Source organism: Rissa tridactyla, chromosome 1 (genome assembly GCF_028500815.1).
Source record: "Rissa tridactyla isolate bRisTri1 chromosome 1, bRisTri1.patW.cur.20221130, whole genome shotgun sequence".
Taxonomy (NCBI): Eukaryota; Metazoa; Chordata; class Aves; order Charadriiformes; family Laridae; genus Rissa; species Rissa tridactyla.
Window position 1 is genome coordinate 143,128,806 of NC_071466.1, and position 60,948 is coordinate 143,189,753.

General features: G+C 49.8%; 2 protein-coding genes and 1 pseudogene across 3 annotated transcripts; 2 read left to right on the plus strand and 1 right to left on the minus strand.

Annotated features, from left to right (window-relative positions):
* The first annotated feature begins 22,063 nt into the window (after positions 1 to 22,063).
* LOC128915320 (TRPM8 channel-associated factor 2-like) lies at positions 22,064 to 28,611 on the plus strand. The gene is made up of 2 exons (XM_054215540.1): positions 22,064 to 22,996; positions 27,987 to 28,611. The coding sequence occupies exons 1-2, from the start codon at positions 22,380 to 22,382 to the stop codon at positions 28,003 to 28,005; spliced, it is 636 nt and encodes a 211-aa protein (XP_054071515.1). The 5' UTR covers positions 22,064 to 22,379; the 3' UTR covers positions 28,006 to 28,611.
* A 3,279-nt stretch (positions 28,612 to 31,890) lies between these two features.
* Positions 31,891 to 36,946, plus strand: LOC128914533 (C-type lectin domain family 6 member A-like). Of its 2 annotated transcripts, XM_054213614.1 has the most exons (6): positions 31,891 to 32,023; positions 32,570 to 32,665; positions 34,417 to 34,509; positions 35,158 to 35,309; positions 35,535 to 35,656; positions 36,381 to 36,946. In XM_054213614.1, the coding sequence occupies exons 1-6, from the start codon at positions 31,987 to 31,989 to the stop codon at positions 36,553 to 36,555; spliced, it is 675 nt and encodes a 224-aa protein (XP_054069589.1). In that variant the 5' UTR covers positions 31,891 to 31,986; the 3' UTR covers positions 36,556 to 36,946. The 2 variants fall into 2 exon arrangements, with proteins under 2 accessions (XP_054069589.1, XP_054069598.1); XM_054213623.1 differs by lacking the exons at positions 31,891 to 32,023; positions 32,570 to 32,665; positions 34,417 to 34,509 and adding an exon at positions 34,522 to 34,631 and having other exon boundaries at positions 35,016 to 35,309.
* A 12,354-nt stretch (positions 36,947 to 49,300) lies between these two features.
* Positions 49,301 to 60,336, minus strand: LOC128904102 (C-type lectin domain family 4 member E-like; annotated as a pseudogene).
* Positions 60,337 to 60,948: the final 612 nt, after the last annotated feature.

Here is a 60,948-nt window from a genome sequence, read left to right on the forward strand (position 1 = left end):
TCTGGTTGTGAAAGTACGCCACGTAGACGCCCATGTACCGAAGAATCGGGCCACGGAGGAACATCAGAACAACCAGCAAGTGGATTGGGCCGCTAGGATTGAAGTGGCTCAGGTGGATCTGGATTGGCAACATACGGGTGAACTGTGCATAGCTCGGTGGGCCCTTGACTCCTCAGGCCATCAAGGGAGAGATGCGACATATAGATGGGCTCGTGACCGAGGGGTGGACTTGACCATGGACACTATTGCACAGGTCATCCATGAATGTGAGACATGCGCTGCAATCAAGCAAGCCAAGCGTTTGAAGCCTCTTTGGTATGGAGGGCGATGGCTGAAATACAAGCATGGGGAGGCCTGGCAGCTTGATTGTATCACACTGCCACAAACCCGTCAAGGCAAGCGCTATGTGCTCACGATGGTGGAAGCAACCACCGGATGGATGGCTGGAAACATACCCTGTGCCCCATGCTACTGCCCGGAACACTATCCTGGGACTTGAAAAGCAAGCCCTGTGGCGACACGGCACCCCAGAGAGAATCGAGTCGGACAACGGGACTCATTTCCGAAACGGCCTCGTAGACACCTGGGCCAAAGAGCATGGTATCGAGTGGGTGTATCGCATCCCATATCACGCACCAGCCTCTGGGAAGATAGAACGATACAATGGATTGTTAAAAACTACACTGAGAGCAGTGGGTGGTGGGACTTTAAACCATTGGGACACACATCTAGCGAAAGCTACCTGGCTGATTAACACCAGGGGATCTAACAATCGGGCTGGCCCTGCCCAATCAAAACTTCCACGTACTGTAGAAGGGGATAAAGTCCCTGTAGTGCACATGAAGAACATGCTAGGGAAGACAGTCTGGGTTAGTCCTGCCTCAGGCAAAGGCAAACCCATCCGTGGGATTGCTTTTGCCCAAGGACCTGGGTGCACTTGGTGGGTGATGCGGAAGGATGGGGAAGTCCGATGTGTACCTCATGGGGATCTCATTTTGGGTGAGAATAGCCAATGAATCAAATTGTATGCTGTTAATTACTAAGTAACACTGTCACTGTGTGTCCTCATTGTTATAATTGCTATCAGTTGTACTACGAGTAAGGCACAGGGGTGATGGGATAAGAACTGACCTCAGCAGCTGGCGCCCAGCAACTTCCTCAAGATCTACATCTTCAGCCCACGGACTGCGTGCATGAGCCACACCGAGTGCACCGGTCACAAGCTCCGAAAAATACAGCATGCAACAGACCAGCACCACCCAGCATCTCACCTGCCCTGAGAGACTGTTCTAACAGATGGAGCCCAAAGCCATGGATTCAAAGAACTCCACGGACACTTTGGAGGGATGGCCCATAAACTAAGGGCGTTATATCCGCATGAATATACATGGGTGTATATATATGACAGGGGAAAGTGGTGGCAATTCATTGGAACCTGTAAGATCTGGGCATGGCATAGATGGTATGGAATAAGGGGTGGATAATGTCCCGGTTCCGGCAGGGATAGGGTTAATTTTTCCTGGTATTCCATGCCGTGTGAGCCATGCCCACCCTGAGCTGCCGGGGGAGGGGCAGGAAGTCGCCGCTTGGAGTGGGCTGGGGCGTCCCGGGTCCGGTCGGGGAGCGGCGGGGAGCGGCGGTTCCGTAATCGTGTTTGTATATGCCTCTGTCCGTGTTATTGTTGTTGTTTGCCTGTTCCCTTTGCTCTTCTGTTAAACTGCCTTTGTCTCAACCCAAGAGTCTTGCCTTTTTTCTTCTGATTCTTCCTGTATTGGGAAGGCGCGAGTGAGCGGCGCGTGGTTCTTTGTTGCCGTCTGAGGCTAAACCACGGCAGTCCTTTTTCGGCGCCCAACGGGGGGCTCGAAGGGTTGAGATAACGACAGAATCCAACTAGAGCTTGAAAAAACGAATGTGCTGTATGCGTTTCTTGTATTAGGCAAATAGTCGCTGGTCGCCATGTTGCTTGGTTTGTTCTCATGGCTGTGTTATGTGAATTCCTATGTGTCTTATGTACTCCTTCCGATGATTTTTGTTACTTCTGGGAGAGAGATGAGGATTATCGTTTTGTTGTCCTGTGCAATATCGGCTTATGAGATGATAACATCACTTGTTAGACAGTTACTTTGGGGCTTTTATGTGGTGTCGCTGTCCTGTCCGTACCTTGGGCATCGTCTCTCAGAATTTATTAATAATTACACCCAGTCTGTGGGGGAAACGGGGGGGGGGAACGCTTTCCCCAGCTCTTTTGCCTCCCTTTTCTCCTTCGGGTCAGGTATGGCAGCTTTTGAGAATTTTGACTATCCTTGGGATACTCAAACCAGCCTGGTCCTATTGTTATGTCTGCTGAATGTGTTCCACGTCCTGTTTAAGGTTAAACAGCTATTTAAGACTACTACCCGGAGATCTGCTCCGAGGCTGGATAGTCGGGGTGGCACGGCATGTGGGAGAACATGGGCAGGTACCTAGAGAACTACTCACCTCCAATGGTCTGGGACTTCACTCCTGAGCGATTACAGGACCCTGATAAAGTGGTAGAATATTTGAAGGGAAAATGCTGTGGCTATTCTAGAGAGGCACAACTCACCACGCTGTGCTGGGCCCTGGCCAGTATCTACCAGGCACTGCTCAGAATTATGCAGCACCCTCAGCGGGAAGAGATGGAGACCAGACCAGCAGCCACTGTGGCTGCTGCAACCCCTGCAAGGGACACTGTGGCTACTGCAAGCCCCGCGGCAGCCATTGCGGCTACTGCAACCCCCGCGGCAGCCACTGCGGCTACTGCAACCCCCGCGGCAGCCACTGCGGTTACTCCAACCCCTGTGGCAGCCACTGCCGCTGAACCAGGGAACCAACCCGTGCCGGTATCAGTTGCCCCCATACAGAAGAAGAAGTACACAAAGAAATCAGTTCGCTTAGTAAGAGATGATGATGAACCAGGGTCATCACGAGAGCAGGAGGAAGAGGCAGAACCAGAGGTAATTAGTCGATCCCTATCCTTGAGTGAGCTGTGGGATATGCGAAAAGATTTTTTATTAGCCGACTTTCAGGCGAGCACATTGTCACCTGGCTGCTCCGGTGCTGGGATAACGGGGCCAGTAGCCTGGAATTAGAGGGTAGGGAGGCCAGGCAGCTGGGATCCCTGTCTAGGGAAGGCGGCATTGACAAGGCAATTGGGAAGAAGACCCAAGCCCTCAGCCTCTGGAAACGACTCCTGTCAGGCGTGAGGGAGAGGTACCCCTTCAGTGAGGATGTTGTATGTCAACCAAGCAAGTGGACTACCATGGGAAGAGGTAACCAGTACCTGAGAGAATTAGCCGTGCGGGAGAGGATTTATTATGACTTTGACAATGCAGACTTACCTACAGACCCTGATGAGGTGCAATGCACAAGGCCTATGTGGCGGAAGTTTGTACGGAGCGCCCATCGTCATATGCCAACTCATTGGCAGTAATGGAATGGAAAGGTGAAGAGGCACCAACGGTGGATGAGGTGGCTGGCCGGCTCCGGAGATATGAAGAAAGTCTCTCTTTCCCCCTTGTCTCAGCTGTGGAGAAACTGTCGCGGAAGGTCCAGCAACTTGAAGAGAATATGTCCTACTCCCCACCTGTATACGGGCCAGCGTCTCAGCTATTAGAAGCAGGCATTTCCCCACTCAAGAGAGAGAGAGAGTACAGAGGGTACACACCACGAGGCACCCTGTGGTTCTACCTGCGTGACCACGGAGAGGACATGAGGCAGTGGGATGGACAACCTACTTCGACCCTGCGGACAGGAGTTGCAAGGAAGGACAACCACAAAAGGGGATCCCTCCGGATCCGGGAGGTGCCGGAAAAAGGCCGGCCCAGTTTCCAGTGGGCAGTTGCCCAGACCGAGCAGAAGGCCTGATCTTGCTTCTGATCCTCTTGAAGGAACTTCCAAGTCATTTATGCAAGAAGTGAGTAAGGGATACTATGACCAGTATTATAGAGGGGCCCTGCCTCTGGCCGGGTGGAGGAAAGGGACAACCGGGTTTATTGGACGGTGTGGATTCGATGGCCTGGCACATCAGACCCACAGGAGTATAAGGCTCTAGTGGACACGGGTGCACAGTGTACTTTAATACCATCAAGCTATAGAGGGGCAGAACCCATTTGTATTTCTGGGGTGACAGGGGGATCCCAAGAGTTGACTGTACTGGAGGCGGAAGTGAGCCTAACTGGGAATGAGTGGCAAAAACACCCCATTGTGACTGGCCCAGAGGCTCCATGCGTCCTTGGCATAGATTACCTCAGGAGAGGGTATTTTAAGGACCCAAAAGGGTACCGTTGGGCCTTTGGCGTAGTTGCCTTGGAGACGGAGCAAGTTAAACAGTTGTGTACCTTGCCTGGTCTCTCGGAGGACTCTTCTGTTGTGGGGTTGTTGAGGGTCGAAGAACAGCAGGTGCCGATTGCTACCGCAACGGTGCATCGGCGGCAATATCGCACTAACCGAGACTCTCTGATTCCCATCCACGAGCTGATTCGTCAACTAGAGGTTCAAGGAGTGATCAGCAAGACTCGCTCACCCTTTAACAGTCCTATATGGCCGATGTGAAAATCTAGTGGAGAGTGGAGGCTAACTGTAGACTATCGTGGCCTGAATGAAGTCACGCCACCGCTGAGCACTGCCGTGCCGGACATGCTAGAACTCCAGTACGAACTGGAGTCCGAGGCAGCCAAGTGGTATGCCACGATTGATATAGCTAATGCATTCTTCTCAATCCCTTTGGCAGCGGAGTGCAGGCCACAGTTTGCTTTCACTCGGAGGGGCGTCCAATACACCTGGAATCGACTGCCCCAGGGGTGGAAACACAGCCCCACCATTTGCCATGGACTGATCCAGACTGCACTGGAACAGGGTGAAGCTCCAGAACATCTGCAATGCATTGATGACATCATTGTATGGGGGAAACAGAGCAGAAGAAGTTTTGGAGAAAGGGAGTAAAATAGTCCAAATCCTTCTGAAAGCTGGTTTTGCCATAAAACGAAGTAAGGTCGAGGGACCTGTGCAGGAGATCCAGTTTTTAGGAATAAAATGGCAAGATGGACGCCGTCAGATTCCAATGGATGTGATCAACAAAATAGCAGCTATGTCTCCACCAGCTAGTAAAAAGGAAACACAAGCTTTCTTAGGCATTGTGGGGTTTTGGAGAATGCATAGCCCAGATTACAGTCAAATTGTAAGCCCTCTCTATCAAGTGACCTGGAAGAAGAATGACTTTAAATGGGGTCCTGAGCAACGACAAGCTTTTGAACAAATCAAACAGGAAATAGTCCACGCAGCGGCCCTGGGGCCAGTCCGGGCAGGACAAGATGTTAAAAATGTGCTCTATACCGCAGCCGGGGAGAATGGCCCTACCTGGAGCCTCTGGCAGAAAGCACCAGGGGAGCCCCGAGGTCGACCCCTAGGGTTTTGGAGTCGGGGATACAGAGGATCCCAAGCCCGCTGCACTCCAACAGAAAAAGAGATATTGGCAGCGTATGAAGGGGTTCGAGCTGCTTCGGAAGTAGTTGGTACAGAAGCAGCCCAGCTCCTCTTAGCGCCTCGATTGCCGGTGCTGGGCTGGATGTTCAAAGAAAGGGTCCCCACCACACATCATGCAACTGATGCTACATGGAGTAAGTGGATTGCATTGATCACACAGCGAACTCGAATGGGAAACCCCAGTCGCCCAGGAATTCTGGAAGTGATCATGGACTGGCCAGAAGGCAAGGATTTTGGAATGTCACCGGAGGAGGAGGTGACACGTGCAGAAGAGGCCCCACCATATAATAAACTGCCAGAAAATGAGAAGAAATATGCCCTGTTCACTGATGGGTCCTGCCGGATTGTGGGAAAGCATCGAAAGTGGAAGGCTGCTGTGTGGCGTCCTACACGACAAGTTGCAGAAGCCAGTGAAGGAGAGGGCGAATCGAGCCAGTTTGCAGAGGTGAAAGCCACTCAGCTGGCTTTGGGCATTACTGAGCGAGAAAAATGGCCAGTACTTTTACCTCTACACTGACTCATGGATGGTGGCGAATGCTCTGTGGGGGTGGTTACAGCAGTGGAAGCAGGGCAACTGGCAGCGCAGAGGCAAACCCATCTGGGCTGCTGAACTATGGCAAGATATTGCTGCCCGGATAGAGAATCTGGTTGTGAAAGTACGCCACGTAGACGCCCATGTACCGAAGAATCGGGCCACGGAGGAACATCAGAACAACCAGCAAGTGGATTGGGCCGCTAGGATTGAAGTGGCTCAGGTGGATCTGGATTGGCAACATACGGGTGAACTGTGCATAGCTCGGTGGGCCCTTGACTCCTCAGGCCATCAAGGAAGAGATGTGACATATAGATGGGCTCGTGACCGAGGGGTGGACTTGACCATGGACACTATTGCACAGGTCATCCATGAATGTGAGACATGCGCTGCAATCAAGCAAGCCAAGCATTTGAAGCCTCTTTGGTATGGAGGGCGGTGGCTGAAATACAAATATGGGGAGGCCTGGCAGATTGATTGTATCACACTGCCACAAACCCGTCAAGGCAAGCGCTATGTGCTCACGATGGTGGAAGCAACCACCGGATGGATGGCTGGAAACATACCCTGTGCCCCATGCTACTGCCCGGAACACTATCCTGGGACTTGAAAAGCAAGCCCTGTGGTGACACGGCACCCCAGAGAGAATCGAGTCGGACAACGGGACTCATTTCCGAAACGGCCTCGTAGACACCTGGGCCAAAGAGCATGGTATCGAGTGGGTGTATCGCATCCCATATCACGCACCAGCCTCTGGGAAGATAGAACGATACAATGGATTGTTAAAAACTACACTGAGAGCAGTGGGTGGTGGGACTTTAAACCATTGGGACACACATCTAGCGAAAGCTACCTGGCTGATTAACACCAGGGGATCTAACAATCGGGCTGGCCCTGCCCAATCAAAACTTCCACGTACTGTAGAAGGGGATAAAGTCCCTGTAGTGCACATGAAGACCATGCTAGGGAAGCCAGTCTGGGTTAGTCCTGCCTCAGGCAAAGGCAAACCCATCCGTGGGATTGCTTTTGCCCAAGGACCTGGGTGCACTTGGTGGGTGATGCGGAAGGATGGGGAAGTCCGATGTGTACCTCATGGGGATCTCATTTTGGGTGAGAATAGCCAATGAATCAAATTGTATGCTGTTAATTACTAAGTAACACTGTCACTGTGTGTCCTCATTGTTATAATTGCTATCAGTTGTACTACGAGTAAGGCACAGGGGTGATGGGATAAGAACTGACCTCAGCAGCTGGCGCCCAGCAACTTCCTCAAGATCTACATCTTCAGCCCACGGACTGCGTGCATGAGCCACACCGAGTGCACCGGTCACAAGCTCCGAAAAATACAGCATGCAACAGACCAGCACCACCCAGCATCTCACCTGCCCTGAGAGACTGTTCTAACAGATGGAGCCCAAAGCCATGGATTCAAAGAACTCCACGGACACTTTGGAGGGATGGCCCATAAACTAAGGGCGTTATATCCGCATGAATATACATGGGTGTATATATATGACAGGGGAAAGTGGTGGCAATTCATTGGAACCTGTAAGATCTGGGCATGGCATAGATGGTATGGAATAAGGGGTGGATAATGTCCCGGTTCCGGCAGGGATAGGGTTAATTTTTCCTGGTATTCCATGCCGTGTGAGCCATGCCCACCCTGAGCTGCCGGGGGAGGGGCAGGAAGTCGCCGCTTGGAGTGGGCTGGGGCGTCCCGGGTCCCGTCGGGGAGCGGCGGGGAGCGGCGGTTCCGTAATCGTGTTTGTATATGCCTCTGTCCGTGTTATTGTTGTTGTTTGCCTGTTCCCTTTGCTCTTCTGTTAAACTGCCTTTGTCTCAACCCAAGAGTCTTGCCTTTTTTCTTCTGATTCTTCCTGTATTGGGAAGGCGCGAGTGAGCGGCGCGTGGTTCTTTGTTGCCGTCTGAGGCTAAACCACGGCAGTCCTTTTTCGGCGCCCAACGTGGGGCTCGAAGGGTTGAGATAACGACAGAATCCAACTAGAGCTTGAAAAAACGAATGTGCTGTATGCGTTTCTTGTATTAGGCAAATAGTCGCTGGTCGCCATGTTGCTTGGTTTGTTCTCATGGCTGTGTTATGTGAATTCCTATGTGTCTTATGTACTCCTTCCGATGATTTTTGTTACTTCTGGGAGAGAGATGAGGATTATCGTTTTGTTGTCCTGTGCAATATCGGCTTATGAGATGATAACATCACTTGTTAGACAGTTACTTTGGGGCTTTTATGTGGTGTCGCTGTCCTGTCCGTACCTTGGGCATCGTCTCTCAGAATTTATTAATAATTACACCCAGTCTGTGTGGGAAACGGGGGGGGGGAACGCTTTCCCCAGCTCTTTTGCCTCCCTTTTCTCCTTCGGGTCAGGTATGGCAGCTTTTGAGAATTTTGACTATCCTTGGGATACTCAAACCAGCCTGGTCCTATTGTTATGTCTGCTGAATGTGTTCCACGTCCTGTTTAAGGTTAAACAGCTATTTAAGACTACTACCCGGAGATCTGCTCCGAGGCTGGATAGTCGGGGTGGCACGGCATGTGGGAGAACATGGGCAGGTACCTAGAGAACTACTCACCTCCAATGGTCCGGGACTTCACTCCTGAGCAATTACAGGACCCTGATAAAGTGGTAGAATATTTGAAGGGAAAATGCTGTGGCTATTCTAGAGAGGCACAACTCACCACGCTGTGCTGGGCCGTGGCCAGTATCTACCAGGCACTGCTCAGAATTATGCAGCACCCTCAGGGGGAAGAGATGGAGACCAGACCAGCAGCCACTGTGGCTGCTGCAACCCCCGCGGCAGCCACTGCGGCTACTGCAACCCCCGCGGCAGCCACTGCGGTTACTCCAACCCCTGTGGCAGCCACTGCCGCTGAACCAGGGAACCAACCCGTGCCGGTATCAGTTGCCCCCATACAGAAGAAGAAGTACACAAAGAAATCAGTTCGCTTAGTAAGAGATGATGATGAACCAGGGTCATCACGAGAGCAGGAGGAAGAGGCAGAACCAGAGGTAATTAGTCGATCCCTATCCTTGAGTGAGCTGTGGGATATGCGAAAAGATTTTTTATTAGCCGACTTTCAGGCGAGCACATTGTCACCTGGCTGCTCCGGTGCTGGGATAACGGGGCCAGTAGCCTGGAATTAGAGGGTAGGGAGGCCAGGCAGCTGGGATCCCTGTCTAGGGAAGGCGGCATTGACAAGGCAATTGGGAAGAAGACCCAAGCCCTCAGCCTCTGGAAACGACTCCTGTCAGGCGTGAGGGAGAGGTACCCCTTCAGTGAGGATGTTGTATGTCAACCAAGCAAGTGGACTACCATGGGAAGAGGTAACCAGTACCTGAGAGAATTAGCCGTGCGGGAGAGGATTTATTATGACTTTGACAATGCAGACTTACCTACAGACCCTGATGAGGTGCAATGCACAAGGCCTATGTGGCGGAAGTTTGTACGGAGCGCCCATCGTCATATGCCAACTCATTGGCAGTAATGGAATGGAAAGGTGAAGAGGCACCAACGGTGGATGAGGTGGCTGGCCGGCTCCGGAGATATGAAGAAAGTCTCTCTTTCCCCCTTGTCTCAGCTGTGGAGAAACTGTCGCGGAAGGTCCAGCAACTTGAAGAGAATATGTCCTACTCCCCACCTGTATACGGGCCAGCGTCTCAGCTATTAGAAGCAGGCATTTCCCCACTCAAGAGAGAGAGAGAGTACAGAGGGTACACACCATGAGGCACCCTGTGGTTCTACCTGCGTGACCACGGAGAGGACATGAGGCAGTGGGATGGACAACCTACTTCGACCCTGCGGACAGGAGTTGCAAGGAAGGACAACCACAAAAGGGGATCCCTCCGGATCCGGGAGGTGCCGGAAAAAGGCCGGCCCAGTTTCCAGTGGGCAGTTGCCCAGACCGAGCAGAAGGCCTGATCTTGCTTCTGATCCTCTTGAAGGAACTTCCAAGTCATTTATGCAAGAAGTGAGTAAGGGATACTATGACCAGTATTATAGAGGGGCCCTGCCTCTGGCCGGGTGGAGGAAAGGGACAACCGGGTTTATTGGACGGTGTGGATTCGATGGCCTGGCACATCAGACCCACAGGAGTATAAGGCTCTAGTGGACACGGGTGCACAGTGTACTTTAATACCATCAAGCTATAGAGGGGCAGAACCCATTTGTATTTCTGGGGTGACAGGGGGATCCCAAGAGTTGACTGTACTGGAGGCGGAAGTGAGCCTAACTGGGAATGAGTGGCAAAAACACCCCATTGTGACTGGCCCAGAGGCTCCATGCGTCCTTGGCATAGATTACCTCAGGAGAGGGTATTTTAAGGACCCAAAAGGGTACCGTTGGGCCTTTGGCGTAGTTGCCTTGGAGACGGAGCAAGTTAAACAGTTGTGTACCTTGCCTGGTCTCTCGGAGGACTCTTCTGTTGTGGGGTTGTTGAGGGTCGAAGAACAGCAGGTGCCGATTGCTACCACAACGGTGCATCGGCGGCAATATCGCACTAACTGAGACTCTCTGATTCCCATCCACGAGCTGATTCGTCAACTAGAGGTTCAAGGAGTGATCAGCAAGACTCGCTCACCCTTTAACAGTCCTATATGGCCGATGTGAAAATCTAGTGGAGAGTGGAGGCTAACTGTAGACTATCGTGGCCTGAATGAAGTCACGCCACCGCTGAGCACTGCCGTGCCGGACATGCTAGAACTCCAGTACGAACTGGAGTCCGAGGCAGCCAAGTGGTATGCCACGATTGATATAGCTAATGCATTCTTCTCAATCCCTTTGGCAGCGGAGTGCAGGCCACAGTTTGCTTTCACTCGGAGGGGCGTCCAATACACCTGGAATCGACTGCCCCAGGGGTGGAAACACAGCCCCACCATTTGCCATGGACTGATCCAGACTGCACTGGAACAGGGTGAAGCTCCAGAACATCTGCAATGCATTGATGACATCATTGTATGGGGGAAACAGAGCAGAAGAAGTTTTGGAGAAAGGGAGTAAAATAGTCCAAATCCTTCTGAAAGCTGGTTTGGCCATAAAACGAAGTAAGGTCGAGGGACCTGTGCAGGAGATCCAGTTTTTAGGAATAAAATGGCAAGATGGACGCCGTCAGATTCCAATGGATGTGATCAACAAAATAGCAGCTATGTCTCCACCAGCTAGTAAAAAGGAAACACAAGCTTTCTTAGGCATTGTGGGGTTTTGGAGAATGCATAGCCCAGATTACAGTCAAATTGTAAGCCCTCTCTATCAAGTGACCTGGAAGAAGAATGACTTTAAATGGGGTCCTGAGCAACGACAAGCTTTTGAACAAATCAAACAGGAAATAGTCCACGCAGCGGCCCTGGGGCCAGTCCGGGCAGGACAAGATGTTAAAAATGTGCTCTATACCGCAGCCGGGGAGAATGGCCCTACCTGGAGCCTCTGGCAGAAAGCACCAGGGGAGCCCCGAGGTCGACCCCTAGGGTTTTGGAGTCGGGGATACAGAGGATCCCAAGCCCGCTGCACTCCAACAGAAAAAGAGATATTGGCAGCGTATGAAGGGGTTCGAGCTGCTTCGGAAGTAGTTGGTACAGAAGCAGCCCAGCTCCTCTTAGCGCCTCGATTGCCGGTGCTGGGCTGGATGTTCAAAGAAAGGGTCCCCACCACACATCATGCAACTGATGCTACATGGAGTAAGTGGATTGCATTGATCACACAGCGAACTCGAATGGGAAACCCCAGTCGCCCAGGAATTCTGGAAGTGATCATGGACTGGCCAGAAGGCAAGGATTTTGGAATGTCACCGGAGGAGGAGGTGACACGTGCAGAAGAGGCCCCACCATATAATAAACTGCCAGAAAATGAGAAGAAATATGCCCTGTTCACTGATGGGTCCTGCCGGATTGTGGGAAAGCATCGAAAGTGGAAGGCTGCTGTGTGGCGTCCTACACGACAAGTTGCAGAAGCCAGTGAAGGAGAGGGCGAATCGAGCCAGTTTGCAGAGGTGAAAGCCACTCAGCTGGCTTTGGGCATTACTGAGCGAGAAAAATGGCCAGTACTTTTACCTCTACACTGACTCATGGATGGTGGCGAATGCTCTGTGGGGGTGGTTACAGCAGTGGAAGCAGGGCAACTGGCAGCGCAGAGGCAAACCCATCTGGGCTGCTGAACTATGGCAAGATATTGCTGCCCGGATAGAGAATCTGGTTGTGAAAGTACGCCACGTAGACGCCCATGTACCGAAGAATCGGGCCACGGAGGAACATCAGAACAACCAGCAAGTGGATTGGGCCGCTAGGATTGAAGTGGCTCAGGTGGATCTGGATTGGCAACATACGGGTGAACTGTGCATAGCTCGGTGGGCCCTTGACTCCTCAGGCCATCAAGGGAGAGATGCGACATATAGATGGGCTCGTGACCGAGGGGTGGACTTGACCATGGACACTATTGCACAGGTCATCCATGAATGTGAGACATGCGCTGCAATCAAGCAAGCCAAGCGTTTGAAGCCTCTTTGGTATGGAGGGCGATGGCTGAAATACAAGCATGGGGAGGCCTGGCAGCTTGATTGTATCACACTGCCACAAACCCGTCAAGGCAAGCGCTATGTGCTCACGATGGTGGAAGCAACCACCGGATGGATGGCTGGAAACATACCCTGTGCCCCATGCTACTGCCCGGAACACTATCCTGGGACTTGAAAAGCAAGCCCTGTGGTGACACGGCACCCCAGAGAGAATCGAGTCGGACAACGGGACTCATTTCCGAAACGGCCTCGTAGACACCTGGGCCAAAGAGCATGGTATCGAGTGGGTGTATCGCATCCCATATCACGCACCAGCCTCTGGGAAGATAGAACGATACAATGGATTGTTAAAAACTACACTGAGAGCAGTGGGTGGTGGGACTTTAAACCATTGGGACACACATCTAGCGAAAGCTACCTGGCTGATTAACACCAGGGGATCTAACAATCGGGCTGGCCCTGCCCAATCAAAACTTCCACGTACTGTAGAAGGGGATAAAGTCCCTGTAGTGCACATGAAGAACATGCTAGGGAAGCCAGTCTGGGTTAGTCCTGCCTCAGGCAAAGGCAAACCCATCCGTGGGATTGCTTTTGCCCAAGGACCTGGGTGCACTTGGTGGGTGATGCGGAAGGATGGGGAAGTCCGATGTGTACCTCATGGGGATCTCATTTTGGGTGAGAATAGCCAATGAATCAAATTGTATGCTGTTAATTACTAAGTAACACTGTCACTGTGTGTCCTCATTGTTATAATTGCTATCAGTTGTACTACGAGTAAGGCACAGGGGTGATGGGATAAGAACTGACCTCAGCAGCTGGCGCCCAGCAACTTCCTCAAGATCTACATCTTCAGCCCACGGACTGCGTGCATGAGCCACACCGAGTGCACCGGTCACAAGCTCCGAAAAATACAGCATGCAACAGACCAGCACCACCCAGCATCTCACCTGCCCTGAGAGACTGTTCTAACAGATGGAGCCCAAAGCCATGGATTCAAAGAACTCCACGGACACTTTGGAGGGATGGCCCATAAACTAAGGGCGTTATATCCGCATGAATATACATGGGTGTATATATATGACAGGGGAAAGTGGTGGCAATTCATTGGAACCTGTAAGATCTGGGCATGGCATAGATGGTATGGAATAAGGGGTGGATAATGTCCCGGTTCCGGCAGGGATAGGGTTAATTTTTCCTGGTATTCCATGCCGTGTGAGCCATGCCCACCCTGAGCTGCCGGGGGAGGGGGCAGGAAGTCGCCGCTTGGAGTGGGCTGGGGCGTCCCGGGTCCGGTCGGGGAGCGGCGGGGAGCGGCGGTTCCGTAATCGTGTTTGTATATGCCTCTGTCCGTGTTATTGTTGTTGTTTGCCTGTTCCCTTTGCTCTTCTGTTAAACTGCCTTTGTCTCAACCCAAGAGTCTTGCCTTTTTTCTTCTGATTCTTCCTGTATTGGGAAGGCGCGAGTGAGCGGCACGTGGTTCTTTGTTGCCGTCTGAGGCTAAACCACGGCAGTCCTTTTTCGGCGCCCAACGTGGGGCTCGAAGGGTTGAGATAACGACAGAATCCAACTAGAGCTTGAAAAAACGAATGTGCTGTATGCGTTTCTTGTATTAGGCAAATAGTCGCTGGTCGCCATGTTGCTTGGTTTGTTCTCATGGCTGTGTTATGTGAATTCCTATGTGTCTTATGTACTCCTTCCGATGATTTTTGTTACTTCTGGGAGAGAGATGAGGATTATCGTTTTGTTGTCCTGTGCAATATCGGCTTATGAGATGATAACATCACTTGTTAGACAGTTACTTTGGGGCTTTTATGTGGTGTCGCTGTCCTGTCCGTACCTTGGGCATCGTCTCTCAGAATTTATTAATAATTACACCCAGTCTGTGTGGGAAACGGGGGGGGGGAACGCTTTCCCCAGCTCTTTTGCCTCCCTTTTCTCCTTCGGGTCAGGTATGGCAGCTTTTGAGAATTTTGACTATCCTTGGGATACTCAAACCAGCCTGGTCCTATTGTTATGTCTGCTGAATGTGTTCCACGTCCTGTTTAAGGTTAAACAGCTATTTAAGACTACTACCCGGAGATCTGCTCCGAGGCTGGATAGTCGGGGTGGCACGGCATGTGGGAGAACATGGGCAGGTACCTAGAGAACTACTCACCTCCAGTGGTCTGGGACTTCACTCCTGAGCGATTACAGGACCCTGATAAAGTGGTAGAATATTTGAAGGGAAAATGCTGTGGCTATTCTAGAGAGGCACAACTCACCACGCTGTGCTGGGCCCTGGCCAGTATCTACCAGGCACTGCTCAGAATTATGCAGCACCCTCAGCGGGAAGAGATGGAGACCAGACCAGCAGCCACTGTGGCTGCTGCAACCCCTGCAAGGGACACTGTGGCTACTGCAAGCCCCGCGGCAGCCATTGCGGCTACTGCAACCCCCGCGGCAGCCACTGCGGCTACTCCAACCCCCGCGGCAGCCACTGCGGTTACTCCAACCCCTGTGGCAGCCACTGCCGCTGAACCAGGGAACCAACCCGTGCCGGTATCAGTTGCCCCCATACAGAAGAAGAAGTACACAAAGAAATCAGTTCGCTTAGTAAGAGATGATGATGAACCAGGGTCATCACGAGAGCAGGAGGAAGAGGCAGAACCAGAGGTAATTAGTCGATCCCTATCCTTGAGTGAGCTGTGGGATATGCGAAAAGATTTTAGCCGACTTTCAGGCGAGCACATTGTCACCTGGCTGCTCCGGTGCTGGGATAACGGGGCCAGTAGCCTGGAATTAGAGGGTAGGGAGGCCAGGCAGCTGGGATCCCTGTCTAGGGAAGGCGGTATTGACAAGGCAATTGGGAAGAAGACCCAAGCCCTCAGCCTCTGGAAACGACTCCTGTCAGGCGTGAGGGAGAGGTACCCCTTCAGTGAGGATGTTGTATGTCAACCAAGCAAGTGGACTACCATGGGAAGAGGTAACCAGTACCTGAGAGAATTAGCCGTGCGGGAAAGGATTTATTATGACTTTGACAATGCAGACTTACCTACAGACCCTGATGAGGTGCAATGCACAAGGCCTATGTGGCGGAAGTTTGTACGGAGCGCCCATCGTCATATGCCAACTCATTGGCAGTAATGGAATGGAAAGGTGAAGAGGCACCAACGGTGGATGAGGTGGCTGGCCGGCTCCGGAGATATGAAGAAAGTCTCTCTTTCCCCCTTGTCTCAGCTGTGGAGAAACTGTCGCGGAAGGTCCAGCAACTTGAAGAGAATATGTCCTACTCCCCACCTGTATACGGGCCAGCGTCTCAGCTATTAGAAGCAGGCATTTCCCCACTCGAGAGAGAGAGAGTACAGAGAGTACACACCACGAGGCACCCTGTGGTTCTACCTGCGTGACCACGGAGAGGACATGAGGCAGTGGGATGGACAACCTACTTCGACCCTGCGGACAGGAGTTGCAAGGAAGGACAACCACAAAAGGGGATCCCTCCGGATCCGGGAGGTGCCGGAAAAAGGCCGGCCCAGTTTCCAGTGGGCAGTTCCCCAGGCCGAGCAGAAGGCCTGATCTTGCTTCTGATCCTCTTGAAGGAACTTCCAAGTCATTTATGCAAGAAGTGAGTAAGGGATACTATGACCAGTATTATAGAGGGGCCTTGCCTCTGGCCGGGTGGAGGAAAGGGACAACCGGGTTTATTGGACGGTGTGGATTCGATGGCCTGGCACATCAGACCCACAGGAGTATAAGGCTCTAGTGGACACGGGTGCACAGTGTACTTTAATACCATCAAGCTATAGAGGGGCAGAACCCATTTGTATTTCTGGGGTGACAGGGGGATCCCAAGAGTTGACTGTACTGGAGGCGGAAGTGAGCCTAACTGGGAATGAGTGGCAAAAACACCCCATTGTGACTGGCCCAGAGGCTCCATGCGTCCTTGGCATAGATTACCTCAGGAGAGGGTATTTCAAGGACCCAAAAGGGTACCGTTGGGCCTTTGGCGTAGTTGCCTTGGAGACGGAGCAAGTTAAACAGTTGTGTACCTTGCCTGGTCTCTCGGAGGACTCTTCTGTTGTGGGGTTGTTGAGGGCCGAAGAACAGCAGGTGCCGATTGCTACCACAACGGTGCATCGGCGGCAATATCGCACTAACCGAGACTCTCTGATTCCCATCCACGAGCTGATTCGTCAACTAGAGGTTCAAGGAGTGATCAGCAAGACTCGCTCACCCTTTAACAGTCCTATATGGCCGATGTGAAAAATCTAGTGGAGAGTGGAGGCTAACTGTAGACTATCGTGGCCTGAATGAAGTCACGCCACCGCTGAGCACTGCCGTGCCGGACATGCTAGAACTCCAGTACGAACTGGAGTCCGAGGCAGCCGAGTGGTATGCCACGATTGATATAGCTAATGCATTCTTCTCAATCCCTTTGGCAGCGGAGTGCAGGCCACAGTTTGCTTTCACTCGGAGGGGCGTCCAATACACCTGGAATCGACTGCCCCAGGGGTGGAAACACAGCCCCACCATTTGCCATGGACTGATCCAGACTGCACTGGAACAGGGTGAAGCTCCAGAACATCTGCAATACATTGATGACATCATTGTATGGGGGAAACAGAGCAGAAGAAGTTTTGGAGAAAGGGAGTAAAATAGTCCAAATCCTTCTGAAAGCTGGTTTTGCCATAAAACGAAGTAAGGTCGAGGGACCTGCGCAGGAGATCCAGCTTTTAGGAATAAAATGGCAAGATGGACGCCGTCAGATTCCAATGGATGTGATCAACAAAATAGCAGCTATGTCTCCACCAACTAGTAAAAAGGAAACACAAGCTTTCTTAGGCATTGTGGGGTTTTGGAGAATGCATAGCCCAGATTACAGTCAAATTCTAAGCCCTCTGTATCAAGTAACCCGGAAGAAGAATGCTTTTAAATGGGGTCCTGAGCAACGGCAAGCTTTTGAACAAATCAAACAGGAAATAGTCCACGCAGCGGCCCTGGGGCCAGTCCGGGCAGGACAAGATGTTAAAAATGTGCTCTATACCGCAGCCGGGGAGAATGGCCCTACCTGGAGCCTCTGGCAGAAAGCACCAGGGGAGCCCCGAGGTCGACCCCTAGGGTTTTGGAGTCGGGGATACAGAGGATCCCAAGCCCGCTGCACTCCAACAGAAAAAGAGATATTGGCAGCATATGAAGGGGTTCGAGCTGCTTCGGAAGTAGTTGGTACAGAAGCAGCCCAGCTCCTCTTAGCGCCTCGATTGCCGGTGCTGGGCTGGATGTTCAAAGAAAGGGTCCCCACCACACATCATGCAACTGATGCTACATGGAGTAAGTGGATTGCATTGATCACACAGCGAACTCGATTGGGAAACCCCAGTCGCCCAGGAATTCTGGAAGTGATCATGGACTGGCCAGAAGGCAAGGATTTTGGAATGTCACCGGAGGAGGAGGTGACACGTGCAGAAGAGGCCCCACCATATAATAAACTGCCAGAAAATGAGAAGAAATATGCCTTGTTCACTGATGGGTCCTGCCGGATTGTGGGAAAGCATCGAAAGTGGAAGGCTGCTGTGTGGCGTCCTACACGACAAGTTGCAGAAGCCAGTGAAGGAGAGGGCGAATCGAGCCAGTTTGCAGAGGTGAAAGCCACTCAGCTGGCTTTGGGCATTACTGAGCGAGAAAAATGGCCAGTACTTTTATCTCTGCACTGACTCATGGATGGTGGCGAATGCTCTGTGGGGGTGGTTACAGCAGTGGAAGCAGGGCAACTGGCAGCGCAGAGGCAAACCCATCTGGGCTGCTGAACTATGGCAAGATATTGCTGCCCGGATAGAGAATCTGGTTGTGAAAGTACGCCACGTAGACGCCCATGTACCGAAGAATCGGGCCACGGAGGAACATCAGAACAACCAGCAAGTGGATTGGGCTGCTAGGATTGAAGTGGCTCAGGTGGATCTGGATTGGCAACATACGGGTGAACTGTGCATAGCTCGGTGGGCCCTTGACTCCTCAGGCCATCAAGGAAGAGATGTGACATATAGATGGGCTCGTGACCGAGGGGTGGACTTGACCATGGACACTATTGCACAGGTCATCCATGAATGTGAGACATGCGCTGCAATCAAGCAAGCCAAGCGTTTGAAGCCTCTTTGGTATGGAGGGCGATGGCTGAAATACAAGCATGGGGAGGCCTGGCAGCTTGATTGTATCACACTGCCACAAACCCGTCAAGGCAAGCGCTATGTGCTCACGATGGTGGAAGCAACCACCGGATGGATGGCTGGAAACATACCCTGTGCCCCATGCTACTGCCCGGAACACTATCCTGGGACTTGAAAAGCAAGCCCTGTGGCGACACGGTACCCCAGAGAGAATCGAGTCGGACAACGGGACTCATTTCCGAAACAGCCTCGTAGACACCTGGGCCAAAGAGCATGGTATTGAGTGGGTGTATCGCATCCCATATCACGCACCAGCCTCTGGGAAGATAGAACGATACAATGGATTGTTAAAAACTACACTGAGAGCAGTGGGTGGTGGGACTTTAAAACATTGGGACACACATCTAGCGAAAGCTACCTGGCTAGTTAACACCAGGGGATCTAACAATCGGGCTGGCCCTGCCCAATCAAAACTTCCACGTACTGTAGAAGGGGATAAAGTCCCTGTAGTGCACATGAAGAACATGCTAGGGAAGCCAGTCTGGGTTAGTCCTGCCTTAGGCAAAGGCAAACCCATCCGTGGGATTGCTTTTGCCCAAGGACCTGGGTGCACTTGGTGGGTGATGCAGAAGGATGGGGAAGTCCGATGTGTACCTCATGGGGATCTGAGTTTGGGTGAGAATAGCCAATGAATCAAATTGTGTATTGTTAATTACTAAGTAACACTGTCACTGTGTGTCCTCATTGTTATAATTGCTATCAGTTGTACTACGAGTAAGGCACAGGGGTGATGGAATAAGAACTGACCTCAGCAGCTGGTGCCCAGCAACTTCCTCAAGATCTACATCTTCAGCCCACGGACTGCGTGCATGAGCCACACCGAGTGCACCAGTCACAAGCTCCGAAAAATACAGCATGCAACAGACCAGCACCACCCAGCATCTCACCTGCCCTGAGAGACTGTTCTAACAGATGGAGCCCAAAGCCATGGATTCAAAGAACTCCACGGACACTTTGGAGGGATGGCCCATAAACTAAGGGCATTATATCCGCATGAATATATATGTATATATATGACAGGGGAAAGTGTTGGCAATTCATTGTAGAAGAGAATAAGAAACTTAGAGACCTTTGTCAAGGGAGATGTATATTTTTAGCTGTGCTTTGAGATGTCCCAGAATGCTCACATAGAGGAGAGTTTCGAGGATGCGTCAAATAGCAGCAGCTTTAGAGGGAAGGGACATGGCCGCCATTGGGCTGTGGAAGGAGACATGAGTAAGTCAGGCACCTACCAAACCTCTGTGGTCTGAAAGGAAATGCTTGACCCCTGTAGCAGGGAACAACGCCATCTATAGAGTACAAAAGATGTGGTGACAGGTGGCTTAAAACATAATAGATGGTTTTTCATGTCAGAGCAAATTCCAACAGAAGCGTCCTCCTACTGGTTTCCTCCCAACTGAAGCACATAGCTGTGTCGGTAAATCCAAGTCCACAGACCGCCATGTAGTATGTAGTACCATCTTGTACCCTCACAGGCTTTCTCATTGCATGTGACCAAGAGTGCATTTTTCTGACAGAGGATGAGGAGGGAGATAAGAGTCTCCACAGCAAGCCACCTCTGATATTTATGGCCTCTACCATGCCCTTTTTCTCTGACCCTTCTATTCTGGATAGCTTGGCCAACCTCAGTGCCAAAGACACTTCTTATTCCAAGTCTGTTGACAGTACTGAGGTGGGGCCTTTCTCACCCAGCATGCACTAAAAAGCATGTGAGTGCAACGCTGCTCTGCCCTCAGCGGCTGGTTTCTGCCTTTTCCTGCTCTGAGAACACCAAGGCTCAGCAGCATCTCGTTTGATCCCAGCAAACAGAGGGAAGGAAAAAACCTTAAGTGGGTGATCTCAATGAGGAATTAACAGATCTGGTTTGACATGATTCATGTGTTCTTTGGTTTGGCAGTTCATGCAGGGCCTCTGTTTTACATAGAAAGTACAAAAAAAGGTTACCTTGACCTTAACAAAAAAAGCAATAGCTATGTCAGTGTTCACCAAAGTCACCCGACTGAATAGTCAAGAGAGCAAAAGCATTTACCTAATCAAAGAGGTTCAGCCTAGGAGATGACAGCCGTTTGCTATCATTATGCTTTTTAGGCCACCAGGGTCCTGCGAGGGTGAGAGCCTTGTTGTGCTCGGCGCTGTGCAAACACGCAGGAAAAAATGGTACCTTTCCCTACAGGCTACAGTCTGATTAAGCAAATGAAAGAGGTTTGAAAGATAAAATAGTTTAGTCAGAGCTAGCTCAAGATGAAAAATCACTATCTTGTGACTTTCAGGCCTAGGTCAGGCCTCGTCCCTGTCCCTCGAATGAGCTACAGTCTGCCACCTGCCCTTTGCTGTGTGCCCCAGCGCTGTGTGCTGAGGAGAGCGAGGAGGCCAGGGCCGCTCCATGGCTCTGCCAGGCTTTGGCTTCTCGGTGTGAGAAGTGTCCCTCAGCAAGGGCCAGCTGCTCCTAAGAGAAAGTGAGCTTGGAGCTGAGGGTGACGGCAGCACAGGCAGTGCCCTCATGGACTGGGCACGGCCCCATGGGGTCTGAATGCTGCAGGCAGAGCTGGCTGCTGGTGGCCGAGTCCTTCAACAGTCCCAGGCAAGGCAAAGGATGAGCCAGGGCCGGTGTCCATCCAGGGAGTCCAGTCAGGAGCAAAAGGAGAGAGGGTCAGAGGCAGGACAGGAGACAAGCTACAACGTACCCCTGCGGGGCCCATCCTGGAGAAAAGCTACCTACAATGAATTTGTGAGAGCCACCCAGGAGGCAGGGCCAGAGACAGGCCTAGAGACAGGCACACCAACAATATCTGAAGGCCCAGGGCTGAGCCAAAATGAAGCCCCCAGGCCCATAAACAGGGCAAGTGGGTGAAGGCCCCAGGTGAGATTGGCCACTAAGACCTTTTAGTGGATTCAGCTGAAACTGCCAGCAGAAAACTATACATGGTGACTATTTTGACAACGCGTTCAAAATATGTTCTGGATCAATATCTTTGCCGTATTGGAATTACCCTGTCAAGGCAGTAATGAGACTAATAATAAATTCCACTCTGACAGCAGCTGTACAATGGCCTGAGCACCACCGATTCCACCTCTGTCGGTGGGATGAACACTAAGCCCTACGCTTATAGAGATAACTGAAGGCCTTTGTCTCCCTGAGGCATGAGACTTCCTCTTAAAATCGAGCCGTGGAAACGTAATAGCTTGTGGCTAGACCTAGTAATCTGAAGTCTACACATTATCCAATTAAAAAACCATTTGGATTGTTCTTCTACAGCTCCAGGCGTGTTAGTGTTGTAAAACAGTTTCACACCAATTCAGACACTCATAGGCAGACGAATACAGAAAGGATTAACTGGAATTATGTCTTCAAGGTACATTTCCTAACATGTCTGTTGGGGTTATTGTGTGACTAGTGGCTGTGTAAAGTTTCCTCATTCCTGTCATGTTTTCCTGGCTCACTTACTGCTGGGCTATATATTTGTGCATCACACGTGGATACAGGTTCCTCCTGAGACTGTAGACCAGCATAGCTGGTACGTATGTCAATAGCTCGTATCTGTTAAACATTTCAAATGTAGCTTCTAATCTAAAAATTGCTTCCATTTCCTTCTCTTTCAGTACTCTTTAACAAGAGGTATATCAGATGGATTCCAAAGCAGCCTATGCCTCCCTGGTGAGAGATTTAAATTCATTTGAGTTCACAACAAATTATCATCCGTGTAAGCTGTTGCTCATTGGAGATGAAGCTTTCCCAGTGCTGGTGAGCACCAATGGGCAAGTGCTAACTGCAGCATCTTGTTATGGGAAGGGCCGGATGGTGGTTGTTTCCCATGAGGGAATCTTGAAGGACTCCAAGTTTTCCCAGTTCCTTAGAAATGCTGCGGAGTGGCTCAAGCCTTCCCCCGAGGCCCTGGTTGGAGTCCATCCTCATTTGGACTCCCTCTCCCAGCTGCTGCTCGGGGCTGGCACCAAAGTACAGGCTGGGGCAGAGCTCAGCTCCTCCCTGGGGGTGTACTGTATGGATGCCTATGACAGCACACAGGCAAAAGACTTGGTCGGCTTTGTAAAGAGGGGTGGAGGGCTGCTCATTGGCGGCCAGGCCTGGCACTGGGCGAGTCAACACGGCAAGGAGAAGGTTCTGTTTGAATTTCCTGGGAACCGGGTGACCAGCGTGGCTGGTGTGTACATTACAGGCAGCGAGGGAGAGACTGGCACTTTCTCAGTGTCCAAAGAAATGCCAAGGATGCCTCTGATCACCCAGTGAGTATTTAAATATTTGTTTGCGCTATCTTTAGATTGTATACAGTATTTATACTGCCTTGGGTTTTCTGCTATTGGCCCGCTAGAATGAAAAAGATCTCTTCTCCCTGTCCCCCAAAAGAAGTGACCATGAAGAGAGATGGATGTGCAGGAGCTGAAGGTGCTTCTACCTGTTATTGAGAAACTACCAGGAAGCTTGGCTCATGTGCTCCATGTTAAAATGTTCAACAGATGACTGTTCAGGAAAAAACTTTTGGTTGGGTCTGATCTGCTGCGCTACGGCACATCTAGCCATTTTTTTCCCCACTATGTCAATAGCACGGCTATGAGGCCACTTCCTGAGGTATTTAAATCCTTCCTGATGCAGGCCCTTGGAGAGAAAAGATGACCTTTGTCTTTCCCGCTAATCTCCTGTGGCACAGTGTAAATATTAAGGCATTTTTAACACAGTTCTTAGCTTTGTTATAGCGTGTTGCTGCACTTCAGAGTGCGCTTCAAAGTCCCTGGGAAACACGGGGCAGATACTGTGTGGATCCATGAGGTTTGGACATTGTCATCACAGGATCCACGAAATAGCCGTGCATTCTCCACTAGATTGTATATTGTGCAGATGCCTCCTGGTGGAGGCAAATAGACTCAGTAGCATAGGTGATCCTTTCCTGCCCAGTGCTGGCGAATAGAATAGAATAGAATAGAATAGAATAGAATAGAAAAGAATAGAATAGAAAAGAATAGAAAAGAATGCGATAGAATAGCATAGCATAGCATAGCATAGCACAGCATAGAATAGCATAGCATAGCATAGCATAGCATAGCATAAATTCCAGTTGGAAGGGATCATCTAGTCCAACTGCCTGACCAATTCAGGGCTGACCAAAAGTCACAGCAAAGTATTAAAGTCATTGCCCAAATGCCTCCTAAATACTGACAGGGATGGGGCATTGACCACCTCTCTATGCAGCCTGTTCTGGTGTTTGACCACCCTCTCAGTAAAGAAATGTCCAGTCTAAACCTCCTCTGATGCAGCTTTGAACCATTCCCACGTGGATACCAGGAATACCAGGGAGAAAAGATCAGCACCTCCCTCTCCACTTCCCCTCTTCAGGAAGCTGTAGGGAGCAATGAGGTCACACCTCAGCCTCCTTTTCTACAAACTAGACAATCTCAGAGTCCTCAGCTGCTCCTCATAGCACATGCTTTCCTGCTCTTTCACCACCTTTGTTGCCCTCCTCTGGGTGCATTCAAGGGCCTGAACATCCTTTTTAAACTGTGAGGCCCAGAACTGCAGACTCAAGGTGAGGCTGCACCAACACTGTATACAGCAGGATAATCGCCTCTTTTGACCGGCTGGTTATGCTGTGTTTGATGCACCCCAGGGTGCAGTTTGCTCTCTTGGCTGCCAGGACACACTGCTGACTCCTAGTGAGCCTGCTGTTGACCAGCACCCCCAGGTCCCTTTCTGCAGCGCTGCTCTCCAGCCACTCCTGTCCCAGTTTATACTTGTGTCTTGCATTACTCTGTCCTGGCTGCAGAATCTGGCGTTTTTCTTGTTCAATTTCATGCTATGGATGATTGCTCACTGCTCCAATCTATCTAGATCTCTCTGCAAGGCTTCTTGTCCCTGCAGAGTGTCAACAGCACCTTCCAGTTCAGTATCAACAGCAAACTTGCTACTGGTGCGTTCAACTCCTGCATCCAGATCATTGATAAAAACATCTGGCCACCAACCAGATGTAGCCCCATTCACTACAACCTTTTGAGCCCTGGCCTTCAGCCAGTTCTTCACACAGCGCACCATGTACCTGCTTATCTTACAGTTGGACAACTTGTCCAGAAGGATGCTGTGAGGAATAGTATAAAAAGCCTTACTAAAATACAGAAAAACTACATCCAGTGCCTTTCCCTCATTCACTAGGTGGGTGACCTCAGACTACTAGAGTTAAGGCACTTTCTTGTCACAAGTCCCTGAAAGTGATGATAATTCTTCAGGGAATTTATCACAAATAAGGTGTGAATCTGAAGCTCTATAATTGGACCTTATAGCACTACATACGGAAGAATATACGGCTTCATCTCTGTCACAGAGTTATGTTCAGACAAGGATAATAGACGATGTCATGATAACAAGACTCAGTTCTGGCCTTGCTCCAGAGGCGGCTCTGCTGAGGCAGTAAGCCGTTGTCTTCACAGTAATTTTTCAGGTGCGCTGCGCTGCCAGTACATTTGGAACATGCTGATGGAAGTCTGAATCATGGAACAGTTGAGGTTGGAAGGGAGGTCAGTTGCTCCAATGTCTGCTCAAAGCAGGGCCCACTAGAGAAGGTTGCTCAGGGCTTTGTCTAGTCAAGTACTGAATATCTCCAAGGACAGAGATTCCTACAACCTGTCTTGGCACCTGTTCAGTGTTTAACCACCACTATGATGGAAAAAAAATTATCCTTGTATCCCAGGATGGCAGGTAGGCAACAAAGGCTAAACTTTAGACTGAAGCTTGTGGTAAAGAGACAAGCAAGAGGATAGATGACTGTGCAACTTTGCAAACAACTATTACAGTTTTAACATTTTACTACCCGGTTTCCATTTTCTCCATGACTGGAGGTCACCATCTTAAAGCTGGACTGTTAGAAGAAAGTGTCAGAGCCCCTAGACTTCCTGAAAGCAAAATCACTTGGATTAGTTGAAGCCGTTGCCAAAAATGTTTTGAGGTACATGTCTACCTTTGCACTGAAAAGGACTAGGAAGTGATTGCCTGATCTCTTCTGGATTCTGTGCCCTGAGAACAATAACTTCTTCTTGTGAAGTATAGAGCCACCATCTGTGGGTGGCGACATCTTAGCCCATTGCAGAAAAGTCCAACATGAGGCACGAGCACACAGCACCATTCTTGCCTGGAATACAATTTCTACCATGCTTAAGGAAAGCTGCTGAACCCTGTAATTTTGACATTGCTGCCACTTCAGTGATATCTATTGGGTTAACTTTCAAGTCTCTTTTGATAGATATTAATATATTTGTCTTGGTATCTTCTTGAAACAAGGAGTGTTTATAGGAAGTCATGACTGTATCACTACTAACGGGGCAAAGATAAGTATGGCTTTCAACATGTGGATGCCGAGGATTTCTTTTGGTTTTCCAGACATGGATTGGATGCCAAAAACATTCAGAAGTTCTTTTGAAAGGAGTGACCAAAATCAAGAGAGAAGATGTCTGTGTCCCCTCCCATCTACCACCAGGCATTCCTTGCAGCTGCACACTATGGTAGGGGTCGTGTTGTGGTAGTCACTCATGAAAACTTCTTTCAAGCATCAGCAATGAAAACCTTTATCTTCAATGCCATTGGTTGGCTTGATGCTGGGAAGGGAGGACAAGTTGGTATTGCCAGTGATCTGCAGGACTTTTTCACTCTTCTAAGCCAGGAGAAGATTCCTTGCAAGATAACAGATCTTAAGGAAAACCTGAGTGTGTACTGCTGCAAAGCCTACAGTGGTGAGGAGGTGGAGAAGATTCATGAGTAGGTTTCAAGGGGTGGGGGTCTGCTGATTGGAGGGCAGGTCCTGGGCTGCAGCGAATGCTGATGAGAATGCCATTGCTGAGTTCCGTGGGAACAAAATAATGCAAAAGTTTGGAGTTGGTATCTTAGGAGATAACATACTAGCATCAAGTCATCCAGTCTTACATTCTAACGAGATTTTCTCTCAGTACCACTTCTGCAAGGCACTCTTCCAATTTCAGCAAAACCTCAAGAAAAAAGAAGTTCTAAAGCCACCATATTCCTCCTGGCTCAAGAAATTAGCGCAGGACTCAAGAGCGTTCCTAAGGATTCCAGCTCAGACCTCCCTAGCTATCTGCTCTGTTCAGGAGGAGATGGCTGAGCTAGTGCTTTCCCAGGGGGTTCCTGATGTCAGTGCTGACAGCCCAATCAAAGGCAGCTCTGAGCAAATGGTTTTGATCAACATAGCTGCAGAGTTCTATGACAAATTCTCTGATGTACGAAAACAAATATGGGCTCCCAACCAAAATCTTCCAGAAATGATGACATCCCCAACTGTAATGTTTCAGGTTGATGAAATAAATGAAGGTAGGGGCTATTTTTCTATTTCCTTCCTCAGCAGCGCCCAAACTGTGGAATGGAATCAGGATGACCAGAGTAATCTATAAATATAATAGCCTAATTCTCTCTGCTTCCTTCCTGCCCCAGCTTTCTTCTGGCATTGCACACTTAGCATGTAATCGGAAATACCGTGGTCTTATGATGGATGGTGGCATATTGATTATTTGATGTTCTGTTGGGTACAGTTTTGGTCAGATGATGAATGAATTTTTGGTTATGCAATAAGGGAGCAGTGCGGGTACATGGTCCATAAATGCTTCCAGAGGAGGCATTAACTTGTTGGTCGATGTGAAGTACCACTACTGCTCTTCGTCAAATTCAGATGCAAATTCAGGTGCAAAGACATTTCACCTGAAGATGTCATTGCATGGAACTGTGTGTTTTGTCTTCCCTGAGGAGAGCTACTCTGGAAAGAAAAAATCCCACACTGTTATGGAATTTTTCTAGTTGGACATATAAAATCACAAGTCACTTTGGGGGACTCTTCTGCATCCTTTTCAGAAATAGTCATAATTTCCAATGTTTGTTGTGTTTTTTTTTAAATAAAATGTTACCAGAAAGGTCACCTTGATATCAAGTTTATCCAACTGAACTAACTTTTATGACGTGAGGGTGGGGCAGGATTATCTTGATAGTTTAGTTTGGAATTTCCTTGCATTTTCTCAGTTCTCTCATAAATAACTAAGAATTCAAACTTTTCAAAACAGCTTCAGCATTAGCTGATGGTCAGATGGGGAAGGGTTCAGCACAAAGGTGTAAGCTGCAGAAAACTAATTTATTAGAATTAGAATTGAAACTGCTGTTGATTTTCATCTGTAACTTTGTCCTGGTTTGAGGTAAAAAAGAACCAATTTTCTGATTTGTAATTTTACTTTTTAGCTGGGCCTCGTCTAACTGACTGAAGTCTGAAATTAACAGCATATTGTTCAGAAAATGCTCGCTCTCAGAGTGATAAGACCTGATTATACCAAGGCGTGGTACGCACAGAGGCTCTTGCTTATACTTATTGTCATAACATCCAAGGTCAGCCAACTTCGCTGTTTGCCACGTCAGAGGGTCGGAAGCAGAGAAGCATAGAGGGGTCCCACCTGCAGGGAGGAGCAGACGGGACAGGTGACCCAAAACTGACCAACAGGGTATTCCATCCCATCTGCATCACACTCAGTATAAAAGCTGAGGGATCAAAGGGGCAAGGGGGCTCTGTCTCGTTTTTTCTTCAATGGCCGACGTCTGAGGAGGACCCTGTCTGTTTGTGTGCCTTTGATCTCGATCCGAGCACTCCTGACTCTGCTTCCAGAATTCAGCTCCTGTCTGTCGCTGACTCCAGTCTGGGACTTTCCCTGTGTCTGCTGGTGACACGATCGTCATCCTGGGAGCTGGATACGGTTTTGTATATATTGTATACTTTTTTTTTTCCTTTAATTTTTATTATTCTATTATTATTTACTATTTTCTTATTTATTATTATTTTCATTAAAGTAGTTTAGTTCTTTTTCAAAACTCGTAAATCTCCTTATCTCTTCCTCTCCTCTCTGAGGAGAGAGTAGGGGGAGGGCCATCTGTCATTCTGATTGGCCAGTTTGGCCAAAACCACGACATAGAGTAAATGTTACAGAGTTCTTGACCTTGCTGTTAAGACCACGACATGCACGTCAAGGGACAGCAGTGAGACGCTTTCTGCAACAACTCCAGATCTCATGGGCCGTAGCTGAGCATCTTCTTCAGCAAAAGAGCCGGGAAGTAAGGGGTAGAAGGATCAAGCATTTCTTTTCACGGTGCCCAGATAAACATACGTCAAACCTATAAATAATCCAAAGTGAATGAAGTGACCTGCATTAATAATACTGCAGATCATTTATGTGTACATCCAATAGCACATGCTATCTAGAAAGATGCCCAAATCCTTCAGCCATCCTGAACGTGAAAATCTTTATTCTATACTTTGAAGCGAAATATTCAAATGCACCCTTTTTTTCTTCTGACAAAGTCCTACAACTATTCTGTTCTGAAGTTTTGGGGATGCTAAGCTGAGATAGAGCTAAAGACTTTACAATTTCGTTCTCAGGAATTAAAACCTAACGGTGCATGATTATCTCCTCAGCCCTGACATCTGAGAAATCTCCACAAAGCTAGTTTTAATATCACAGAAAATTGACCTTGCTCGCTTTTCTACAGTAGAGGCTATTCTTCCAAATTGGGTACCTTTGACACTGATATTTTATGTTTCTGTACAACCTCTTTTTGCCTCTCATGTTTTGTGGTGTCTTTAATAAAGGCTTTTTGACGATTCCTATCTGTTTATACACATATGGTGTTTATACACAATGTGATAACATTCTGTTGACATATCCAGGATTCGGCGATTATATCCAAGATGTTGAAAGTGTTTCCTTCATAACGTACCAGCAGATCATGAGGAATTGTACTAGGCACTAATTTCATTTAGCCGTGATCTCATGCTAATAAATCTTGTTGATACCACAAATATACGGGCATTGTTGGTTCAGAGTGTCTGAATTATATCTGAAAATAATCAGATGTCACTGAAGAGTAAAGTACGGGAAATGGGGTGAAATTTTAAAGTGCGGAACCATTTTGAATTCATCATCAAGGGTTTCTTTTCTAAGCTAAGAGCTTATCAATGGATAATGGCAGAGAGGAAAAAATCTGGGCATATTCGTGGGCCACCGAATAGCTTAACATATACTGAAACTGAAATAAATGCAGAAGATAATGGGGAGGGGGGAGTGAGGAACCATCCATAAGATCGGTTTTGTTAAACATGGTTTGTTTAAGCCTTGAAAAATTAAAGCCTGGGAGAGGTTCCGAGATTATGAATTCATTGGAGGGATAAACTCCAGAAATGAGGAAGAAACCTACCTCAGATGTCTCCAACAGCAGTAACTGCATGGAACCCCTTCCAGGAGATATACTTAGGGATCTGCCTGTGCTCTCAGATGCTGGCCTGGAGCTAAGGAATACCTTCAGGTTTCCCCAACTTGGCATTATCAGCGTAACAGACATCTGATCTGCCCCTGTTTCCCTGGCTTCTCCCCTGGGATGGAGTCTGAGGAGTATGGTGTTTTATTTTAAAACAGTAACACCCATTGGTGTGTTCAGGCATGGCTAGGTACTCCTCACTGCTTCTTTACATTAAAAGGGGAAAGGAAGGTAATGAATTGTGCCTTTCGCTCTGGGCAGAACATTCACGATGACTCAGAGAATCTGTCTGACAGCCTGGGACGGGCTCCTGAGAGAGCTGTTTCCTGTTGCAGCAATGCATCGTTGATCATGGCCATGAGCCCACAGCTTTATCTGATCTTTCAGATCCTCTAGGTATGGGGTATCCAAGGCCTACAAGTCAGTTGCTTCTTTTAGGAAAGCCAGTGCAGGGTCTGGAGCGTAATGCTTGCTGTGCTTGCAGTAGCCAAGGCTGAGAAGACTTGCAGTGCTCTGTCTCTGCTGGGCTCTCCTAAGAGCTGCAAACTTCTTCCCGGGGTATACTGCACTGCTGTAGTGCCTCTGAGCGGTGGTGAATACATGAACAATTGGGTTGGAGTTTGCCAGCATAGGCCTGAAACTGCCCACCAACTACAAACAGCTACCTTCTCTCTCACCTCTAAATCCCGGAGACCCCAGCTCACAGGAGCTCCTCCCCTCCTTGCTATGAGGAGTCACCAGTCACCGTCTGCCGATGCCCAACGGTAACTTTCCCTACCGAGATTGGATGGAGGAGTTCTTTCCTGCTAGGCAGGTAGAGGAATACCACCCCATTTCTCCACATGCAGATAGGGAAGTCCTAGGTGAGGTTTTCCCTTGAGACAGTTTTCCTTTTGGAAATGAAACTTGGTGCCAAGGTGGTGGTGTTTCCAGACACAATAAGACTGCTGGGCAAAGCTGGAATCTAGTTTCAGAATCACCCAAGAAATGGGATAACGTCTGCCCTTCTTTCCTGCTAGGGGACTGAAGAAGGAAGGCAACCACTCTCTCCAAGATCAAGGAACAGAAAAGCTAGACACAAGAATTGACCCAGAAGCCTGACAGTGAGCAACCCAGCTCAGTGGTGCCTGAAGAAATTTTACTACATTACTGAGAGAAAGCAGATGAGTGGCAGGAAAATTCCAGTCCTGTAATATGTCAGCCAGAGGTGGAACAGGAGGTGGATTCAATGCTTGCTCCAAGATTAGCATGTCACAGATGGAGACATCTTCTCGTTTGTTCATTGTAGTCCTAAACTTCCCATGTTCCACCTGTACTTGGGAATCTCTTTTGTTACTGTCCACAAAATGCTGATACAGAAGGAACAGATGTGTGGGGCTGGTGCAATAAAAACCAAGCAATTCACTGCTGCCAGAACATTGTTGTTTATTGTGCACATTTTTAAGGGAGGCTTTAGAGGTGAGTGTTGGAGATGCTTTGGGAAACGAAATATCCGGAAGAATTCCCAGAAAGTGACAGTAACAAAGTGTATGTAGATCGTTAAATAAAAAACAAGAGAGAAGAAAAACTGTCCCCCTTCCTCCCCTGCCCCCCCACACCTCCCCAGTCTAAAGTAACCCACACTTATCTCGTCTTATCTCTCTCTTTCTATGAGAATGCTGCTGCTTGAGGTTCATGGCTTTCAGTGCTTGCTTTATCATGACCGTGGCCTGAGAAATGGCACAGAAGATGAAGTGATCGTATGCATCTCTACTCTAGAGGGTGTTTGTTCTTTTTGTGTTCTAAGCCTCTGACACCACATTGCGTCAGAAGTCATTGAACTTCCGTACTGAGGGAAGAACAGCTGTGTGTAGTTCTCTCTGCAATACGAGCTGGGTACCGGCGGCACCCTCTGTTCCTGGGACTCTGCAGAGAGAAAAGGAACCGTTCATCAGAGACGATGACCCCCGGAGGGAACCCCAGTACTGAGACTGCAGGTGATGGTGGGGATTGCCTTTACTGTCGTGGCTAGGCAGGGTGGGAACAAGGAGGGATGAGGCTGTGGGAACAGGCTGTGGGAGACTGGACAGGTGTCCACTTTCTTGAGCTTCTGAGCAATGCTAGGTGAGCAGTGTCCAAGTCCCACATCCCACCTAGTTGGAACCAGGGCTGGTGGTTATCATGACTGCAAGGGACCCTCCCTCTGCAACTGACGTGGGCTGTTACCACCATGGGAAAGAAGAGCACGAGAGAGAGGAGCAATGCCTAGAGAGGGTGTAGAAGGGAGCCAGGGTGTGAAGGGTTGGACAAGTGCTCAGAGGAAAAGGGGAAAGAGAGGAGCTCCAGTAACGCAGAGACGTTACGGCTTGCGGCCCCCTTCGGTGCCCACAGATTACAAATGGCTGTGTGGGACTCCACACCTTTGTGTCCGGATGCCGTGCTGCAGGAGGCCAGCAGTCCAGTGATGGCTGCTGAGTCTCCTGGTCAATGCTGTCCTTGTCTTGGGGCAGCGTGTGACTCCTGCTCTTGCCTTTTGTTTGCAGCCCCAGCAGAGAAGAGAAATAGACCACAGCTTTGCTCTTGGGTCCTGCTCATTTCTGCCGTTGTCCTCAAAGCAAGTCTCATATCCATCTGTCTCGGTGGGTTCTTGAGTTTGTTGATTTTTCCTGGAGATGGAAGGGACTGGGGGAGATGGGAGTGGTGGGAGTGGAAGACGTGACTAGAGAAGTTTCAGTTGCCTTTTTGGAAACTGTCTTGACGATGTGACAGCTGATTCAGCTCCTTCCCCCTTAAGCAGTTCACAGCTGTACAAACACTCCTGGTTCGTGTGGTGGCAACTGCATGTGGCCAACCGGCCTCTCTGCTCATCCTTGTGCACAAGCGTTTAAGCTGGTCCCTACTAGGATGGGAAGAATCCCTGCCCCACAACATCCCTAGTGTGAGATGGGAAACGGCCTGCATTAGATACGCAGGCTTTGGCCTTCCAGGGGGGCAGCTGGCCCTAGTCTGTAAGTGAGAAAGAATCTTTGCTGCTCAAATGCTCTGCTACTCCATTGTGTGGCCTCAGGACTTGGAAGGCCTACTGACCCCATCTCATTCCAGCTGACTCGGCACCATCCAGGGGAATAGCATGGTCCCTGGAGCTGTCCTTCCTGAGGGTCCAGCTGGGACTGGTCCGAGCCACCCTTGCCGTGATAAGCTGTTAAGAGAAAAGGCTGTTGCCTCTTCACAGTGGGTAGTGAGTTGGCATGTGAGTTGTCCATCTGCTTGCAGTCATTCCATGAGACTCCTGCTTGGGATTTCTCTCAGTGACTGACACTTGGAAACAGAAAGCTAAGCTGCCATTGAAGAAAGAATATGTTTCCTGTCCTCCTGATGGTGGGAGAAAGACTGAGGAATAAAAATCCAAATCGAGATGGTCAATAAGGGAAAACTTCTGGAGCTCTCCTAATCAGAGTATCATTCACTCTGGCTTCATTTAGCAGTGCCTCATGGCTCCCCCTTGCTGCGCTGCGCTGTGCTGTGCTGTGCTGCGCTGCGCTGCGCTGCTTCAATCTCCACATGCTCAAGATCCTTTGCATTGGCCACGCGGCCACATGACTAATTCTAGAATAGCCATAATTTAACTGGCCTGTAGAAGACCACACCTGGAGTACTATGTCCAGTGATAGGCTCCTCTGTACAAGAGAGACATGGACATAGTGGAGAGAGTCCAACAAAGGGCCACAAAGATGATGAAGGCACTTTGAGGAGAGGCTGAGAGAGCTGGGACTGTTCAGCTTGGAGAAGAGAAGGCTTGGGGGGACCTTACCAATTTTTATAAATACCTGAAGGGAGGGTGGAAGGAAGATGTCCTCAGTGTGATGTCCTCCCAGTGGTCCTTCTGCTCTCTGACATGGAAGATGGTCTCTTTCTGCCTGTGAATGGCAGCCATACCCCTTATTTGGGCTAGTTTTCTCAGAGTCATGGAGCAGGGATACACTAACTGCACACCTTCAGGTCCAGAGCACCCGAGGGCGCCTGAGGTCAGCTGCTCAGTGCCGGGGGAGACTCTGCTGACAAACCACAGGCTGGCTCCAGCCTCCAAGCACTCCTTGAGTGGATTGCAGGCTTCTCTAGCTTTGTTGGGGAGGTCATCCTGGCTAGATCTTGTCAGTCAGTGGGCAGAGGAGTCCTTGTGGGCAGCTGTGGGGTGCTGGGAGCAGAAATGACTGTTCCCTTTACTGAGAAGGTGGCAGTTACCACTTACGAAACGGAAAGAGACAGCCCAAGGAGAGGCGATGCTGCGACAGTGCTTGGTGGGGAAATGGGGAAACGAGTGAAGCCCAGAGATGGTGTGTGGGACCTGTGAGGAAGGGGTAATCCTGCTGCCTCTCCTCTCCCTTTCTAGTCGCTCCCTTCTTTCACAGTGGTGACCAGCCCACAGCCCTGCAGCAGAAATTCTCGGAGCTTCAGTGCATCTTGGAGGTGCTACAAGGCAAAGGTCAGTAGTGCTGGCAGGCATGCAGGAGATCTTTGGGACGGGGACAATGAATGCTGTGCTCTGCTCTGACAGCAAGCAGCAGCGGGACCAGACTCTGGAGAGGCGGACTCCAGAGGAGAGAGGTGGGAAGACAAAGCATTTCCTGCTAAGAGCTTAGGTGGAGAGGGCCATGTTAAGCTGTCCTGGAGGACAGGGCGGTTGTGAACACCGATAAAACAAAAGGGACAGTCTACAGGGGCACAGGGAAGGTTAACAGGGGAGAAATAATAAAACTGCAGCTCTAGTCAGGGAAAGAAGCAATAGTCCCTGTTCCCGGGGGCTAAAGGCCTAAAGGAGAGCTTACAAGAAATCAAACCAGATCACCAAAATAATTTTGTCAAGCCAAGACCTGAGATCGTGTTACGAGATGCACGACTATAACTGGTCAGCAGCCCCTGAAACAGCGTGTGGGAGTTACTAAGCATGATCTCCAGCAACATCTAACTTCTCCGTCCTTGTTGGGGCAGGAAGCTAACTATAAGAGTGGTTGCTACCCTGCAGAAGTGACCTGGGGAGAACGGTTGACCATCATTGCTGGAGAGCAGGGATTCTCACAGTCACCATCTCTCTCGTTATTGGCATTCACATCTGCAGTCTCTCCCTACACAGAGCAAGGCTGGATCTGCTGCCCAAATGGCTGGAAACGCTTTCAAAAAAGCTGCTATTATCTGTCGACTGATGAAATGTCCTGGGCTGAGAGTGTGCAGAACTGCACTGGGATGGGCTCCCAGCTGGTGGTGATCAACAGCAAAGCAGAGCAGGTAGGTGCAGGGCGGAGGGAGGGGAAGGGCAGCCAGACACACAGTGACAGGCCCTGGAGGGGACCCAGATCCCCTCCTTGCTCCTGCAGGGGAGGGGGGATGTCCTTTCTGCACCCCTTCGGCACCGGCTCCCCTCTGCCACCAGTCCCACCCCACAGGAACTCCTGCCACCTCCCTCTGCTCAGTCCTGCACCTCATGGACATTGCACTCTCCCTGATTTCCAGGGTTTCCTCACTATCGAGCTACAACAGTTTCCAAAAGGAACGAATTACTACATTGGTCTGTATGCACAGGAGGTGGGCAAGTGGCAGTGGGTGGACCAGACTCCATTCAATGAGGAGGCAGCGTGAGTACCCCTGGATGGAGAGTGTTTGGTGCCACTCCTGGCAGTGCAAGGGAGTAGGAGAGATGTGTGGGTGTCTATTGGTGCGTGAGAGAGGGGTGAGACAACTCCCTGTGAGAGGACACAGATGGAGCAGGAGAGGGCTGTGTGGGGACACCAGGTTCACATCGCCTCGTCCATGCTGGTTAGTGGTTGTTAGTTAACTACCGGTGACGTGGCCATCAGTGCTGTAGGCACAGATGAAGCTGCCTCTCGCCATCAGGAAGAACCCTTCAGAGATGACCAGCCTTGCCTCACCTCCGTACGGCCCTCACCATGTATAGGTGCACGTATATGCACGGGCCTGGCGAGCGCTGGGGTGCTGTGGAAGAGATGGGAGAGATCACCAAGGCTGTCCTTGCTGTGTCTCCTCAGGGAGGACAAGTTTGCCCTGGAGGCAGACACATGTGTCTTGGGGGTGTGAGGTGCATGGGGTGAGTGGTGGTGAGCCGCTCCCCTGACTGGGACTGAGCAGGGCCCTGTTGTGCTGGCTGTAGGAAGAAGGCAGCTTTCCACATAGGACTGGTGCCAGTGGGATAGCAGAGCGGGAGGAAGAGTACTGCTTTTGTCCGTGAATCTGCCTCTGGAATTTTTCTCTCTCCCCTCCAAGCCTTGCATTCTGCTGTGGTCTGTTCCAGCAGTGCTCTACAGGGTATGCTGGGGAGTAACGTGCCTGTCTCTGTCTCAGGTTCTGGCGGAAAGGGGAACCTACTAACATCGATTATGAGAACTGCACTGTAATCCATACGAGTTCAGATATATATAACTGGAATGATATCCGATGCGAGAGTCATTATCGGATTTGTGAAGCTGCAGCACTAACTGATGGCGCGACCCTCATCCTGAGTTCAATTGGGAGATGAGCAGTGAGCTGGAAACAGCTGAGGGCTGTGTCGGGAGGGGAGGAGGGCCCTGAATCCTGCATTTTCACTCTGCTGGGTGGGACGATGTGAATGGAAGTGATATTACCCCGTGTCCAGCATCCCCAGTGCATGTATTGGCTCAGGGAACACATGAAGGCTCAGGGAACACATGAAGGCTCAGGGTCATCAAAGCAGGTCCTGGGCTCTTGTGTGCTCTTCTCTCTGAGTGGGTCTGGCAGCCACCGTGTGAAAAGAGGTTGAGTTCTCCAGAAAGAAGAAACGGGAATGGAAGACAGATGTTCAGAGCTGCCATTTCCTTTGTCTCCTTGGGCAGAGGCATCTGCTTTTTCTTGGGGCTCACAGGGAATGTCCTCTAGTTGCACTGGTTTTGCTGAACAAATACTGATTTCCTATACAAGAGAAAATACAATATTAGACCAATGGAAAAGCCTCTGTGCTGTGCATGTGTGCATGTCTCCCTTTTTCTCTCTTTCTGTCTCTAGCCTGCAGATGTTTGTGTTAGCAGGGTCAGAAGACGTTGCTATGCCAGGATAGAGCCTTACGCAACTCCTGCAACATAGGCTGCATCCACCTCAGAGACAAGGCAGCTACACAATCCTGTTGCACACAGCCAAAGCTCTGGAGGGGACTGGGCACAGGGAACCAGCTCTAGGGGTATGATGGGTATTTGTTTCCACGGTTGAAAGTCTTGCCCGGGAGGGTAACGGGAGCTTGTGCCAGGAGTCTGAACTGCACAAGGTTGACCAAGCGTGTGGAGCTGTTGCCAGCGGCGAAACGACTGGGGCCCCCAGTGCCACTTTGAGGAAGAACAACTCCCCTCAACACAGAGCTGATCCCAGGCTCACCTGATGTAGCAGCCTTCCTGGGAAGTCCACGCCTTGGTGGTCCCTGTCAGGGCACACCTGCCCATGCTGCAGAAGAGGCAGGAAGGGGCAGGGCTGCTGCTGCACAGGAGGCGCCTACCAGAAGCGCATTGCCTAGTGAATTGCCTTCATGTTCTGCTGCAGACCACATGCCCCCATGGATCGCACCTTTGCTCCACCCGTTCCCGCTTCCTGGCCCCTGTGCCCCCGCTTCTGTTTGCTTCAGGAAACACCATCTGCCTACGCTTTCCCAACCACACAGTGCCCGCTCCCCACACGGCAATGGTGCGCATCTCCTGGCGGTGTGACCCTGTCCTACCTATGGAAGTGAATCCTCTCTCTGGGTCCCAAAGAGAGAGGAGAATTTGTACTGGAGCCACGGTGACCAGGAGATTTGGCTTCCTAAGCCGATCAACAGGAGGAGTTCTGTGAACGGCAGTGGGTGGCGGCAGCAGCTGCTCAATCGCACAGCCCAGCAGAGGCAAGGCTGCTGCCCCTCCAGGTCCCCAGCTCCAGCCGGTAGTGAGACTGAGCGTGTACGTACAATAGGGACAGATACAGATACATATGGGAGAAAAAGAATAGGTGCACATAAGCAGCCACACAGGTCAACACAGACAGAGAGCACTGACACAAACACAAACAGCACGAGCAGAGCAGCCTCATCCTGTTCCCCTCTCTGGCTGCTAGCAGGATGAAAGCCTGCTAGCAGAAAAAAATATATGTTTACACATATGCCATATGGGCTCCTGCGGTCGCGAGGCTTAGTCATTCAGTCAGCCCACAGCTGGCCCCTACATCCCCATGTCTTCCTCTTCCCTGTTGTCTCTCTCATGCCAGAAACAAAGAGACAAAGGTCTCTCTGGTAGCAGGTCAAGACTTCTGGTCTTCCCAGTAGCTGCCCCTCGGCCGCCCAGGTCTGCCTGGCAGCTGGCTTGGACACCTGCCTGATGTTGTTCAAGCACGAAATCTCAGGTGGGAAGAGTCTGGAGTCCTTTTTTCGGAAACTAGCCATTCCTACTTGTTGACGAGGGTATTTTCACTGGTGTAGTATTGACACTTGCAGGGAGCTGACTTAATTCCACAGGATACCGTCAATAATGCAAGGCGACGCGAAGCAGTGTCAGAGACAGCTGTCAGAAAGTGGTGGTTGGCAGACACTTGCGGTGGTATCAGGGAAAGGGAGAAGTGCAGTGCTGGAGATAGCCACCTTTCCCCTTCCCGGTGCTCCAGTCCTCTCCCGCTTCACAGGGTAGCGGTGTGTCTCCCATGTAGAACGTAATCCTTCTGTCCAGCTCTTTGAGTTAACGTCCTCCCTCCTGTGTCCCCTGGTGGGAACACGACCGCTGTGTTCTTCACAGCGTCCCTGTGGCTAAGATGCTTCTCTCCTCCCCTCTTCCAACTGCTTTTTCCCAGTGCCAAGCCTCATCTCCCCTCACAGGTCCTACTTAACAGATTTCTTTTTGCTGTTTTTCTTGCTTTGCCTCGGACTCCCCCTATTCCTGTTTGACTCTGGCTAAGCCCAATGCTCTAGCTGTGGGCAGAAGAGCACAATTCACCTCTTTCCCCCTGTGTCATACGTCTAGCCCTGGGCTTAATATGCCTCCCCTGGAGACCTGCTGTTGAACAAGGCGTTTTCTTTCCTCTGTTTATGGAGGCCATGAGGGCCAAGCTCGCCCCTGCAGGGCAGACACTTGTCCCAGGGTTTGTCCCTGAGTCTCTTCTTGGCTTGATTCACCTCAAGTTGACGAATCGGCTTATGGATGGGAATCAGAGAGTCTCAGTTAGTGCGATATTGCCGCCGATGCACCATTGTGGTAGCAATCAGCACCTGTTTTTCTTTGACCCTCAACAACCCCACAACAGAAGAGTCCTCCAAGAGACCAGGCAAGGTAGACAGATGCTTAACTTCCTCCGTCTCCAAGGCAGCTATGCCAAAAGCCCAATGGTACCCTTTTGGGTCCTTGAAATACCCTCTCCTGAGGTAATCTTTAGCAAGGATGCATGGTGCCTCTGGGCCAGTCACAATGGGATGTTTCTGCCACTCATTCCCAGTTAGGCTCACTTCTGCCTCCAGTACAGTCAACTCTTGGGATCCCCCTGTCACTCCAGAAACAAAAATGGGTTCTGCCCCTCTGTAGCTTGATGGTATTAGAGTGCACTGTGCACCCGTGTCCACTGGAGCCTTACACTCCTGTGGGTTTGATGTGCCAGGCCATCGAATCCACACCGTCCAATAAACCCGGTTGTCCCTTTCCTCCACTTGGCCAGAGGCAGGGCCCCTCTAATACTGGTCATAGTATCCATTACTCACTTCTTGCATAAATGACTTGGAAGTTCCTTCAAGAGGATCAGAAGCAAGATCAGGCCTTCTGCTTACTCTGGGGAACTGCCCACTGGAAACTGAGGTGGCACTTTTCCTGGAGGGATCCCCTTTTGTGGTTGTTCTTCCTTGCAACTCCTATACCCGTGTCCACAGGATCGAAGTAGGTTGTCCATCCCACTGCCTCATGTCCTCTCCGTGGTCACGCAGGCAGAACCACAGGGTGCCTCGTGGTGTGTACCCTCTGTACTCTCTCTCTTGAGTGGGGAAATGCCTGCTTCTAATAGCTGAGATGCTGGCCCATACAGGCGGGGAGTAGGACATATTCTCTTCAAGTTGCTGGACCTTCCGGGACAGTTTCTCCACAGCTGAGACAAGGGGGGGAAGAGAGACTTTCTTCATATCTCCGGAGCCGGCCAGCCACCTCATCCACCGTTGGTCCCTCTTCGCCTTTCCATTCCATTACTGCCAATGAGTCGGCATATGACGATGGTGCGCTCCGTACAAACTTCCGCCACATGGGCCTTGTGCATTGCACCTCATCAGGGTCTGTGGGTAAGTCTGCATTGTCCAAGTCATAATAAATCATCTCCCGCACGGCTAATTCTCTCAGGTACTGGTTACCTCTTCCCATGGTGGTCCACTTGCTTGGATGACATACAACATCTTCACTGAAGGAGTACCTCTCCCTCACACCTGACAGGAGTTGCCTCCAGAGGCTGAGGGCTTGGGTCTTCTTCCCAATTGCCTTGTCAATGCCGCCTTCCCTAGACAGGGATCCCAGCTGCCTGGCTTCCCTACCCTCTAATTCCAGGCTATTGGCCTCATTATTCCAACACTGGAGCAGCCAGGTGAAAATGTGCTCGCCTGAAATTCAGCTGAAATCTTTTCGCATATCCCGCAGCCCACTCAGGGATAGGGATCGGAAGACTATCTCTGGTTCTGACTCTTCTCCTGTTCTCGTGATGGCCCTGGTTCATCGTCATCCCTTACTAAGTGAACTGATTTCTGTATAGGGGCAACTGATACCAGCAAGGGTTGGATTTCTGCTTCATCTGCAGTGCCTGCCACCGGGGCTGTAATAGCCACATTGCCTGTCACCAGGGTTGGAGTAGCCTTAGTGCCTCCAGCCGGCGTTGGAGTAGCTGCAGGGTCTGTCGGTCTGGTCTCCATCTTTTTCCCCTGACAATGCTGCATAACACTGAGCAGTGCTTGGTAGATTCTGGCCAGGGCCAGTGCAGTGAGTTGTGCCTCTCTGGAATAGCCACAGCTCTTTCCTTTCAAATATTCTGTCACTTTATCAGGGTCCTGTAGTTGTTTGGGGGTGAACTCCCAAACCATTGGAGGTGAGAATTTCTCTAGATACCTGCCCATGTTCTCCCACATGCCATGCCACCCCTGACTATCCAGTCTTGGAGCAGATCTCTGGGTGGTAGTCTTAAATAGTTCTTTAACCCTAAACAAGACCTGGAACACATTCAGAAGACATAATACTAGGAACGTGCTGGTTTCAGCATCCCAAGGATATTCAAAATTCCCAAAAGCCCATACCTCATACCTGGCCCGAAGGAGAAAAGGGAGGCAAAAGAGTTGGGGAAAGTATTTCCCCCGTTTCCCCCACAGATTGGGTATGATTATTAATAAATTTGAGAGACAGCACCCAAGGTACGGTCAGGACAGCAATACCACATAAACACCCCAATATAAGAGTCTGAGCAGTGATGTTATCATATCAGATGTTGGTATCACACAGGAGAGCAAGATGATAATCCTGATCCCTCTCCCAGAGGTGATAAACAGCATCACAGGGAGTACATAAACCGTATAGGAATTTACATAACATCCACGAGAACAAACAAAGCAACATGGTGACCAGTTACTATTTAACTAATACAATAAATGAACACAACACATTCATTTTAACAAGCTCTAGTTGGATTTATCGTTATGTCAACCCTTTGAGCCCCATGGGTGCCAAAAAGGACTGTCGTGGTTTAGCCTCAGACAACAACAAAGAACCACGCAGCCGCTCTCTCGACTCCCACCATGGGGAGAGAATTGGAAGAAAAAGGCAAAACTCGTGGGTTGAGACAAAGTCAGTTTAACAGAACAGCAAAGGGAACAAGAAAACAACAACAATAACATGGACAGAGAAATGTACAAACACGATTATGGAACCACCTCCCCCAGCAGCTCCCGGCTCCAGAGTGGGCATGGCTCACATGGGATGGAATACCTGTGTCCCTGCCGGAGCTTGGGGAGAATTAACCTTATCCCCACCAGAACCAGGACAAGGGAACTTTGTTTTGTTTCAGTTTGTGCCTGTTGCCTCTGGAGCTGTCACTGGGCATCACTGGAAATAGCTGGGCTCCATCTTCTTTCTACCACCCCTTCAGGTATTTATACTCATTGATAAGATACCACCAAGCCTTTTCTTCTCCAGGCTGAACAGTCCCAGGTGTCTCAGCTTTTCTTTACAGCAGACCCTCCAGTCCCATCATCATCTTTGTGGCCCTTTGTCGGACACTCTCCACTATATCCATGCCTCTCTTGTAGTGGGGAGCCCAGAACTGGACACAATACTCCAGTTGTGACCTCACTGGTTCTCAGTAGAGGAGAAGGATCACCTCCCCTGACCTGCTGGAAACACTGCTCTAATGCACCCCAGGATACCATTAGCATTCTTTGCAGCAAGAGCACGTTATTGGCTCATGTTTAAGTTGGTGTCCACTAGGACCTCGGGTCATTTTCTGCCAAGCTGCTTTCCAGCTGGGTGGCCCCCAGCATGTACTGGTGCATGGAATTGTTTCTTCTCAAGTACAAGGATTTACTCATCCCCTTGTTGAATTTTACAAGGTTCCTGTCAGCCCATTTCTCCAGCCTGTTGAGGTCGCTCTGGATGACCCTCTGATGACTCCAGAGGGTCATCCATCACTCATTCTCCCAGTTTTGCACCATCAACAAATTTGCTGAGCATACACTTTGCTCCATCATCCAGGTCATTAATGAAGTTTTTAAACAGGACTGGATCCAGTTTAGACCCCGGGGGTACACCACTGGTTACTGACCTCCAACTAGATTTTGCACCACTGTTCACAACTCTCTGTGCCTACTGATCACCACCCTCTTCTTACCAGCTTGGCCAGCCTATTGGAAAAGATGTTTTTGCCCCACTTACTCAAGTGGATGCCATCTGTTCCAAGCATGTCTTTCAAGCAGCTGTCAACCCTCAAAGAGAGTCCTGTGATCACAGAAACCAAAACGCTGTTGCTGACCTTAGTGATCCTGACCAGAAGACCATTGAGGAGTTAGTGATCCACATAAGAGTTAACCTGAGTAGGCACAGTGCTCTGTGATGTGTATATAGTGTGGCCTTCAGGTTGTGTTGTGCTGCCCATATCCCTGTCCACAGGATAAATTTAGCTGGTTGATTGTAACAGGACCCTCCTGCAGGCAGCTCCCACTAGGTACCAGCAATACCAACTGTGTGTACTTGCCTATATCTAAGGCTTCAGGAAGAAGTACCCATGTAAACATCCTTTTGTTTTGTTTTTTGTAATATAATCCTTAAGAGCTCAGAGGAGCAAAATGGGGTGACCCTTGCAGAGGTGAGATCTGCTTGGCGTTGTTACCTGATAGTAAGCCCACTCAGTGCTGCACAACGCAGGGTTCCCAGAATGTGAAGGGACATAAGATTAACTGCACTATCCACTCTTTCTTTACAGTGTTATCTCTGATAAATAACATTTTAACTGGTAGTTTACAGAGTCTGAGTGCCTTTCTTACTGGGATCATAATGAAACAGCGCTTCTTGCTGAAAAACATGGACACCAGCTGTGCGACTAGTTGTTGACCCACAGGATCCATCCACTCCTTCTCAGGCACTTCCCTGTCACTGTCAGGAATAAAGGAGAACATCACTTGGGCTCCCATGCCCTGGACACTTGCCCCCGCTGAGCCATGTAGTCCTGCTTGATATGCTCCATGTCTCCCCCAGCAGTATCCTTGTAGCCCACATGGAAAAGCAGCAGGGACTAATAGTCTTTAGGGCTGGAAAAGTGTTGACAACCTTTCTGCAATGTCACAAATGCAAGTCCCTGGCAAACAGTAAACCTGCCTGGATGATGAATCAGGTTGGCAGATAGGGGCCTCTGTTCCCTGGAACAAAGATTGTACACATTGTTCCCTGGAACAGAGATTGGGGCAGAGGTGGTCCCAAGAGAGAGAGGATACAAACCCTTCCAATCCAAATACCACTTTCGAGAAAATTCCCACTTACCTTGAGTCTATCTAGGAGATCCAAAAGGGAACCACAGCAGCAGATTAGCCCCTGAGTTCTGTACGACTTTGGTAGATGGGCATTAATAATGCAGCTGTCCTGGGACACCACCAGGATGGCTGAAGATGTAGCTCCTCTGTGTTCTAGAACACGCCAGCTCTGTTGCACCTGAATGGGGCCAGCAGTGTTCTACCACCACTCAAGCCACATGCCTAGCAGAAATATGGGATATTCTCCTGCCCGTATGGCTGTGCCATATGAAAAATAAATGGCAATGGCAACTCTGTGGGTGCCTTGCTACATATCAGTTGCAGGAGAGCTAGAAGTGTAAAGGCTGCTTTGTCGAAGCAACGTATATGTGTCCCTCTGCCTGGGTCCTGCCAGAACTGCACAAACTGCCAGCCTAGTTCACTGACATGGGAAGGCGTTTGGGCAGAATGGGGTTACAACTGCAGTACAGGCAGTCTTTTGGCATAGGCAGAGCCTCCCTTATGGACTTATGTTTATTTTTGTTGTATGGTACTTGAATGTTTGAGCAGGAAGCACAGATGCACCTGGATGCAAGTCACCGATAACTCTGTTGTTTGGAACTAGTCAGAGCAGGAGAGAAACGCTCCCATTAACGGTGCAATAGTGTTTGTTACTTGTACATCCACTGGTTTCATGCACTGCTTTCATGTGCTTTAATAACTCTTTGGTGAGTTCGGTAGCTGTGGAGGGATGGCCGGAAACCTCAGCACTCCAGGAGCAAAACCCGCAGCGCTCTGGAAACAGCAAGCCACCACTTCTTGCTTTTCAGAACGGCAAAACAGTCTCACAATTTTGGAAATGACTCATAATGTTTTGGCTTTGGGGTGCAGCCACACTACATGGCCTCCACAACTGCATTGCTTTGGCACTATGCTTTCCCATCCTCAGGATTCCTTGGCCAAAGACCACTCAGACCAGACCTCCACGGCTGCTTTCAGATATATGACTGAGTATCAGTTGACTGCATGATCAAGAGGTCCCCTTCTAGAGGAAGCAGAGTGCTTAAATCACATACCCCTCCCACAGTAGTCTCATGCTGCTACTGTATCTGGTACTGATTCCTTGGCCGCTAGTTGCGGAATACCACACAACGGCCTTCGGCAGCTGAGCTCAGAATCCAACTTGGTTTGCAAAACCAAGAGCTTCAAACATTTCCTCCTTACCTGCTAGGGCAGAGCTTAGCTTACTCCCATCTCTTAGCCTCTCCAGCTCCTTCACACCCGAGTTGCCCTTCCTGGAGAGCAACCATCTCATCCTGAACCAGTCAGCGTGGGGGCAATATGGGCAGTGTGGAGGACCAGGGCGTGTAGGTGTTTTGTCAGAGATCAAGCCCTGAGGCGACAGACTGGTAGGGTCATCTCTGATGTGTGGGAGAGCCTTACAATGAAAGACTTCAGGGTCTCACATCACACAATTCATCACTCTCACCACAACAGCCTTCCCACCACTCATTGTCCGCAGCAGGTGAATGCAAATCAGTGACACTGAGAGAGCGTGGCAGGTGACTAGCTGTGAGTGCTGTGGTGGTGCTGGAGTACTGGCCCTCATAATTAGCTAAGGCCTTTGCAGGAAACCAGGAGGTTGTCCAAAAGCACAGCAGGCAGCTGAGAGAGCAAGGTATTGTCTGAGCACAAGACCAGAATGTTTTATATACCCTTGCTCTGGTATGTGGACTGCCCGCACGTAAAATAAGAAGGTGCTTGTATTTACTTGTATCCAGGTAGAGATTGAAGAGCTGAAGTCACAGGATTTGTCTTAGACAACATGTGAGATAAGCAATGGGTAACTGAAATGAACTGGATAACTGAAGGGGGGGTTGGGGGAATCTCTTGTATAATAAGAATTTTGCAAGGCTTAGGTTATTTCTAATACCTTACACAAGATTGCTTAGGAAATAGTTTCAGAAACATCAAATTTGGGAACAGATGGAGCAAAACTGAGATAAATGGGGAAAGAGTAATTAGATGTAGGCTCTGCACTTGGGAGGAGACTGGGTAGAGGAAGATTGGTACCAAGGTGGCAAAACGGTGGCTCCAAAAATTGAAAAAATGAAGAGCAGAAGTATAAAATCAGTCAAAGAGCAAAGGAGGGCAGGTCTTCCAATGGCAGGAATAGGGACCCCTACAGCTTGTGAACCTGCCCCAAGGATCCAAACCCAGCAGAACACTGGAGGGATCCCCTTTTGACAACCCGCTGGCCTGTCCATCAGGTCTATGTCTGAACTACCTACAGGAAAGTGGAGCAAGGTGGGCTAGGATTCCATCCTACAACTAAGGGACGTGGGAGGATAGAGGAAAGGGCAGTAGAAATGCAACTCAATACTAGTTGTGTGTCTGAGCGATAAACTGTAGCTGCATAATTGTAAGTAGCTGTGGAAAACCATAGAACTGTAAATTGATAACAGAGGTTTTAATTAACTTATTGGTCGTTTAATTGACTTACTAATTTCTTAGTAGTGTGTTGATTAATCGACAGCCTCTTGAATATAGTCTCTTGGACCAAATATGTCTCAAGCTTGCAATCTAAAGAGGAAAGTCAGATCCTGAGATAACACTGGCAGGAACTGGAAACAAACGTGTTTGCAGTTGTGAAAGTTTTAACTCTTTACTTGCTGATTGACCTGTTTACGTTGGGCTCAGCATCTCAGGACTACCTTTCTCACAGGTTCTTTTATTCTTTCGTAAAACCGTGGCCAGCCCTTTTTACCGTGTCTGTGCTTCTTTCAGCAGAGCAGTGGCAATGTTACAGGATAATTTCCTTCCCCAGAAGAGAGTGCTTAAGAGGGGAGACTTTTTCCCACCATTCTCACCAGCTGGTTGCCCCCTCTCCCACCACAGTTCATTGTGTGGTGCTGATACGGAGTTTTGTGTTTCATGAAAGTGATCCATGAGAAGAATGAAGATTACTTTTCTTCTCCATAAAAAAAAAAAAACCACAAAAAAACAAAACAGGAAAAGAGCAGTGGTTTTAAACCCAGTTTGGTGTGGGTTTTTTATTATCCAAGATACAGCCCAGCCCAGCCCAGTAGACACTCGTATAGGCATTGGGGATGGGGTAGTTAACCTCAGAGCGGAAGTGGAAATGAGATGCCAGGGTGGAAATGGGAAGTTCTTAAACCAATATCCCAACCAGAGTTATAGCAATGCCCCTGCAATAAATGGCAAGTGCATCAGCGTTACACTGCCCCCGGGCTCTCTCCTCCACTGTCTTCTTTGGTTGCAATGCAAATATTGGGACTTAAAGCTTTTAGTAGGCTAGTTCTAATTCATAACAGATGATGAACATTTCAAGATAAGGAAGGGACACAAAAATCCCATGCAGCAGAAATCCCCAGTAATTCCCAGGCAGTGTGGCCAGGCCACTGTCATGATAACATCCATATTAGCTCATCCAATCCTGACTTTGGCTGGAGAACAATTTGGCATTAAGAAGTTGCACAGCAAACGTGGCCAGCCTGCCACAAGTGAGCTCACGTGCCTGCTGTACAAGGAGGATTTTACAGCCAACAAGAGGTTCTGAATCAACTCACTATTCAATTCACTGCTGCCCACCATTGTGTGGAGATCCTATTCCCTGATCTGTGACTTGCTCAGAAGGTGCCGGTGACTTAGGAGGGTGAGTTATCAGAGTGAAGTTCAAGACCAGGCTGCATGGGACTTTGATTAACCTGGTCTAGTGGGAGGTGTCCTTGCCCACGGCAGGGGGGTTGGAACTAGGTGATCCCTTCTAATCTGAACCATTTGATGATTCTATGATTCTACAGATTCTATAGATGGAGACAGCACCTCAAAGATGGGGTATCACAGAGTTTCCTGAGGAAAACCAGAAGTTAGCTCAAGTTTGACCCACAACAGAATTTTTTTGCTGCAGTCAGACCACGTCTTCAGTGTATGTATCGTCAGAAGTGAAGGTCACTGTGGCTCCTTCCCTATCCTCAGACCTAAGTTCCTTTCCAAAGGAAAAGTTAATGTGCAAAGGAGTGGTGAGAATCCAGGCCTTGTTTTCACAGGCAGTTGGGATGTGACCAGAATGCCCACCTGAAAACAATGATTCAGACGCCATCATGAAATATGCTAATCTGATGCACTTTTTGTCCTTTCCACCCAGCCTCCTGGTTCAATATGCAGGGATTGTCCTCTGAAGCTTTCTGAAAGTGATATACCTAACTATATACCTTTACCTCTGCCTCTTGCTGTGACAACTGCTGCCTCCTGAACCAAGGCGGACTTGCGACATGATGCCTCTTTCTCATGTGTTGGAGAAAGGTACCTCTTTCAGATAAATCCATATCAAAGAGGAATACATTGAGAGGAAGGCTTTTGCATTCTTCTACATCCGTGCAAACACCTACTGTGTACAGAGTCCATCCCCGCCTAAACCCTGAGTGCTGCCATTGGGGTGCACTACTCGAGGCATTGGCTTTACTGAGAGACATGGCTGAAACTCTTGCTCGGAGCTTTACCGCTTGGCCTTCAACGGTGGCTGCGTAAAGCAGGGACAGGGATCAACTCCTCTGTCTACCTTCATTTGCTTTATTGTACAACTAATGTAAGAGAATGGCTTTGCACTTGTGTATGCATGTGTGTGCGTGTTTGCAGGGAGATGGGATCAGGAACTTCCCTTCAGCGATTCTGCAGACAAACCCAGTGTCATCTCCCAAGACCCCTCTTTTGTCAGGACATCTCAAGACAAACTTTGCATTCCAGATTTGAGGTAAGGAGACCGTTTCTAGCAAGTTACGTTTTCTTGCAAACTGGTCTTCTGGTGTGAGTTTTGCTCTGCCCCATACCACATCCCAGCAGTCCGAACTGCAGCTGCCTCTAAAACCTCCTGTAAAACATTAGTCACTCTCTGCGTGTCTTATCTGCCCCTTTTTCTTCCTCAAAACCCTGCTGCTGTGGTTTCCAGAACTGAGTTGGGGTAAATCAAAAAGAGAAGTCCATTGCAATGTTTTCGTTTGCTGTCACGTTGGACTGCACAACAAAGTTTTCTCCACTGTGAAAAGACCCCAGTAACTTTAGAAAATGGGAGGCCAACATGTTGCAACAGCCAAGCTTTTGGTCCAATTGCTAAAACAGAAACGTGGTAAATGCATTGCTTCAGGTGGAAATAACATAAATTTGTGCTCCGATAGTTGATGAATAAAAGAAAAAAAAACCACCCAGAACTAATTTTTCGGGGTGTATTTTTATTTCCATCTGGAAACTCCCAGCTCTTCAGGGAGCATGGATATCATTGGTGAAAGGGGAAGAATATACAGACAGAGGTTTGGGGAATTTGAGGGAAGCAGAGCATTTGCTCAAGACTTTTGTGGGTCTGATTTGTGCCTGCTGTGTTGCTTCCCTCACAAGTGATTCTCCAAAAGGGTTCACAGCCTTTCTTACATGCTCTGCAGATGAATATTAGGTTGTTCCTGCCCCCAGCCAGTGCAGCGCATTCACAGTAACATCCTCACCTGGGGGTGCCAAACACACCGAAAAGTTAAAACCTCCATGCAGAGAGGCTGGGCTGGCAGGGGGCTGGGACTTGTCGCTCAAAAGACAGCCTCATACAAAGAGCTGAATTAACTTTTATTGGTATGGGGTGTTTTTAACTTATCAACACAGAATATGCTGAAGGAAGAAGGAAACATTAAAGATAAGCCATGAATCATTGTTGCCTTTAGGGATGGGCCAAGCACACTCCACTGACTGCTCCAGTGATTTGTAGGACCGGTATCCTTCCATGAAACAGAGAGGGCCTTTTCCGCATCATTGAGATATCAAATGGACAAGGAGTCAGGGAAAGTACTGGAGGCTCAGGCCGCCCACCTGAGAAGGAGGAGAGTGAAAAGGGGCACAAGAGGTTATTGAAATCAGTCGGAGTGATTTCATCCAGGACTGGTCTCCATCTTGGAAAGAGATGCAGGGGCACAGGCTGGGAACTGAGGTCCTTCGGAGCTGGGATTCTGTGTCAGGCTTGCTCATCCTACTTTGCAAAGGAAAGCATTTGTGTGAGCTCAGGCCAGCTTTCCATTGTCTCCTTCATGAGCTGCCCTTTCTCAAGGACACTCCTTCAGGTCCTTCATCCAAAGTGGAGTTTCCTTCCTCAGACAAATTTGACTGCCAGTTCACAAATTCGATAGCAACTTGTAAAGCAAAGGATGTTGTTCCAGTTACTGTAAGTGTTCGGGTCTGTTTTTCCCTTGATGTGAATTCCAGCACATTTTTCTGCAAAGAGTAAATTGGGTTCACCAGGTTTCCAGAACCTGTAAAAGAAAGTTCCTCTATTGAGAATGCATTGGCATGCACGACAGCAGGAGTGAAGTCACCTAAACATTTGTGGAAGAGAACGGGCAAGATTATTGTAACAGAGATCAGGAGCTCTGGCAAGGCAAAGACTAGTCATGTTTTTGACTAGAAAACTAGTCAAGTTTTCTGACTTACAGTGCAGTTAGGGACAGAGACCCCTCTTTGACACATACCTCCTTACAGAGTGTATTGGTCACTTGGACTAAGGGTTGTGAATAACAGGACCTTCCTCACTCCCCCCGGGATACTCACGTGGCTGACTTCTTATATGGAGTCTGATCCACCCACTGCCACTGCCCACTTTCATAAGCACTTAAGCCTATGTAGTATTTTGTTTCATAGGCGTTAGCAAACACTCCTTTCGCCAAGTTGAAGAGAAATTCCTGGAAAAAGCACAACATCCATGAGGTGCAGGACTGAGCAGAGGGAGGTGGCAGGAGTTCCTGTGGGGTGGGACTGGTGGCAGAGGGGAGCCGGTGCCGAAGGGGTGCAGAAAGGACATCCCCCCTCCCCTGCAGGAGCAAGGAGGGGATCTGGGTCCCCTCCAGGGCCTGTCACTGTGTGTCTGGCTGCCCTTCCCCTCCCTCCGCCCTGCACCTACCTGCTCGGCTTTGCTGTTGATCACCACCAGCTGGGAGCCCATCCCAGTGCAGTTTGCACACTCTCAGCCCAGGACATTTCATCAGTCGACAGATAATAGCAGCTTTTTTGAAAGCATTTCCAGCCATTTGGGCAGCAGATCCAGCCCTCTGTGGGGGAAAAAAATCCCGCTTTTGAACAAGATGTGCTGTCCTTCATCTTAGTGAGCTCAGTGTAGGGTCCCAGGTGCTCGGGGAGGGGTCGGAACCGTGCCTTTAACCTAGACAGAGGTAAATGCTCTCTTCTCTGCTCCACAAGTAAAGCTGTCAACAGCCTGAGAGGCTCCTGTCACAAGGCCCCTGCCTGAAGCGCCTTTCCCTTCCTCTACCTGTTCTGCCATGTCCATGCAACCTCTGTTTGGTGAGACACAGTTTCTGCCTTACCCTTCCTGAGGAAGCGAGATGGGAAGTAGTTGGCTCGTGCTCCTCTGGGAACACTTCCATCAGAGAAATGTTGTCCAAGCGTTTAGCTCCTGACTCATGCAGACTGACAGACATGTACACTAAACTGCTCTGACAGTCTTGCGGACACCACAGGCAGTCCCTGCTGCCTAGGGAGGGCGGAAACCTAGCCAGATTTTCCTAGAGATCTGTCTTACAGCCAGAAAGTCACATGACAGATTAAACCCACAGATATATTCTCTCAAAGCATGAGGCTACATGCTTTAAGGCTACATACCTCTATCTAAGGTCTGAATATATTTTACCCTGAATATATTTCTGTATAGAATAGATCAGGCTGAAAAGTTCATCCAATAAGGTCAACAAACAAATACACCCTGGTCTGTATTGTTCCTACCTTAGATGCTTGCTCTGAATTACAGACCTCGTAGGGACTCTCGGGTTTCCCAGTCAGCAGCTCTTCAGGGGATTGCATGCAGTGACAGTGCCCCGATCAAGCCAGTGCTTCAGCCCACTCACAGCAAACACACACGTCATATTCACACTGCAAGGTGGATCCAGGTAATCTCATGTCCTTCAAGAGCTGCCTTCACAGCACAAAGTCTCTCATCCCATTCTTGGCACCAAATGGAGGGTCCAGTGAGTGGAACAGCTACCAAAACTTTCGTTAGCCTACCTGTGCTCTTATATATTACATCCACTCAAGGTACACCGTTATGTACCTCTGTAGAAAGAGAGACCATGGCACTAGAGAGCACCAAACAATATGCAAAATCAGGTTCAAGCAGCCTGAGGAACTTGGAGCTCTCTGTCTCTGCGCTGCTCACCCTGATCTTTCGCTGAACTGCTGGAGGATGGCCTGTAGCCATCATGTGCTCTGTAAAACCCATTCCTAATTCCAGAGTGAAAGCTAAAGTTATCCCACATGACTAAGCAATGCTGGACAATTTCTTCTGAATTCTTAAGTGTGTTGTTTGGGAGAGACTGTCTGCTGTTTGACGGGCCTGCTTGTGCCTCGTGGAGCTAGGCAGGATTTTTTTACATGGAACAGTAAATCGAGCATGCGTAGAACACAGCCTGCCTGGCCTTCCATAGATGTCCACCACAAGAATAGGTGGACCATGCTTATTTTTTACCCGCAAATACCTTTTTATCATGGACTCTAAAGGGAGTATGAACAGCTAGCTCAGGTGTACTCGACGCGTATGGGTTAGCCCCTGTGCAAACTGCAGCCTGTTCCTGAACGCAGTGCGCAAGTGAGAACGGATCTCTGAACTGAGTTTGGGAATTTGCACCGCAGGAATTCTAACTCTTGCCATTGCTGTGTGATTGCAGCCCAGCTCTCCAGCTACTCTACACTGCGCAACAACATCCCCCTACCACTCCTACCTCTGTCCCTGGCACCGGCCCTGATGCTTGTGTGAACGGGCACTGAGCCAGCGCAGGGAGTGGAGCTGGATTGAATCAGCCCTTACAAAAGGATGAAGCACTTGCAGCTAGATTAGAGAACTGGATTAGCAGTTGAGGGGTTGTGTGAGGGCCAGTGAGAGGGGAAGAGTAGGAAGAGTGATCAAAGGTAGATCTGGAACAACCCACCCTCTTCCACTGGCCCAGAACATGTTTTCATAGCATCCTAAGTAAAATTGTGCAGTATGGCATTTTCTTTCCGCAATTCTCCGTCTTCCTTCCTTAAAACAATCCATCTCTGGCTGACAATCACATTCCCAATCCGAGAGGCTGACTGGCACCAGAATAAATTCTGGTGAGGCTCTTAGTGTTGCTTATGAGGCTCTTAGAATCACTTACTTTTGCTTGCAGATACGTTGGGGACGCAGCGCCATTCTGTGGCATTCTGGAGCAGAATCTTGTACTGGCCAGAGCTTCCATGAAGGAAAACTACTGGGAAGAGAGGAGAGAGAAGGCAAGTGCTACTGTCCTATCCTCCACCTTCTGACTTAGAGCCCCCACAGAGACTCTGTTACGTTAATAAGCTCTGAAATCTGTATTGAAAACGGAGATGAGAAACAGCAGGCTGCTGCTCCCACTACTTGTCACTCCTGCCTTTGAACAGGCATTAAACAGACGAGCTCCTCTCGCCTTTGCTGGCTGAGAGACTCATTTTCCCAGCTGACAAAGCCAGCTTAGATGTCCTTTGACGATGGGGTCAGGAAAGGGCCAAAGAAGTCATGGGATAAGCTTAATAAAGGTGGAATATTAATGTGCATTCCCTCTTAATCTTCCTGGGCATTGCAGTTTTAGAGCACCGTTTTTACTTTTATCAAGAAGGTAAAAGTGATAAAGTTCCTTTATCGTTTCACCAAGTGGAAGAGAAACTCCTGGGAAAAGCACGCTGTCCATGAGGACCAGTTCGCTGTGCGCTGGGCAGACAAGCAGCGAGTGGGCGTTGCCTGGGTGTGACCCAGGGAACCACCCGGGGGCACCAGGACAAGCATGTACTTCCTGGGCTGGAGAAGAGGGCGGCCAAACGGGGAGTGATACACCAGCCCAATCACAGCAGTCTGCACGGCAGTTCGCGCAGGATAGAGCTGAAAGACTGCCGACCCAGCCAGGCAGCAATGGTAACTACTCGCAAGAAGACTGTGGCATCCATGAGCTCCACAACCACCAGGTCTGATGCAGCCTCTCCGACGGAGCTCCTGTGGGAACCTGCTGCCACCCAGACATCGGGCTGTAGGTCGTGCCCTGCTCTCACGCCGGTGTCAGATGGCAGTGATGGGCACACCTGTGGGAGAGGTGCCCAGGTAGAGGATCTCCTCCGATCAGTGATGGAGCTCAGGGAGGAGGTACGTAGGTTGAGGAGCATCAGGGAATGCGAAAGGGAGGTAGATTCTTGGAGTAGAATCCTGCATCCCACGACAGAAACCCAGCAGGCAGACAGAACCCCTGCAACAGAGAACTCCCTGTCCTCTCTCACCTCAACTGAAGGTGGTGACCTGGAGGACAGGGGCCACTGGCAGGAAGTTCCTGCACGGCGCAACAGGCGCCGCACTCGAGACTGCCTGGCGAGTACCGCATCTTCCCAGGTGCTATTATTTAACAGGTACAGTGCTCTGCAGAGGAACCTGGATGATGATGAGCACGATAGTTCTCCTACCTTGGAGGTGTCAGCGAGGCCTAGTCAGACCTCCCTCTGTATCAAAACTTCTGCGGTAAAGAAGAAAAGACGGGTCCTTGTCATAGGTGACTCCCTGCTGAAGGGAGCGGAAGGCCCAATGTGCAGGACGGAGCCGGTACATAGGGAGGTCTGCTGCCTCCCTGGGGCCTGGGTCAAGGATGTGAAGAGGATGCTTCCTTCCCTGGTACGGCCCTCGGACTACTACCCACTTTTGCTCTTTCAGGTAGGCAGCAACGAGGTAACAAGAAGTCCAAGGGCAATGAAGAAAGATTTCAAGACCCTGGGACGCCTGGTCAAGGGATCGGGAGCGCAAGTTGTGTTCTCGCCTATCCCCCAGTTGTGGGGAATGACGAGGGGGTAAATAGGAGGAGCCAGCGGATCAACGCCTGGCTCCGAGCCTGGTGCTGCCAGCAGGACTTTGGGTTCTTTGATCATGGCCCGATCTACAAAACGCCTGGCCTGCTGGTAACAGGCGGGAATACCCTGACTTCCAGGGGAAAAAGAGTTCTAGGAAAAGAGTTATCAGGGCTCATTGGTAGGGCTTTAAACTAGATTTGAAGGGGGGTGGGGATGGTACTGGGCTTGCTGGTGAGGTGCCAGGGCGTAGTTGCTCAGTGCTCATAGGCCAGTGTGCCAGTATTTCTGAAAGCCAGAAGGCATACCACATCTCAAGGGTCAAAACTACACACACGACTCCCTCTCTGAAATGCTTATACACCATTGCACGCAGCATGGGGAATAAGCAGGAAGAGCTGGAGATCTGTGTGCGGTTGCAGGGCCACGATCTCATGGCAGCTACTGAGACATGGTGGGACAGCTCGCTTGACTGGAATGCTGTCATGGATGGCTATGTCCTTTTCAGGAAAGACAGACCAGCGAGGCATGGTGGTGGAATTGCACCCTATGTGAGAGAGAATTTGAATGCATCGAGCTCTCACTAGGGGCAGATGATGAGAGGGTCGAGAGTTTATGGGTAAGGATTAAGGGGCAGGCAAATATGAGGGACACTGTTGTGGGTGTTTATTAGAGGCCACCTGATCAGGATGGGGAAGCCGATGAGGCTTTCTACAGACAGCTGAAGGTAGCCTCGCAATCGCAGGCCTTGGTTCTAATGGGGGACTTCAGTCACCCCGATATCTGCTGGGAAGGCTACACAGCCAGGCACGAACAGTCCAGGAGGCTTCTCCAGTGCATTGATGGTAATTTTTTGACACAGGTGGTGCAGGAGCCAACAAGGAGAGGAGCACTCCTGGACCTGGTACTGACAAACACAGAGGGACTGGTGGAGGACATTAAGGTTGGGGGCACCCTAGGTTGTAGTGATCATGAAATTATAGAGTTCAGGATCATGGGGACTATACACAAAACAACAAGAAGTAAAATTACAACCTTAGATTTCAGGAGGGCTAACTTTGACCTCTTCAAGAAACTGCTTGGAGAGATCCCGTGGGCTAGGGCTCTGGAAGGCAAAGGGGCTCAAGAAAGCTGGTTGGTATTCAAAGACCACTTCCTCCAAGCTCAGGATCGGTGCATCCCTAAGAGAAAGAAATCAGCCAAGGGATGCAGGAGACCTGCATGGTTGAACAGGGAGCTTCTGAAAAAGCTCTAGTGGAAGAAGGAAGTCTACAATAAGTGGAAGAAGGGACTGACCCCTTGGGAGGATTACAAGAATGTTGCCAGAGCGTGCAGGGATGAAACAAGGAAAGCCAAGGCTGCCCTGGAATTAAACCTGGCTAGGGATGTCAAGGTCAACAGGAAGGGCTTCTACAAGTATATTGGAAGCAAAAGGAAGACCAGAGAAGTTGTGGGCCCACTGTTGAATGAGACAGGAGCCATGAGAAGGCGGAGTTACTGAATGCCTTCTTTGCTTCAGACTTTACTGCTCGGCCCAGCCCTCAGGAGTCCCAGGCACTGGGGGAAGTAACGGGGAAAGAAGACTTCCCTGGGTTGAGGAGGATCGAGTGAGGGATCAATTAGATATTCACAAGTCCATGGGCCCCGATGGGATGCACCCGAGAGTGCTGAGAGAGCTGGCGGAAGTCATTGCTGGGCCACTCTCCATCACCTTTGAAAGGTCTTGGAGAACAGGAGAGGTGCCTGAGGACTGGAGGAAAGCCAGTGTCACTCCAGTCTTCAGAAAAGGCAAGAAGGAGGAGCCGGGGAACTACAGGCCAGTCAGCCTCCCCTCCACCCCTGGAAAGATGATGGAACAGCTCGTTCTGGGCTTCATCTCAAGGCATGTGGAGGAAAAGAAAGCTATCAGAAGTACTCAACATGGATTCACCAAGGGGAAATCATGTCTGACTAATCTGATAGCCTTCTGTGATGGCATGACTGGATGGATAGATGACGGGAGGGCGGTAGATGTGGTCTACCTTGACTTAAGCAAGGCGTTTGACACGGTCTCCCACAGCATCCTCATAGGGAAGCTTAGGAAGAGTGAGCTTGATGAATGGACAGTAAGGTGGGTAGATAACTGGTTGAAAGACAGAGCTCAGAGGGTAGTGATTAGGGGCACAGATTCTAGTTGGAGGTCAGTGACGAGTGGTGTTCCCCAGGGGTCAGTACTGGGTCCAATCCTCTTCAATATATTCATCAATGACCTGGATGAGGGGATAGAGTGCATCCTCAGCAAGTTCGCCGATGACACAAAGCTGGGGTGGGGTGGCTGACACACCGGAAGGCTCTGCCGCCATACAGAGAGACCTGGACAGGCTGGAGAGATGGGCAAAGAGGAACCTTATGAAATTCAACAAGGGCAAGTGTAGGGTGCTGCACCTGGGGACGAATAACCCCATGCACCAGTACAGGTTGGGGGCTGACCTGCTGAAGAGCAGCTCATCTGAAAGAGACCTGGGAGTCCTGGTGGACAACAGGATGACCATGACCCAGCAATGTGCCCTTGTGGCCAAGAAGGCCAATGGCATCCTGGGGTGCATCAAGAAGAGTGTGGCCAGCAGGTCGAAGGAGGTCATCCTCCCCCTCTACTCTGCCTTGCTGAGGCTGCACCTGAGTACTGTGTCCAGTTCTGGGCTCCTCGGTTCAAGAAGAACAGGGAACTGCTGGAGAGGGTGCAGCAGAGACCTACCAAGATGATTAGGGGACTGGACCACCTCTCTTGTGAAGAAAGGCTGAGGGATTTGGGTCTCTTCAGTCTGGAAAAAAGACGGCTGAGGGGGGACCTTATCAACACTTATAAATACTTAAAGGGTGGATGTCAGGAGGATGGGGCCAGGATCTTTTCAGTGGTGCCGGGGGACAGGACAAGAGGTGATGGGCACAAACTTGAACATAGGAAGTTCCACCTAAACATGAGGAGGAACTTCTTTACCCTGAGGGTGGCAGAGCACTGGAACAGGCTGCCCAGAGAGGTGGTGGAGTCTCCAACTCTGGAGACATTCAAAACCAGCCTGGACGTGTTCCTGTGCAACCTGCTCTAGGTGACCCTGCTCTGGCAGGGGGGTTGGACTAGATGATCTCCAGAGGTCCCTTCCAACCCTGTGATTCTATGATTCTATGACTGAGCAGAGGCAGGTGGCAGGATAAATTTCCTTGTAACTTTTACCTTTATCAAGAACTGTTTAGTGTTGAGGCTTCACCCGAGGGAGTTAAGAAGAAGCACAGAAGGGTCATGAGAGAGCAATATGATACTCCAGGACAGCACAAGCAAAGGATTTCCCTTTTGGTCGGTCCGGGCACTGTGGCTGGAGAACTCTGTTGGATTGACCCCCACCCTGCTAAAATATGGGCAGCCCTGGTGCCAGTGTTTCCAAGGCGATCACACTCGCACCTTGGCTCCAACATTGTCACAGGGAGCTCTGAGAGAGGTCAGGAGAACCAACATCCAACAGCCAGCCTTCAGGGAACCTACTTAGATGCTCTCTGATACTAAAGACACTTCTCAGCTCTTGGTGGGAGGGGAGAAACTAACTGGTTTCATCCAGGACCGGCTTTATTCAGGCAGGTGGGAAAGTGAGAGGAACAGTGCCAAGGCCCTGCCAGGGAACAAACCTTAACTGTGGAAGGGACCCTAGCCCTGACTAAGAGGACAGAGCAGGGAGAGGGGCAGCAGAACCGGCTGTTTCAGTGAAGGGCATTCACCTGCTGGCAGAGAGCCTAGGATATTGTCTTTCCACCTGACACAAGGCAGTCAACCACTCCCTTCATCCTGGGGAATGAAGAGATCCTGGAACCCACCGAGGCAGATGATTACAAAGGCAGTTTTGATGGCAAGGACAGAAACAAGGAAGACCCAGGGGTTCAGCCAGGAGCAGCTTCTCTCTTCTGCTGGGGCTGAAAAACACAAGGCAAGAATGGGAATCCTCCAGCCCAGAGTCGGGGGCAGGACAGCCCAGGTGGCTCCAGACCCCAACAACCTGCTGGGACCCTTATTCCAAGGACTGGGGAGCCCCACAGGTGCTGTAACCAGGTCCTGCTGCAACCAGGTCCTGCTGCCTGTCACTAGCAGTAGTTCAGATGGGCAGGGTAGGGGGCTGCCCTGGAGCTGCTCTTTTATTTCACTTTTTGTCACAAGCCTTGCCTGTACTCTTCCCAAACTGCACTCCTCCGTTCTTTGTCCTGTCACACCGCCTTTCTCCCCAACACGTCTTCCTTGCTGCCCTCCCCTGTCTTTTTGCCTTCCCCTGTCTCCCACTGAATGCTCTTACTGTACCTCTCTTCTCTTCATCTCTCTTTAAATCTCCTTTCTCTCAGCTGCCTTTATTTTGGCTCTATTCCCCGCGACCTTTTATTCAGTAGTGTACAGTTACTCAAAGGAGTGACCGTCCAGCTCAGTGTTTGCAGAGGCAGATGCGCAGAAAATATTGTTCCCACAGGGAGAATGGGCACTGTCTTGGAGAGCCCTCACTTGGTTCTCCTTAGAGACACCAGAGGTGGGAGCAGTGACTTGTGCTTAGCTTGGTGCAGGTAGTTTTACCTGGACAACGACAGTAGGACACCACTCTTCAGTCTCATTGTTTACAGAAGAAGCACTGAAGAGGATGGCAGGCCATAGTCTGCCTGGACTTTTATTCCCCGCGGCTCTGGGAAAAAGGTCATTCTCCCCGCCCTGGCACTCCCCAGTTCCCTCATCTGTTGCTTTGCTCTTGTCCTGTGCCCCTTCTCCTGGTATGAGGCCAGCCACTGCCCCATGCCATTGTCTATCCCAGCCCTGTATTTTCCCCCACCCGCTCCTTCTTCTACAGGACAAGAGAAAGGAAGGTGGTGTGGTTACCTGCAGTTCCAGGGCTGACTCTCCCTCGGCGATTCATTATCTCTGCCACAGTATCACTCTTCCCCACCAAGAGTCCACGTTACCGATATGGCCACGAATACAAGCTTTGTCTTGCACAGGAGACTGCGCTAGGGCAGCTCACACACTGCTGTCTGATCTGGGGTGCAGAAAATGCCATATCCTGGGTGTTGCCCACAACACATGGAGATGGGGGAATTTTCATAATTTCTCTATCAGGGCATTTCACAAGATAGTCGTTGCAACACAGAAACTCACAGATGCAAATTAAAAACAGATGAAGAGTAGTATCACTCTAACCCAAACAACCTCCTGCTGCACGTATTCAAGCAGTTTCACTGCTCTTACCTTTTTGGTGTTTGCTCTTCCCTGGTGAGTGAGTATGTAGGTGAAAACATCTATGCTGTTGGTATTTGCTGGCAGAGGATTAAACCACTCACGACGTCCTGCAAAGGCGAGTCAGGAAACAACAGGAAAGTGTATCTGTGACTCAGTCTGGGCAAGTCTCCATGTGAAGCTTGAGCCCAGTAACTCAGAGCAGAACTAAGAACTGTTCTTAACTAATTACCCAGGAAAAGAGGATGGAGCTTTGAGTGGAGGCATTGCTTGTGTGCTGTCCTTATGGAGCTCAAGGTGAGAAGGTTCACTAGACGGTGACAGAATCCCTGTGCATTACAGATCATGAAGTTTTACTCGGTCACAACTACAAAAGGCGCAGCCAGACATGGTGCTTCTAGCACCGCTCAAGGCGGCTTGATTCAAAACCCTGCAGGATAAAGTGTCCCTAAGGATAGCCCTAGGGATAAAAAGTCTCTACTAGATCTCACTGTGCTCTGAATGGACTTGGGTGGGTATGCAGCCTTTGCTCTTCTGTCTTCCAACAGCTAGTTTCTCCCTGTGAAGAGGCGTGCACGGATGGACTGAGGAAGGAATGGATAGCTAACAATAGCACAAGCACATTGGTTGAAGATTCAAAATACCAGCACACAAAGCTGGCTACGAATGAGGACAAGCCTAAATTGTGTGCAGAAAATATCCTCTGAGTATGTTTCTTCATGCACAACAGGCTGCAGGCAGGGTTGAACCATCCAACTCTGTTGCATTGGAAAGATGGTCCACACATGATTGCTGGTATTGTCATAGAAGGTACCACAGAATCC

Bases quoted from the DNA above. Each gene is read 5' to 3' on its own strand.
- LOC128915320 (XM_054215540.1), top strand. From the start codon at position 22,380: ATGGATTCCAAAGCAGCCTATGCCTCCCTGGTGAGAGATTTAAATTCA.
- LOC128914533 (XM_054213614.1), top strand. From the start codon at position 31,987: ATGACCCCCGGAGGGAACCCCAGTACTGAGACTGCAG. The intron at 32,024-32,569 runs GTGATGGTGGGG...TTTTGTTTGCAG, and splicing joins CCCCAGTACTGAGACTGCAG to CCCCAGCAGAGAAGAGAAAT. The intron at 34,510-35,157 runs GTCAGTAGTGCT...CTCCCTACACAG, and splicing joins GGAGGTGCTACAAGGCAAAG to AGCAAGGCTGGATCTGCTGC.